Consider the following 72089-nt stretch of genomic DNA (forward strand, 5'->3'; position numbering starts at 1 on the left):
ACCTGACTTGTGAAAATTTGGATCTGATCAGCTTAATTAAAACCTTAATATTTTCTAACAAAAATGGGTAAAATTACATCGCTTAACATTGTAAATGTCGACGTCTAGTTCCTGCGTGTGGCTAAGCCAGCAGGGGGCACTGTTGCGCAAATATTCTATGCGGAAATGAAGATGACGATGGAAGAAAAACGAAACACATCCCAAACTTCAAATGAACCACTTTTAACCAATAATTTCTGTGCTTCCCGCTCGTTTAGCCAGACAGACTAGTATTATTGATATTCTTCGGGCAGAAACGGCCTGGTAGTACAAAAGAGATGTAACCAGGATGCGGATAAAGGCCGCCAAGCCCTAAACTAATAGGCCTGATTGACAGCTCTAATCGCCTCTCTGATTGGTCAGCTGTGGATCAGAAGCTTTGGAGCTCCGCCCACATTCTCAGAGGCCTCCAATTGACTCGGTAGAGAAATAAAACGAGGCGGACTTTGATTTGTTTTATTTTTTTCAGCCGGCGCTTCTGGTATAAAAACGGCCCAAGCTTCCAGACAGTTGAGGAAAATTTCACCTTTCCTTCCCGGCGGTTTAGGTCCGGTTTTTGACGAAACTAACAACTAGCATCTTCGCAGGTTTCCAGAAGCTTCAGGTCAGTCTGCATCCTCTCTTTTATGGGTTTATTCTTGTAGAAGTCAAGGTCATGGCGATTTGATTCGTTGCTGAGAAATTACAATAATCTTTTTTAGGGATTATTACTAATAGAGATTAGTCTTTATATTATAGGCTTTAAGTTTCATCTCTTTTGGATCGAATTTGCTTTATTGAATATGAAGTTTGTGCCAAACATCCGCACTTCTTTGCATTTCCTGTATTTTTTTTTTTATAATAAACCCTATTGTCCTCTCTTTGCAGGTCAATCTCTTTTAAACCTCTCATAAGCTAAGCCAAACCTAAAGCCTTCACCATGATGCAGATCAGCAACGACCCAGCCAGCAACAAGCACTCCCTCCTCAACGTCATGCACCGCTTCATAGCAGCTGCTAATAACATGGACGAGACCATCATGGTGCCCAGCCTGCTCCGAGATGTGCCCCTGGAGGAGCAGGCCAACAATAACAACGAGGAGCCCCAGGTTTCCAGCAACAAGCAGAGGGACATGTATGAGCACTACCTGCTCCTCAAGTCCATCAAGAACGACATGGAGTGGGGCCTGCTGAAGAGGGAGATGAGCAGTGGGGCGAGCTTCCTGGAGATTGCTGTGAAGCAAGAGGAGGAGCAGTCTTCAATGAAGGGGGATCTGCCTGTGGAGGACAACGCTGACCTGGAGCATCAGTTCCATTATCACCTCAGAGGACTGTTTGGCGTGCTGTCCAAGCTCACGCTGCAGGCTGATCACCTCACCAACAGATACAAGAGGGAAATCGGAGGAGGAAACTTCATGAGATAGAAGTTTCTTTACAACTGGACTGCTTTAGCTTTTTTTGTTTTTGTAAAAAGGAGAGTGATCTGAGCAGGGCACTTTGTTTCACTAATTCTTTGCACTCCACCACCTACCTGAAGCCAGTGATGCAGCACGCTTTGGCCTGCCCCCCTCTTAAAGGCCGCCTCTGTGCTCTGCAGAGGTTTTCTCACTCTTTTTAGCCAGATGATGCACAGCTTTTTTTTTTTACAGAACCTTAACTTCACATTGTTTCAGGTTCAGACATGTTTGTGAATTAAAAAGGTTCCTGCCTGCAGGAGATGTTGAATGCTGGTTGTTCTGCCCCTCCTTGATTTAATTTCTAAATCTTAAAGCTGAGCTGAAGGGCTCTTAACTGTTCAAAGTTCAATTCCTTCCTCATATTGGTGTGCCTTAGCTTGATTTTCTAAAAGTACCCTGATCAGATCACTGATTTTTAACACATGTTTGTCTGTATTTCAAAACCAGTTTTATATTGATGCATAACATTAATTGCAGATGAAATAAATGGTAACATTTTACAATGGTTTCCTTCTCTTCCTTATAGCAGTTTATTGGGATATAAAGTTCAGAGCCTTTACTAGTGGAAAGGCTAATGTCTGCTTTAAGATGCTTCAATGACTCATGATGCCATATTAAACTAAAACGAATGAAGGGAAGTTTTGATATGCATTTTATTTTAAAATATTAAGGAATGCTCTTTAAATTGCATAGGTGTGTTTTCTCCTGCTAGAAGTTTTAATCCTGAATGTGGCTTTTTTATGTGGAATGGTGAGGAACACTATTGCAATGGGCCCAACTTTGCTGCTTCCTGGACATCAGTGTCTGGTTATTCTCACCATGGTTACTGAGGTCACACACCTGCATTAATCAGTTTGTCCACTAATGAAAGATGGGGGACAAGTTAACTGGTTAAAGTTCAGGATGCAGACTTCTAGTAGCCTAATTTTTTTTTTTAATGTATTTTCCCATGATAAAACTGGATCAAATCTTAATCCTCCATCCAATCCAGTAACTGAGGTTTAACTTACAATTTTTACTTTTCATTTTTGGGAAGCTTTTGTATTTGTTAATTACCATTCAACGAAAGATGAATGCAAACAATTCCTGGCTTGATGCAAATGTGGCTCTGTATTTCACACTGATGGCTGTTTAATGCAAATTATAGGTGAGCTCGTTTGCTCTAAAGTTCAGAGGCTTTAGCTCTTTTACAGATAAGGGAAACATTAGTAAATGCAGTAAGAAGTGGGAATATTGCTGCTTTATCCATTAAAGTTCACCTATCCCCAAAGAAGCCATTTGCCAGCTCAATCTGTGACATTTACAAAGTCCACTAATCGTCTCAAACCCTGGGAATAGTAGCTGCCATAAATGGCTGTAAACTGCGCTGAATCATAAGAGCTGATAAGACTGGGGTAAAACATAAAGCACCATGGCAATAAAATCCATTAAACATTCAGGTTAGATTTGGGATGAATGTTTCTAGAATACGGAGGACAGCTGAAAATACGGAGCGTCAATTATTTCTATTACAGTGCTGTCATTTGAGGATTTTTCTTCTAAATGCTTATTAAAGGGATGAAAGCTATTCAACCTAACTAAACTAATACCTGCTTACATATAATTAAACTTCATTGATTGGAGAAATTTTCCTCTGTATTTAACCCATCCGCTTGGGGAGGAGTGGGCTGTCATTGGGTGGCACCCGGGGAGCAGTGTGGGGTTAAGGGTCTTGCTCAGGGAGCCAGAGTGGAGACTGGGGATTGAACTGGGTACTTGCAACCTTCTCCGAGCAGAAGTGCGCTGCTCTAACCAGTAGGCGAGCACTGAACACCAGTTCAGTTTCAAAATTACTTAAACATCAGCCCTTTTACTAAAGTATGAAGTAGGCTGACAGATCTTTAAAAAATAAAGTTCCTGTCACATCTCTGTCTTGAGAGACTAATAAAGACATTTCTAAGGCTTTAGGCCTGGAGAGAACATTGGTGAAATATCCCAGGTATGGCCGACAAAAAAGTACTCCAGGAGAGCATAGACAACTAATCCAGGAGGCTACAAAAGGACCAAGAAACTCTAAAGCTCTGCAGGCCAAAAAAAGGAGCTGACCAAAAATGATATCAAATAAAATAAAAATAAATATTCTGATTTTAACATAACTTTAAGTCTTACAACTTTTATATTTTTCTAGTCCATTATATTAAAAATACCTGTATGGAATCCTTTGGTGCCTCTTTTTATTGTCTCTGTTTTCATGTTTTTCATTTGCCATAATTTTACCTACCGGCCCCTTGAAATGAAACCTTTTTCTAAAGCCACTTGGAGAGAGGCAAAGTACAATCTATGCAATCTAGAAAAGCAGGTCAATTAAATACAGGACTACAACCTTCAAAAAATATTCTGAAAATGGCCTAAGAAATGGGATGGGAAGCCTGTCTTTTTAAAGTAGAGTTTTATGTTTTTTTTACACAGCACAGGATTTATTTAATTTTAATATCAGCAAATCTTTTATTTACCCACATGGTTTTGTACAGAAGAGTAGGAAATAGACAGCATTAAAGCATGTGTGTCCAGCCACATCTATCCATCAATGGGAGAAGCCCTCCCCTTAGCAACAGCTCCACCAATCCTGTCCTTCCCAGAACCCCCCCTTCCTCTGTCTCACAACAGTGATTAAGAGGTTGTGGGATGAAGGGCATCCACAGAACGACACAGTGAGCCCACTGAGCTGCTGCTGCTCCTCCAAAGAGCAGCGAGGACGCTGGGGGTCAGAGAGTTTGCATTTCTAAACACTGGACGCTGTTGCTGTCCTCTGTTTCCCTCTCACACAATGAGGCTTTGAATCAAAATGGCTGCACTGGTCAGCGTAGCCTCGGCCCACCTAAGTAAACTGGGTCAGCTGCGCTTGTGACAGCTGGCCCCATAGGGAATCCAGATAGAGAGGCTGAAGCAACCAAAGGAAATCAAACTCGTTCACGCACTTGCTGCTTTAATAGAGATGATCCGAGGGAAAACATTAAAATGACGGTGCTTCGCCTGTTTTTCATAAAATGATGAAAAAGAGGCATAAAAGACCAAAGTGACTCAACCATGCACCGAAAGTGGAGAAATTCTTCTGAGATATTGCTGCAAGCAGGAAGAACTGTTCTCTGCTTAGTAAACTTGTCACCTTGTATATAAAAAAAGAAAAAAAAAAGATTGCACCATAACCAAATAGCCTCAACACTTTTTAAAGCTACAGGTGTCTTAATAGGTTGGTAGCAAAGACTCATTCCAGAAACTGGTCCTTCAACTTTCACAATCTCTTATTATTGCTCAAACATTTCTGAGATAATCTTTTGTAAAAGCATTTATTGATTTAGTATAGTGCAGGTATGTTGAGTTATCTCACTTCTCGCTGCAGATGAGCCGTTTTCTTGAGCTGAGCTTTAACCTTTCTACGGCTCCTTTAAAGTATCTCAGTGGACTTCTGCAGCCTTTTCGCTGACTTTATGTCCAGCCATTTAATTGATTTTAGTATAAGGAATGCTCCCTTTTATTTATTTCTTTTTTCAAACAATAAAAGTTTCCTGAACTTGGCGATGAACTAGAAAAGCATTCAGAGCACGCAGACAAAAATCTTACCCCATATTGTGACTTACACCTATAGCTAAAACTCACACATGATCTGATTGCCATTCTAACCTTGTCTCCTTTACATTTTTTGTCATTTTCCAAATAAACAAACATTAGCAGAAATCGTATCAAGGAGGAATCTGGAAAATGGAAAGGAACGATAGATGGAACTTTATAACGGAACTTTATTGACCTCACAATGGAGAAATTAACACTCTGTATTTAACCTTCTACTTTTGGGAGCAGTGGGCTGCCACTGTGCAGCGCCCAGGGAGCAGTGTGGAGTTAAGGGTCTTTCTCAGGAACCCAGTGTGCAGACTGTGGATGGACTCCCCCATGTGGGATGGGATAAATCAAACTTTGACACCATTGCATGGATGAAATTTTGATTTCAGAAGTAGGATGCATGCATGCATGTATCTAAAGCGGGCTTCAATTGTCTGTGTACTGCACTGTAGCGTAACATTGTTCTCGGACAGTAAAATGTGCAGGTGACCAAAACAGACGTTTGAAAAAGTGCAGGGGACATTTCCTTCCCAGTCCCCACCCAAAATTGCATCCATGCACCATTGGATATTCCACCAGAAGAATGATCCCAAATCCCCAACGAGGTTGCATTAGAGCAGGAGTGTCAAACTGGTTCCAGAAAGGGCCGTCTGGGTGCAGGGTTTCTTTCCAACCAAGCAATAGAACACCAGACTCCAATCATCTCATCAAGTCATCATGTTCAGATAGGACTCACTTGATAAGATGACTGGAGTCTGGTGTGCTATTGCTTGGTTGGAAAGAAAACCCGCAGCCACACGGCCCTTTCTGGAACCAGTTTGACACCCCTGCATTAGAGGATTTTAAGATGTATGAACATGATGCTTCTCCTTGAATTTGTTCACTATACCCAAAAAACTGGATGGAAATCAACCAATTTAAACAGGCTCTTTTAATTTGATCATATCAGAACATTGCAAAAGAAAAAAAAAACAAATACCTCCACATTATTTACATATATGAGGTAATTATATTCATATTCAAATAAATGCATTTCTTAAATGACATTTAATTATTTAGTTCATCATTTTAGATGTAATTTAATGTGATTTAGATGTATTTGTGCATTTTTATTTAATAATGCTAAATCTTCTTATTTCATCCAGCAGGAGGGAAAAAGGCATGCCTCTAAGAGGTACATAAATCATAGCATTAGAGGGAGTTATATATATATAGTTTTAAATCATCCAAAAAAAGATCAAATGAGGACATTTATGGATGTTTAAAACTTGTATATGTACTAACCTAGATAGTTAGTTTTTAGCTCCAATTAAATATTTTTAAAGTTAAATATTTTTCTGACAGTAAACAAATCTCAACATGGTTGCTATTCTGCAACAAAGCCCGTCTGCCGGTTCACATTCAGAAACCTGAGAGCAAACATTCAATACATTCTGGATTTGAAAAGGCTACAGATCTGAAGAGGAGGAGTTGGTGTTTCCTCATCCAGACCAGCTCACAGTTCACTGGGTTTTTTGTGTAATAAAATCTTTCCTAAAAACCAGAGGCCAGACGGTCGGATCATTTTGGCAGCTCTCAGGTGTTGCAACGTGTCTTGGGTTCAGTGTGCGACGTGACAGACGGATCTTGGGACATGCATGGGAGTTATTTCATGTTGAAAGACCTGTGTGGGCATGATGAGGCTGCGTGACTGCAGACTTGGCAGAAATAGGCGGTGTCTCCTGTCCCCCAGCTCTGGCAGTGCCCCTTCATTGCTCAATGGCTGTAAAACTGTAGATAACCGGGCAGAGATTATCAGTTTACAGGGCAGGTCATGTCTGCCTCATGCAGTTACTACAGCATGACGTCTGATGCTCCCGTCATTTCAATAAAAGACTCATATCTTCCATTACAGTTCCAACTCATATCAGGCTCAGCTGAATGCATTAGTTCTTATCACTGGTTTAAGGAGTTGTTGGTTTTTACTGCACTGCTCCTTAAGCAAAGAGTTGAGTCCATGCATTGTTGCTTTAATATTGAACATTTACTCAGAGGTGTTTGAGCATCTTGCAGTAAACCAGCCAATCAGAAAAGAGACGCATTTGCTGAACTAGAGGCTTCAAGCTGACTAATAACTCCAGATGCTCAAATATAACATTTATTTGTTTTTATACAACTGTTTAAAAAATCTGCACCCAAAAAATATTTTTATCAATAAAATAGCTTCTGTAATTGAAGCTTCTGAAGGGTTTTCTGTGAGTAAAAGCAGGCCAATCATCAGGTGACATGGAGCTAAATCACTGCTTTGCAGCATTTTATTGTCTAAGCTTGTTAATTTATAACTCACCATAATGGTTTAAAGTGATTTTATATATTTAGTCACCCTCCTCTTTCTCTGTGTAGATAAGAAAATAAAAAGATAATGCATTTTTATATTTTTTTCTCTCTATTACTTTCTTGTATGGATTTTAAAATGCTTTTCCAATCTTTTATATCTCCGTATTCTTGTCTTGGTTTAGGGAGCAGCTTTCTCACCTGCTAACTTTGTTTTATTAAACCATGAATATTTGATTAATTAAAAATATCTCCCCGGTAAGGGGGTCCAAATAAAGAAAAAACAAAAAATGTTTCATGCTTTCAACTCTCTCCATAAGTTCTATAAAGGACTATATAGATATATAGGATATTTGAAACTTTATGATAGTCAGTCATAAGATTTAACTTTATCTTTTTTATGACTCATTTATTGATGTTATTATGTTTAACTTGGAAGACTCATATGTACCTACACTATAAATTTGTCTTATCTTGAATTTTATCTTCATTAATTCCTCATAATATTCTTTCTTAACATTCTGATATTTTCCATGAAGTGCACCTGTCCCTCCTGTAAAAGACCCTTTAAAAAAAATTTTACGGCCACCCAAATTCTCCACAGTTGATTTTACTGTTATTGTTCTTTATTGTCCTTCCTCCAAAAACAGATACAGTTATTATGGCCAAATATTTAAATTTGAGGGCCATCAGAAGACCTGCTTTTAAGAGATTAAGATTCTAGATTAAGAAACAGCAATAAAACTACAAATTTATAGTAATGGATTCTTCCTCTCTGAGCGGCCTTTCAGCCCATATTAGAACAGGGCTTGTTTCTATGAGAAACTTAAAACTTGACTACCTGCTGCAGCCATTTTGCCCCAAAATACATTTCTGAGATACAAAACCTGAGATGGTTGCTAATCTTTTTTCACAAAGAAAGGATGAACCAAAAAATCCAAATCCATTATTGCTCGTCTCTGCCCTTAAAACTGTTTTAATGAAAGGATAAATCCTGTTAAAGAAATCTCCCAAAGTAGCAGTTAGTGAGTCACCGTGTTTCCCTCTTAGTTCACGTCTTTAGAGTCAACAATGAAAGGTTTTCCTGCAGGTTTTAACTTGGTCCCAAGGTAGCGGTTGATTGGGTTTAAAACAAGTTTACTGTTGTGTAATGGGATACACGTTGCTTCTGTGCAGCAGGGTTAGTGTTGCCAGGCATTGTTGTGATGTGAGATCTTCCGATGTGAAGCCCACGTTTCTCTGCAGGGCCCGGATACAATGCTCTTCCTTGTGCCGTAAACATAATGTGAACCAGCATGCACACTGATGTCATTAACATTTGTGCTTGGCTGTATAAGACAAGCACGGTTTCAGGGAACATGCACAAGCTCTATTTGCAGAGACTATTTGCTTGCTAAAGGGTTTCAACATGTCACAGTTGGTTACCCAGAATAGCTAACCATGTTCACAGAAACAAAATTACTTCCCCTTATACTGTTTATCTCCATGACGAACTTTGAATTGTGTCTGAATGTATTTTTAGCCCAAATCAATCAATACCAAACCATGTTTTCAAAGTCAGACTGCACATCAACATGGCAATAAAGAAGAACATTTATCTGTATGAGGACAGGAGCCTTCTGTAACATTATCAGTTGTCATTATCAATATTTATGACACAACAGATATACACTATGCGTGTTTGTGTCTTGTTCCCTTTTTTTCAGTTATTTTGTAAGAATCGTTGCACTGTGAGGCAGCCTGTAGCACTGTTGCCTGGCTTCACTCTAGTGAGCTTCATATTCCTCTTCTACTTGTTTGGCTTCCAGATAGACGAGTCAGAGCAGCTCCATCTAACTGCGGAGCTGAGTTCGACATGGTTTTTAGTCGTACAGTGTGAGCAGGTAGATCGCATCAGAGCATCGGCCGAACATAAATTGTGAGCTGTGAACTCACACTGTACGACTAAACCCTGCGGTTAGTCATACAATGTACGCCCGGCTTAAATTGGCTTCTTCAAGTTCTCCTTAGGTCTGAGTGTGTGTGTGTGAATGGTTGTTTGTCCTGTTTGTCTCTATGTTGCCCTGCGATGGACCGGCATCCTGTCCAGGGTGTACCCGCCTCTTGGACGTAGACAGCTGGAGATAGGCACGAGCAACCCTCACGACCCCGCTTGGGATAAGCTTGATGGAAAATGGATGGATGGATTCCTGACATCCCAGAATCTTCAAAAATGCTGACATACGTGGAACTTTCTATGTATTTTTTTCAATTTTGGGCATATACATTGCATATTCACAACGAGTCCAGAGCTTATGTTCAATGACAGGCTAACTAATGCATAATGCAGGGCAGTGTAATACCCATGAAATGTCACTAGCCAGGGTCCTGAGGGGGGCAGCAATGCACCCGGAGGCATCCAGGCTACATTAACATATTTTTTGATAAGTTACACATCAGTTATGTACAAGTTACTCAAAGATGTTGGATAAGCTGGATGCCACGACTTAGAGTAACTTACACTTAACATATGTCAATGATCAGATAACTTACCTGTAACTTTTGACACTGTTAAAAAAAAAAATCTCATTATAAAGGAGATACTATCTCAAAATTGTGTGATAGTATCTCATAATTTTGAGATAGTATCTCATTATAACAATTTATCAAATTTTTTTAACACAGTGGGCTTTCATACATACATTTCCATACATCGGGAAATTTTAAGCATGGTCCAAATTTTTCGAGGTACTTGCTGTATGTTGACGTGTTCCAGCTTTTTTCAGCGTACTTAAGGGTGCTCATTACTTATACAAAACTAACCCATAAATAATCCAACGTATGCCAGAGTTTTTGCCAGATTTTTCATACATCAGGCATACGCTGTCTGATTGGTCAAGGTGTGATAGGGGCTTTAGGTGTGAGTGTGCACTGTTGTATGTCTCCCTTGTTACCCTGCAATGGACTCGCAACCTGTCCAGGATGGACCCTTGGAATACCATGGATGGATAGTTTAAAAGGGTTTGTTTAGAATCTTTTTCTTTTTTCTGCAATTATTACTTTTTGTAAAATTATTTTACCATTGTTTCTTTTCTGCAAGGGTGGATATTTTGTTGTCATCTCAATGCCACAACTGCTGTAAATTACAGACCAGAATCATTTTCACAGGTCTCACATAGGTTTCCATGTGTGTAACATTTTTGGGTGGAAACATTAACAGCTGCTAAAATATCAGCGAAGCTCCTTTTTACTGATACATCAAGCTGTTAAATACTCTTGACATGGTGTTATTTTGTGGTGCACTGCATGGTTGTGGAGCTTTTCTGTTCTCCTTTAAAATAGAAAACTTGTCAAAAAATATGATCTATATGTCCGCTGTTTTGCTGAGGACACTGTGAACTTCTTATCTGTGGCAGTACTGTTATGGCTGCGAAATATAAACAACAGCTCAAAGTGCAAGCTAATCTGGGAGACACGAAGTGTGAATGATGCAGATTGATTTTCTATTGCACTCCAGCAAAACCACAAAACACAGTGTAAACCTTGATGCTAGGCAATATTACAACAAATTGTGCAACCATGCAGCCCTAATAAGGAAATGTTATTCCACAATGTCTGCAACATTTGCATGAACTGAAATATACATACAATTTAAACCTGATCTGTACATACCCCGCTTAAAAACATATAAGCATTTTGTTCTCTTTACCTAACATTGTAGCCCTTTTTTCCCCCTAAAGTTCTTCCTTTACTTCTAAACATTTACAAATCAGTCATGGAACTCATTGCAAAGGAATTATATAAGCACTCTCATCATGATTTGACAGGCCAACCAAATAGCCCATAAACAAGACAAGACTCCAACCATCCAGATGGATCTCATGCTGCTTAAAGACATCAGAGCCCCAACTAAAGATTGCTGTGGTGTTAGCCAACAGAACTGAGAAAGACTCCTGGCTAGGTTTGGAAACCTCTTCCAAAAAAACTGAATGAAAGTGCAGTTGCCTTACAATTTAAGGCTGTTTTGGTGTTATCTCGATTAAATGCTTAACAAATCAAAGTTTAAAAAACTGTTTTAATTGTATGAATTTAGTAATATATTGATAATAATAACTGATATAATATTGGTAATCATCCAAAGTCTTTTGACAATATGCTTGTGTAAATCCTCAGTCATTCGGGTCACGGCAACCACACGCAGGCTTAAATTGGAAGGTAACTGGACTTTCTGTCAGTTTTTATTTTTATGCGTTTCGACACCTATCCAGGAGTCTTTGTCAATTCAATGACAATAGTGGCAATACTGTCATTGAATTGGGATTGTTTGTTGGGATTTTGGTCCATTCCTCCTGACCGAGCAGGTGGAACTGGGACAGGTTTTTTTTTTTATGGCCCGGACTGGAATCAGGGTTTTTTCTAATTAGCCACTTCAAAACATTATCTTTGTTGTCCTTAGGCCACCCAGCTACTAATTTGATGTATGCTGACTATTATTATCCAGTTAGAAGACTCATTTGCGTACAAACTTTAACTTCTATGCTGATTTCCTTATATGCTGCTTCCATATTTCCATTGTCCTTTTTAAGCAACATCGTAGATTTGGTAAATTACACCATTCCCTCCTGAAGCAAAACCCTCACACAACATGATGCTGCCATCACCGTACTTCATAGACGGGTTCAAATTCTCATGATTTTAAGTCTTCTCCTCCATTTCTCCAAAAATTAGTCTCTGATTCTTAGATTTTAAAATTGTTATCCTAGATTTTCTGTTGCTTTCACAAGAGTAATGGCTTTTCATTCACTGTCATTCACAATCTTATCTTCTTTCTTTTGAATCATACTATGATGTCATACAGAGAAACACTGAGGTTGAACCTCAATTTAACAGCTGAACTCTCTTATTTAACAGGATATCATTCTTCATAAGCAGTCCGGATGTTTGGGTTCATCCCATTGTAGGTGTGATAAACTAGCTTTGATGATGCTAAGTGATGTTTCTTGTACAATTTGCACGCGAGTCTTCTAAAAGCAGCCCTCTTCCTGCTGCAAATAAACATTCAGCTCATTGTTATCATTATTATCACTGTGACATTTGAGCGAGGCCTATATATAAATTCCCGGGCATCAACTTGGAGAAGCTGATATTAGATGAAAGCAACAGTTTGGTGTATCACTCCCAGCCCTTCTTCTTGTCAGCAAGGAGGTGCAGCCATGCGACAAGGAAAAACATGTTCTGAGATAAATGAAGGATTTCCCACAGAACTGCTGCAACTTAACACCCATAAGCTGTTTGTAAACTTGGCATTCCTCTGAAAACCTCGATCATTCTTTGTTGCATGAGGTTTCTCTTTGTGTGTTTTCAGATCCTTTTTCAAAGCTATACTTGCACACCTGAAAGCTCCCACCGCTTTAGATTTGCAGCTGAATGCTTCCCCGCAACTTTCAATGTGATCCTGCAACGTGCAGAGCATACAGGGGAGGATCAGATGCGTATTATGTAAGAGGAAAAATGGGAGGGTGTGGAGTCCAGCTGGAGCTGCTTATAGCCTGACACAGCGTATCTGTGAGAGACAACAATCCTTTCAGCTCTGCAGCCTCTCTGCACTTATGAACCAGCCGCTGTGTGTGTGTGAAGCCCAGGCAGGTCACAGCGACCACCTGTCCTGCAATAAAAAGATGGATTCTAAGATGGTTAGGAAGTCGTTCCTTATCACGTCTCATATTTTACTGTCACAGGCCTTCTGCAGACACAGAAATCAATAACATGTCAGAAGAAGTACAGAAATTTTATCACCCAAATGTTCCTGAAGCACTTAGTAAACATTGTACTTCACTGCAATCTTGAATGCAGGAGTTTGAAAACTCCTCTGTTTCAGACCCACATAGAAACAGCCGTTTTATCCAGTTAAAGCATTTCAGATAAACAAAATAAGAGAAAAGAAAAACGGGAGCAGAGAAATTTTTTTTATTCCTTAAAAGGCAGAGGACAGAAAGCTGCAGCCGAATCAAAGAGTTTAAAGTCCTCGGCACTTTGGGCCTCATGTTTACAGGCCTCTGCTCCTCGGTTTACTCTAATGATCAGGTAAGTAGGTGATTACAATCAGAGCCTCCTGTCCGGAGTGATAACGGACTTAAACGTCTCAGTACAATCCAGTCTCCTGAATCTAATCTGCAGCTCTCTCCCTGCCAGGACAGAATGGATCGACCATTACTGAAGCTGCTGGAAGGTCTGGCAGCCCTCAGAAAACAAGGCTATCATCATGTGCTGCTCATTTTATTTTTATTTCACTTATTGATTTATAAAGTGCTTTAGAACATCCAAATAAGGAGAACCAAGCACGTACGAACCCTTTGTGTTTTCGTTTGCAGGAGAGAAACCGCCTGACCTAAGATATGATGAAGAAAACAGAGCAATGTGATACAATGACACTTCAGTTCATTTGGAGATAAGATGTTCTGAGAGTTTCTCTTTGCAGACTTTCTTTCAAATGTTTTTTTTTTTTCATGGAGGAGTTGAACTATATCTGCTGTCAAGGTTTCACTTCAGGTGATATCAGCCTGATTACCAATGTGGCCTTTTTTATCTGTACCTTTATTGAGTATTTGTTTTTCTCTAGATTTTTACCTTGTATTACATTTCACTACATTTGAACAGAAACATATGTACTTTCTAAAACTTACTTTCTCAAAACCGCCTGGTTACTTCTATGCACACAGATAAAAACATGATGTAACAGCTACAACACAAACAGGGAAGATCAAGAGTGAGAGGAGAATCTGTCTGGTTTGTTTATGGATAAACACTGATAGCGACATGTATGCTGATAGGGGGCTGGGATCTGGTAACAAAAGACATCCATTCTCTCTTTATTGGAATTTAAATTTGCTTATTGATTATTCTTCAATTTCAGTTTTCATTTAAATTCTATTTGCAACTTTTAATGCTGTGAAAACCGGATCTCTAAATAGCATTCAAGTCCCTGGGCAGGACTAATGTTCAGTTCAATCTATGTTATTATGACATATTACGTTTCAACCTAGAAGAAACTAGACAAAGCATTTTTGTATGTTCTCTTTACAAAAAACAAAATAAGATCAATTATTCTATTTTATGTGCATATAACATTATGCACATAAAATATATACATTTTTAAAATGTATTCTGTATCTTTTGACAGAGCCTCGCTTGGCAGAAGTTTGCCCCCTCTGGCAACAGGATAAAATAACATCAGTGTTAACAATAAAGATTTAGCATTAAATATATAACGTCTTGCCATTCTTGGCATAAATATAAGATTTTTCTCACAGCATTTTTACCTTTTTTTTTTAGCTAAAAGAGGGCCAACAGCAGGTTCATTTTCCTTTCTAAGGCAGACCTGTACTCCCTCCATATTCTAACAGCTTCACCAACAATCGCTCACCTTATTCCCCACTGATCCCACTCCAATTGGGCCTTTTTTTGTTGCACTACACCGAAGTTTTGTCTTACTGTTGTGTTCAGGCTGTGATGGGTTATGAGTACACTTGTGGATGGTCTTAAGCAACAATCTGCAAAATCATCTGTTCCCCTGCTAATTCATCAGTTGCAGCAGGGATTTAACAAAGTAGCCAGGTGAACGTGAGCGCCTCACATCTACGGCCCTACCTTAGAGATCCATCCATCCATCCATCCATCCATCCATCCATCCATCCATCCATCCATCCCTCCTAGTATCTCTGTGTATGTTTTAAACAACTTTGCACATCTAGGGACTGGTATCACCCTAATAAGTAAGGCCCAACCCCAATACACCTATTTATTAATCTACCTTTCAGCACTACCCCTAAATTTTGTGCTGTCCTGTGAGGGTAGTGGTGTCCCAATGCCTCTTTGTGTACAGAAGTAGTGGACAGAAAGGGTAGGGGGCATGAATTTAGTCCTTAAGAACAAGAAATGTTAGATGCCGACTTGCTGGCGAAGAGCCAGAGACAATTTCAGAAAAAAAACATGAGGGATGGGGATTTTTTGGAGTGACTCCAGTTTTTGAAATGTATTTGTTTTACTTTTTGTACTTTTGAAAGTCAAACAAAGCTGTTGGTTTCGGTGTTCTTGGCTCACCTGATACTCCTGGGCAACAGAGGTAAGGTGAAATGGTGTTTTGGGTTCAGATAGGAGCAGCAGGAAATCAGTTTAGGAACACCTGCAGAGAGAGCACCAGGAACACAAAGAGGCTGCCAGCTGTGGCCCTCTGTTGAGCTAAGGAACCACAGCGGGAGATCGGATGCCAAAGATTGTAAATATGGATTCATGTCCAGACATTGCCTGGGCCTGTCAAACCCATTCATCCATTGTCTATAGGCTTGCAGAGCTCCAGGAGGGACTGGTATCTCTCCATTGCTCAATGGGTGAGAAGTGGAGTACCCCCTGGACAGATACCACTCCATCACAGATTCTGATAGTCTTTTACATGAACTGGTCCTTTTTAGCTTTTGTTTTATATTCAGGACCTTTGTTCTGCTGAAAGGTGAACTTCAGTATCAGGCCTTTTGACAGGTTTTCTTCCGGGATTGTCCTGTATCCATCTCCATCTTCGTCACCATCAGCTCTGCCAGGCTTCCATCTTTATCTAAGGGGATAGTGTTAGTTTTCTTGCACTAAAGGGATTTTAAATTAGGGCCAAAAAGTCGAACTGTTGTCTCATCTACCCAAAGCTTTTTGTCCTCAATATGGGTTGTTAAACCACTGAAGCCTATTTTTTATAGGCTTTCTTTTAACAATCTTATTCCTCGTGCACAACTTTCATAAAGTTCAGTGTAGTATCAAACTATATATAGTACAGTACATTATATATAGTACATTAGTAATCGTTCTTCTGTGAACAGATTCTTCCAACTTCACTCTGATCTCTGCATGGGCCTTATGCTGCTTCTCTGGTTATTGCTCTGCTTTCTCAGTCTATCAGCAGACAACATTTATAGCTTCTAACGTTCAAACTGATTAATTAACCGAGCGAAAGCTTCAATCCACCGGCTGGTTTACTCACTTAAACTGGAGGAACCCAGACTTTTTGACAGTGTTTTAGGCTTTTTTAATAATGTGGCTCCGTTTATCCCCTGTTTAAAGAAACCAAACCCACTGCCTACAGAAAATGAGCAGAGGAGAGCAGAGGCCTTCACATTTTTCCTAGATTAAGAGCAGCATTATTTCGATATACATTCTCTAAAGTGAATAAAATGTAATCAGTAAGACGGCTACTCAAGTGCTGAATAACTTATGGTGATTAAATTTAACAAATTAAGATGATGCCCTTATATCAGGGATAATCAATTAAAAATCAGCGGGGTCCGAATAAAGAAAATCATCACTAGTAAAGGTCCAGAGATATTTTTAATTATAGCCTGTTACTTTAAACAGCATTTAACACTGACATAAAATTAGGTGTGTATGCATCTATGATATACATTGACCTTTTGAGTAAAAAAAATAGAACATTTTTCCATTTTAAAATCTAAATAGTTTTTATTAAGTAGAGAACAATAATCATTTGGTATTTAGACAATTTCCTGATTCACATAATTTCTAAAACACCTGAACTGACCGTTTTTTTTTTTTTTTCTTTTTTATGGCTTAATGAGATCAATGGGCTGTACGCTGGCATTCAAGGCCTTTAAACCTGGGTTTGAATGGCAACAAAGCCATTCTTAAACACAGATCAAGGTGCTCATTTTGTGCCTGGATCAATAATTATTTTTTAATCTGTTCAGAATCCTGCTTCACAGCAGGAAGTTGAGCCAAAAATACTCAAAATGTGCAGGGGCATCTTTAAGCACACCATTTCACTTTTCTTTAACCAGTTCACCATAGTTCTTCCAGCAGTCCACACTTTATTTTACTTTTTCTCATGGTCTTCTACATCCTTCCCATCGCCTGGTCTGCCACAGGTTTTCCTGCTGTGTTTAAAGGGGGACACCAGTTTTTTTTACATTGGCCCTTGATTTTAACATTATTACATCTGTTCTACTCACCCATATGAGTTTTGTGTCATTTGGAGCTGTTCTGAAGATATTCGGTTTTGTTATATCTAAGTAACGTCTTCCTATGGGCAACGACTTGAAGGCACAAACTAAACTGTTGATAATTTATCATTTATGGTACGCCAGCATTCATAACATGTAGGCATGTAATTACTAAGTTAAAAGGTTTGTTAGAAAAATATTTTGGAAAAAAAATGTTTCATTTGTCCAAATTTGTTGCTTTGTAATTGTTTTATTTTCATTTATTTTTTCTTTCTCATTTCTATTATTTGTACAAAACTTTATAATCGGCTTTACGGTTAGACTATCTTAAAATAATAAATCAGTTGTTATTAAAGGTTATTTTGCTCTTAAGTAGCCTTATTACCAAATACTCAATTTATATATGAAATAATATTTACTAAAGCGAGAACAGTAATACTTCCTAATAGTATTTCTAAACTAAAAGCTATACAATTGAAAATATATCTATCTTTTGATTTAAATATACTTGAGTGAATGTAACTAGTTACTACCCACCTCTGCAAAAAGGACAGCATCTAAAGCTCTTGTTTGGGATTAAACCTTGATGTGGCTTAAATGCTATTTTAAGAGGTTAAACTGTGTCATGTTTGAGGCTTTTTCTGTGATGGTTGATGGAAACTTTGTGTTTATAAAAACATGTTTTTGGTAAAAAGGAGCCCAAAACAATAAAAGGACCATTACAGCATGATAAGAAAATATAACATTTTGAAAGCAAAACAGAAAAATGAGGGAGTACTCCAATGTTTGCTGAGGGCCGTGAAAGTAGTGTTCGTTCTTAGCTGCTGTAGTAACAATGTTAACATTTAATCTGCTCCGAATCATGTGAGATGACTAAACATCTCCTAATTTAGTATCAGAGTCTCTCTGCTATTCTTGGATTTGTTTACCGTGTCGACGTGACTGGGTAGGTATAGCTTCACGTGCACAGCGCCTGGACAGAGAGCTGCATGCAGAGGAGAACTCTGATGTCTGGAGAAGGTCAGTGCATGATGGAGTTACTGTCCTGCTCTGTTGTTATATTTAGAGCGGCAGGCCTGGTAGGCAGAGAAAGACTGGATTAAACACTATTAGATGTCCTCATGCTGGCAGAGATGAAAGACATTCAACACCACTACAGGGAGAGCTATGACTCAGTGAAATCTTTGCGTACAGACACTCATAGCTGCAGAGATGAGTGTCTGTACGCAAATATGGTATACATCCTTTTGGCCGTCTATCTACTAAGGCTGCACAATGATGCAGTCGGTTTTCACTGTTAACTTGAGGGTCCTGGGTTTGAATCCCAGCTGAATGCGTGCTCTACCCTTCCTCTAGGTATTCTGCTTTCCTCTCACAGTCCAGTGTGTGCGCTTATATGGTTGTTTGCACAGCGATGGACTGGTGACCTGTCCAGCTAGGACAGAGAAACCAGTTTGAGCTGACTGAAGGCTGGAGCTAAATGCAGGAGGATCCAGGAGGGAAACCTGTTAGAGGCAGCAAAGCTGGTAAAGACATCCCCCAGAGGACCTGCAGCTGGAGCTACAAGTAAAGATGGCGCCACAAAGTACTGGCACAGGGGAGCTAAACATGTTTATTTCACCTGCAGTAATGCAATTTGTTGATTGATGGCAAGAAATAGAAAATAAATTGTACAAATGGTAAATGGCCTGTACTTATATAGCACTTTTTCGCTTGACCAAAGCATTTTACACCACATTCAGTCTTTCACCCGTTCACACCTGATGGTGGCAAACTAGTCTGTAGCCACAGCAGCTCTGGTGCTCACTGACAAAAGCTAGGCAGCTGTACACCAACACCACTAGACCCTCTGACCACCATCGGTAAACAATGCGGGTACAGTGTCTTGCCCAAGGACACAACGACACTGAAAGCTGGAGCTTGAACCAATAACCCTCCGGGTAAAAAATTACTTTCATATTTGTAAGTTTTAGAGAATGGAACCAGAAAAAAAGGCAGTGATCCCTTTCCAAAGGCAAATGCGGAAAACTTTGTTGCTTCTTTTGCAGTGAAATATCGTTTTAATAAAAAATAGATTAAACGATTTAATCACAACATGAAAGGAAACAGATTGAGCTGATTTGAGAGACCAGGGAGAGAAAGAAGCATCCAGACTCTAATTTACATGCAGGATAAGTAAGCAGGACTTCCTGCCTCGGTGTACCAATTCTTTCTTCTTTTCCTTTCAAAGAGGGCTCTTACATAATACGCTCAAGGAGCCGTTGACAAAGACAACAAATGTCCTCAGTGAACTCCTCAGTCTCGGATCATTTCTCGACACTTCCGCAAGAAAGATCCAGAAAAAGAGAAAAGGCTTCTAATCAAAGCCTGGATCTCTGTGGATAACAGGATGGTAACTTTTTTTTAAAATCAGAAAATGAAATCAATTAAAAAATATTTCATTTTCATCAAAACATCCTATTTTCTCATTTGTAGATTTAAAAAAAGCAACTTTTTAAATGTGTCCCAAAGGAAATGAATCAAACTAAACATTCAGTTTAGCAACAACTAGATAAGAGAACCTTAACAGTCTGACTGATATGAAGAGAAACTTTAACTTAAATGCCAGTTTTATTTCTGTAACATTTGGGCCAAATTCATTTCAGGGATGATGAATTAAAAAAACTGAAAGATTTTTGCAAAAACTAATGTGAAGGTTCATATATTACCTCAAATGATAAACATTTAAAATAACCATGTATAATTGGTAGTTTACTCTTAAATCAAAGACGATTCCTATTGCTAATGAGCCTCTCCCTCTGAACTTACACCTCATGCATTTCTACAGTATTTTATATTAGTCTCTCAGTGGGCTTGTGCAGACTTGCCCTCATTTGTATCCAATCAGAGGCCTCTGCCCCTGTGGTGGGCCAATGGCTGGCGAGGCGACGCAGGGGCTTGGCTAGGAGGGAGGAACTGAGGGGCCCAGGCAACATGCGTTATGGCTCCTGAAATACACGAGAGTCAAAAGTTCCCTACATGCAACCAAATCCCTTCCCTTAAATTAGAGCAAAGCATCCAGATCAAGTTAGTACAAGATAATGAGGCAAAAAAACAGGTTAACTCTGATATTTTCAGTGTTTTCCTTAAAGTATCCATTTGTATTTGCAGATAAAGCTTATCAGACAAGAGCCACACAGAACAGGGTGAACAGCAGGCTGATGGGGACAGTTTGCAGCCTTGAATGAACTGCAGTAACCTCACGGCGGCTGTGCAGGTTTCACTGCAGGCAGGGCCATCTGTACCAGGAGGCCCTGCCAGGGGCTGCGGCTGGTATGTCAATGGCAATGTCCATCCACACTTCTCAGTCCTACTGAGGCCTCACACAGAGACGCATATGCTAAACTGCTGTACACTATACTGGTAGATGAACCTGCTGAGCGTTTAAATATGATTTCCATCCTTTGAAAGACTTTAATAAAAAGCTGGAAATAATTTGAGTAAAATGTCTTTCAGTTTAATGACTTTGAAATTGTTAAGCTGCTGTATTTAGTGTGATAAGACGGACTGTTAAATCACTTTTCTGCTTAGTGTCTGAATCCATTGCTGAGCAAAGGATTCACTCTGAATATAAAGTAATAAACCACAGCTGCCAGGCATAAAACTCAGATTTCACGTGTTTCTTCAGACCATCCTGAAAATAAGTTCCTTGTTCTGCCTTTTTCTCAGTTTTATTACAGATGCACGTGAAGAAGAGGTGTAGGATTAATAGAGGAGATGATTGTTAAAGTCATCTTTGGTGTGGACTATGCTGCCTTTGTTGGTTCCCTCTAGTGGAGAAAATATGGCCAGGTTTAAATCTTCACAGTTCAAATAAAGATCTGCTGACGTGTAGTTGGCAGAGCAGGGCATCTTCTGACAGCCATGTTTTTTCTCCTTTTCAGGATTTGCTTTGTAACATTTGTGGCTGTAGTGATGGGTTTACATGTTCCTCTCCTCAGCTATGGTCATGAAATCTGGATCATGACCAAAAAAACAAGATCCTGGATAAAAGCGGCTGAAATGAGCTTTCTGCGCAGGGTGGCTGGGTGCTCCCTTACAGACAGGGTGAGGAGTTCGGTCTTTTGGGAGGGGCTCAGAGTAAACCAGCTTCTCCTCCATATTGAAACAAGTCAGCTGAGGTGGCTCAGACATCCTTTTCAGAAATCCCCTGAACATCTCCACCTCCTCTGGGACCCATTACATGCTGGAGGTACTATATCTTTCGGCTGGCCTGGGAGCACCTCAGGCTTTCCCAGCCGAAAGATGGAGGAGGTTTCTGTGGAGAGGGAAGTCTGGCATTCTCCCCCCCCCACGACTCGGTCCTGGATGAAAGCAGAACACAAGTACGAAATGATGGAAAGGAGACTAAATGATACGCAAATCTCAAAGAGAAAAAACAAATCAACTTCAGGTGCAGAAAAGTGGATGCATCCTCAGGAAAGCTGCCTCAGATCAATGAGCCCCATGGCAGCTGTGGCTTCATTGTGGCCTATCACTGTCAGCGTGTGCATTGACTGGTGGGAAGCACAGTGGGGTCCCCTGACTTAAAAAGTAAAGTGCATTTATCATTTACACTAAAGAAAGATCTAATTTACTTATTCTGATGGAGCGCAGAGTCTTAGGAGATGGATATGATCACCCAAATTAGTTTTTCTAATCGATTCTCATACAAAGGACTTTAAATGTTCAGCTTATAAAATGTATCAGATGTTAGGTCAGGCAGAAGATATAACAGATTATGCTATTATATGTATTGGGAGAGGAAAACAGGCCAAAGAGAGATTAGAGGTGCAAATATGCTCTGCAGCGAAGAGGAGAGTTCGGACAGAATGGGTACAGTGCTGTGAAAATGTTTGATTCCCTTTTAGATCTTTTTTAATTAGCATTTTTGCTTTAATGTCACATTTAACAAGCCATGTATATAAGACAATGTCCCTGCAGTTACAGCCTATCTACATTGGTTCCCAGTTTGTTTCAGGATTTAAGACTAATACAGCAGTACATTCCTCTACACTCTGACAGGTTGGCAGATCAGTCACTGTCGGTCATCCCAGAGAAGGCAGAGAAGTGACCAAGCTGAAGGCCCTAAGCGGTGAAAGAAGCTTCTCTCCTTTAAAGACACTTCCTGCTTTTAAGATCTCTTTAACACATTTTTCTCCTACACTTTTAAGACAGTTTGAAATGTAGAATGTAATTTTTTGTCGTAACTACTCATTATTGGCACCATCTCATAGACCGATTACTGTTTTGTTTTTTTCTGCTTGGCAGAACAACTAATTTTGTGTTATTTTATTAGTTATCTCATCAATTTACTTTTGAAGTGTTTTTTTTTTAAATTAAGATTGTATTGTACTAAAGGTTTATGAAGTAAAATTTTGGAAGTGGACATACCATCAACTCTCTACTCCCATATTAATCAATGAAATAATCAAAATAAATAATATAATATACATCATTCCGATTTAAACTCCCAGGGAGCCTCCAGTCATTACACAATTCAGGAGACTTGTGTCGAAGATTAATGTGTCATGGTCAAAGTGATAAAGGCTTATGAAGCTAGTACAGCTAGTGAACATAAGAGGACAGATAACAGGAAACATTTCTTTGATTAGTTCATTTCAACTATTAAGCCATAGTAATTATTGTGACACTCGGAGATAAAAGGGGAAGCAGAGGGGGGAAAAAAGTAGTCTAATGTATGAGGAAATAATATGTAGTAACACCAAAGCAAGGTCTACAGATATCAGAAGAGGACGGATGTCTCCTCACCCACGGCAACAGTGTTCCTCTGTTAATAACACTTCCTACTGGATGATTTTAAAACAGGTTCATGTTGCTTTAAAGACAAAAAACAAAACCTGGTTTGCAGGAGAGGAAGCAGCAAGTGTTGCTGTGAGAGAGGAAAGGTTTGCAGATTTGGCTTGATATGAGGAACAGTGTGGATCAGGGGCTGGGTTATAGCAGATTATTTGACCTGTTGACCGAGCTGACAGAAGCACTTACTAAAAACGTGTTCTCTGTTTTAGCTAAAGCAACTTTACAGAATGGAGAAAATAATACAAGTTAATACGAGTCATCTTTTCTGACTTTCAAAACGCAGCATCCAGGCTGATTTGTTAGAACTGGATTTACAGCATCAACCTGTAAATAACCCAACACTAAGAATCTGACAAACAGAGATAACAACTATGATTCACAATCATGCTTTATTCTGCTTGATTTCTTATAAAAGAATCAAATAAAAGCCTCTTTCAGGATCTCACACCTCTCAGTCTAGCCGTGTCCCGTTTCCCCTCTGCTAAACTTAACTTTTCTTTACACCTTAAATACCTTTTATCAGTTTGTGACTTCAAAGCAAAACTTTGTTGATTGTCAACACAAAAATCTATCTTAGCACCAGTACAATAAAACTGTACTTTAGCTGTTTTTGAAACACTGGTTCTGAAGGAGGGAGGATAATCTCAGAATAAAGGGATCCTTAGTGAGTACGATTCAGAATGAAGCACCAACCATAGAAAGCATTTTTCTCATACATAGGGTTTTCAGATATACAAGAGGTCAAATATATTAATGACTATTAAATAAAGCACAACAAACAGTGTGAATCAAACACTGCAACACAAAGCACTCTGGGAACACTGTAGGGGACGGTGGTGGCTGCAGTCAGGAGGGCGTCTCTGGGCTCTCGTTCCTCCACAGGTTCAGTAACAGTTCATGATCAACATCTGCCTGGTTCTGTAAACAAACTCAACAGCGAAGTCCATGAAATCACTTCATTGCAAGAGAGAGGGCTTTGTAAGTGAAATGTGGAGAGACAGACATATTTGATACTTCAGGGTCTTTTCATGATGAAGTGAAACAGCGGACCATGTGATGTGTCTGAGCTGGGAGGGTGAATATGTGCCATATCGATCTCTGCAGGTCTCCAGATCTCTAAGGTTGGCTGGGAGGCCACCTGGGCTGACCGCCTTGGTGGGTTATGCATCTCAGCTTCACCCCAGAGTCCACCCAGATGCCTTGGATTATCTCCTGGTGAAAACTGCTGCGTCCCTCGGGAACAATCTCTAACTAAAAGTCCAAAAATCATCATCTTCTTGCCTCAACAACTCATTTATATAAGCAAATATGTTCACCCTGATGGCAAGATATACATTTACACAACCATTTACACACATTGTCAGTAAAAAAGTCTTTTTCTGTATTCAAATATACCTATAGATAAGAACCTGAAAGCTGCTTTCTTGCATTGACCACTCCCATGTCTGAGGTCAAAGGTCGGGAGTCAGGACTTTGCTGTAGCTGGAGTTAATCCCTTCGGACGGAGAAACTTCCTGCTGTTTCAAGGAGAGGACGGGGAGAAACAGAGGAGAGGCTATCGGCTCCTAGACTTCCCTGTTGGTGTCACCGTCTCTTCTTCCTCCTCTTCATCCTCCTCTTGTAAAATGTGAACAGATGAGCCCAGCAGTCTCTGGAGTTCTGGTACACAACACACCAGTTCCACAGGTCCTTCTTCCTCATCCTCCTTGTCTTTGTCCCTCATTTTGCTTCTTTGAGGAGAAGCTAAAGCAGAGCTAACCTGGCTGATGGAGACCTGCTTCCAGAGCTCAGCATGAGACAGGCTCACCACCTCAAAGTGCGGGTAACGAGCCCGGAAGATCCGCGCCGACATCTTTAGCCGCTTCAGGACGTCTGCCAGGAGGAACCAGTTACAGAAGCTGCCAAAGAGAAAAACAAAACATCTGACTTTAGCTGCAGAGCACCAACAGTAAAAACAAATAACACTTTAAAAGACTTTTAATGTAATATATATATTCAAGTTTACTTGAATATACTTGAACCTACTTAGTTCAAGAATATATATTCAAGTTTCAAGTAGATTATTCTTTAGGCAAATGGTATGTTTTAAGTGTCTATGTACCATTACTCTAGGTAAAGATTAAATTGCTAAATTAGTTATTTTTAGTAATCAATTTTTCTGATTAATCGTTCCAGTCCTAAATGCCTGCATTCAATCACAGGAAACTTTGGACAGTTTAGCCTGGAAATGTTCAGTAATTCTGACAAAGTAAGATGAAATGTCGGCAACAAAGGAAGTTCACAGCCTGAAAGTCAATAACATGATGAGATGAAAATAGAGGGTAGAAATATTAATATATAATCTTGATCAAATTACTGTTATGAAATAAAGTTTTATATCAAATGAAATCAAAAATGATTTTTAGTCAAAATCATTTGCAACATTTTAAATGGTGAAGATTAAACTACTGAAGAAATAAACAATTCTGTAACAAGCACAAACTCAGCTTGTCAATTATTCTGAAATGATTCATAGATTTTCAATCTACAACTAAAAATAAAACAAACCCACATAAAGCATTCCCACAAACCTTTCAAATGGACTGAGCATAGAGGAACCACTCCATAAACGACCCCTGAATGTCATGCTAAAATGTAACAAGGTGTAACAGAAGAGCGTCTGAGACCATTTCACTTTTAAAACTATGTTCTATTTAGTTGTAGTGCGAAAAAAAATCTAAATTTGGTATAAATTATATTCAGTGGTCTATGGTCTTATTTGGATTGTTTGAAGAGCAGGGCCTTTATGCTGCCCTAAATCTTATTTATCTTTCTCACCTTTTCACCTAATGTTATTGTACATACTCCTTCCCTGTTCGTCTCTTCTTGCTGTGCATTTCTACTGTCTCTATAACGAGGGATTTATGGTTTCATGCAGTCACTGCAGCGCCACTGCCCTCACTGTATGCTGTGAAAATGCAAGTGATGCGGACAGATCGTAAAAAGAGCTGTGCCTGAGGTCAACGGGGTCGCGAATGCACATCTGATCTGCGTTCCCCTCCTTGAGGAGCAGAAAAGCAGGTAGGATGGTCTGGTGCATGCTCAGTTGTTCAAAAAGCTTTGGGGCATTTCTTACATACATTTTCCTGAAAGATTGTCCAGTGAGTGTGAGAAAATTGGTAGATGATGGGCAGATTTGTTAGACAATGGGACATTGGATGAATTCAGTTAATGTATCAATGAGATCCATAAATACTTAAAGCTTCCAAACATTTTCTCTACACTTTGACTATTCTTCTTCATAAACCTCTCCATTTAACTTACCCCTGTGTCAGTGAAACCTGAACATGATAGCAGGGTAATAGTGGCTCTGAGGAGAACTCAAACAGAAGACAATCTTTGTCTGAGTCTCTCTCAGGCTTCACGTCTCCATTCTCCTCTGGCTCCTGGTTCTCCTCAGATAGCAGGAAGTCCCAGCATGGCTCCTGGTCGGTTTCTGTGCAGCAGAGTCAACAGAGGTCAGAAGAAATAGAGAAAATACCCAGCTGGCTGTAAACATGGGGACTGTACGCCATCTAGTGGTCAGTTTGATCAGCCCAGTTAAGCAAAGAGGACAGAACAAAGTGCTTTATTGAGAGGAAATGTTAAACCCTCACAGCTGCATGCAGAAGAACACTGCATTAGAAAAAGAATAACAAGCCACTCATTTAACAGCCTATCCTTGTAAAAACTGTCACCAAGTAGGACTTGATAGGCTTAACAATCCTTTCTGGCTTATGGTCTCATTCTCAACAAGAAACTAAACCCTGCAAACTAAAGACTAAAAGCTGTTATAAAACTTTGGTCTGAGAAGAAAAGAGCTAGCAAATAAACACAGGCGGATGGGAGGATTAGCAGCACAGGGGCAGACTGAGAAATAAGAGGAGAGTATGCTCTCCAAGCTAAATAGTCATTCTCCCAGATTAAAGGGCACAACCCTAGCCTACAAAGTACAGAGGAAATGGTGAAGAGCTACTGAGACCTCACCGCATGTGCCGAATCTTTATTATTAAATGCTAATAATTATTTCTAAAACTTCAGCCAACTTTTCCGGCATGTCTGAGTGGAAAAATAGCGCTAACACAGCCTCCACATCATCGTGGTTCATCATGAGTCCAACAAATGAACCTTTTCTACATCCTCCCAGTCATCATTTCATGAAACTCATGAATGAGTCAACCTCAAACACAGCGTAAATGTGAGACTTTAGGCACACGGTGCTCTTTCTACCTTTATAAATTATAAACATCAGCTTCAAAGGAGAGAGGAGATCAGCTGGGACAGAAGTTTGTTCTTACCAAACAGGGAGCTGCTGTAGAAGTCCCAGGGTAAACTAGGATCCTTTTCTTTGCGGCCTTCCAGGTCGGAGAAATATTCTGGGAAACAAAGGATGTTGGATGAATATCCTAACATGAGAATAGGGTGAGCAGAGTTGTTCCTCTCTACAGTCACCACATACCTGCTCAGGAGGACAGGTTGTTGCAGTCAGTGACTCAATGCATAAGGCTGGTCATTTTTCCATAGATAACATCAAACTAAGACATTGTTTGCCTTTGATTTCTAATTCCAATGAATATGTCAGACTACTCTCCATCTGGGATCTAGGTTAGTGATGCGTTTACTGAGGGATGATATTGCAGCATTCAACAACCCTCTTTTATACTATATATCATTGCCATGCCAATAAATAATTAATGTTTTATCACCTAAAGGAACTATGTGCTGATCAAACAGAGCAGGAATGCTCACTGGGATGTTATGGAATGTTGCTTGCTCGGTTGTCCCGATTGTTCCCAGAACACACACATTCACTCTTAACACACGACCCCCATTTCAAGGCCTCTTGGAAGATCAAGGCAGAAATCATCACCATCATCTTGCTGTGTGACCCCCCCCCCCGGACTTAAAAATATTATACAGAATGTCAATTGTAAAGACCTGCTGTATTCTGAATAGAAAATAGTCGTATCTGCAAGGAAAGCTAGGCTGAAACTGAGGGTAGCTGTTCAGGAACCTGCCATGAATGCAGAAGAAAAATATTTACATTCACTGTACAAAACATCAAATTAAGTCATCTCTCTCTCAGTTTGGACTTTTGTAAACAGGAAAAAAAATTCTGACAGGAAGGAAAAAATTTGTATATTTGTATAGGGTTTATGTAAATATACAAATGTGTACGATGATAGGGCTGACCATTCAGAAATACACATAAGTAATCTAGTCATCATAGCTTATTGTAGAATAATGTCATTAGTTCCTGAAGCTAAAATAATCACCACTTGTCATGTCAGGCTTCAACAGTTGTTCAAGCGCAATGTTTTACAAAAATGTATGCCCTGATCTGAAGGAAAAATGGAAGATAAAGCCGTAGATGTTTTTCCTTCTCACCATGCCAGACAATGTGAGCATAGAGCTCACTAATGTGTTGACATTGAGGTTGTACTTTTTGAATACACATCATTAACTGTTCATGTTTTGTCTACTTTTAATTAGCTTTAAAGAATTCTTTGGTGAAGCATTTCTGTGATTAATTCATCTAGAGAAAATATATTCTTCCGGCAGAAGCAGCAGAGTAAAAGCATTAAATACCAGTGAGGAAGGTCTTCATGCTCTGACTGTGGGCCAGTTTGACCGGCGTGTGGCCAGAATAAGTTGCCAGAGTGGGATCTGCACCGTGGTTCAGGAGAAGCCATACTATTGGCAAGTTGTCACTTGCTACTGCATCATGAAGTGGCCTGAAGGAGAGAAAAAATGCATCTCTGTTGTTTTTTTTTGTTTTGTTTTAGGGCACACAATATTTACTCTAAAGAAACCTCAAAATCTGCCATCACATGTCCTACTCTTCATCTACGAATGCTCACCGTGTTCCATCCTGAGCACTGCAGTTGACATCCGCACCGTGTTTGAGAAGGATCTGGACGATCTGAGTCCAGCCTCGTGAAGACGCCTCATGAAGAGCGGTGTAACCTGCATTATCACGTCGATTAACTTCTCTGATGTCCTTGTCCAGACAATACTGGACCACATCCTGCAGGGCAGAAGGACAAAGTCTTTCAGAGCCTAGTAAAAGAAACAGTGAATTGCAAAAAAAGCATTTCTGATTAGGTGTTAACCTGGTAGCCGAGGCGGGCAGCACGCTGGAGCAAAGTTTCTCCTGCATTTTTATTGACTATCAGCCGGCGAACCTCAGGGGGAACGGGCCTTTTAGGAGACGAGTCTGAACCGCTGCTCCTTCCTGAGGAGCTTTTCTTGTTGGTCGGAGAGGTTGGCAAACTTTTTGGAGTTGGTGGAGGTGTGAGTTGTGATTTTACACCAGCACTATCATCTTCCAGCGGGAGGGAGGTGCCGCGCTTACCAGAGCTGCTGCGCTTGGTCTTACTCTGTAGCAAACAATTCAAAGGTCATTATTTACTTTTTCCAACATATTGGACATGTCACATGCACCAGCTGATTTCAACCCTGTGAGAAACAATCTGCCATCTGGCCACAGGGGGGCAGTGTAATCCTACACATTTACAGCTCTGTTCATTTGAAATGTGCTGCAATCTGGGATGAAGGATCAAAAGCTTACCTTGGGTTCATCGCTGTCACTTAAGTGTTTGCTTTTGAACTTTCTTTTTCCCGAGGGCTTGTTGTTGCGCTCCGACTCCTCGCTCTCCTGGTAGCGAACTGATCCTGAGCGAGTGTATGAGGGTTTGGGTGGGGGAGGGGGCTCTGGGCTGGAGGCAACTGGGCTCGGACACCGATCTCTCTGTGGATCTATGAAGACAAATCAAATTAAAGGTTGAGCACAGTGGCACCAAGCTACAACTAAACGTAGAATGGCAACAGTTTTCATATACCGTACTCAGACCGTTCGAGGATTTTTATTTGTGAAAATGTCTATAATGTATAACCATTTTCCCATTGCATTACTTTGTATTTCTTCAATACGTAACGTACCAACAGAATTTGTTGGTGTGATGGGACATTAATACATGCAGGGCAGTTTATGCAAACTTCTGACTCCCTTAACCTCTGATCAATTTCATAAAGTGCTAATATGATCAAACATCCACAGAAAAACAGAAGAGTGAAGACACTGAATCTAGATATAATCGGTAATCGTCAAACAGAGGCCAACCATGACTGAAAACCAAGATTTGAAACTAACCTCTCAATAAAGCCTTATATTTGATCAAATAGGCCTCAGTACATTTCTGCAGCATCCAGACCTGCCATTCAACAGCAAATCAACCGTGATTCATCTCTTCTGGTTTACAGCAGCGTTAGCAAACCTCTTAAACCTGGCAAAATTGATAGCTGTTGATAATTTTTTGTAGAAATCAGGCCAACATATCACTAATCTATGATATTCTTTTGATTGTTGGGATCAACTTAAAATTATACAATTAAAACATTCATGAAATTATCATTAGTAAGATTTAATTTATAAAAAAGTGACTGCCTATGGCTGTGATTAATGGTGCAATCTTTAGTTCATTTAGGCTCACTAAAACTTCTAAAAGCAAATTGAACAAAAGATGTTAACCTCATAAAGATGGAAAATAATACGGGCACATTTCTATGGTGAATATAATCTGATCAATCTTCTATTGGTCTGCTAGTGTTGAGATAAAAAAAAAAGCCTCCTGCTGTGAAGGGCAGCTTGTCTGCAAGATTCACTCTGAAAACAACCCTAGAACAGGCCAATCAACGCTGTTCTAAACGCAGAACGTCTGCTAACCATTAAACCTCCCTTGTTCAGGCACGGCACTGGTTTGAGGTATTTATCAACTCCAAAATTGGGCTAATTAATCAGCACACTGATCAATCAGTGATCTCTCATTGTTCTGTAGATGGAGGTAAAGCTAGAGGTGGAGGAGGTGCTGCCTGCTGCTTCATCTGTGGGCTCAAACCACTGAAGGAAAATACTCAGGTGGCTGTTCTAGTTCTTTGGTTCTTAAATGTTTTATTTGTCTCAACATAATTTATAAAACCAGCAGCCATTTTCAAGGCAGAATACACAGTTCATTATGGAGAAAACAGAAGCTGCTGCTTTACAGATTTCTTCCGTTTTAAATGTGTCAGATAAAACAAATGTAATTATTAGACAAATATATCAAACGGTGTTTATCATGTTACCATAAATAGAAAGGAAATCACCCCTTTTTTCTAAACCATAAATTAACAGTCACTAACCAATTATTCATAAACTTAAGTTTCATTACTGCCTGGTTTAAAGATCCAAGAAATTGATTATGTAGAACCTGTCTAATAACACGATGAAGGCAAGAATACACAGCAAAAATGATCTAGAAATTAGTAAAAGATTCTTAAATTAAGTGTATTTACCCTTAATTTGAGTAGGTAAATGAGATGATCTGCCAATGGAATGAGTATATTTACTCTTAGAATGAGATAATTAGATAATATGCACTTGAAATAAGACAATGCAATCATTTTTCTTTCTAAATGCAACTTATCTTGTTGCATTGTCAAAGTGTCTCATTTACGTCCTTAATCCAAGAAAAGAAAAAACTCCTTATTTTAAGAGAAAATGACTTATTTATATTTCTGTTTTTTGCAGTGCATCTCAAAGCAAAACTCCCTGATTGAAAGAAAATCAATAGACAAAAAGTAACTGCAAGAATGATCTGCCTGGAAAGGGTTATCTAGAAATATCTAAGGCGTTGGGACTCTAGCAAATGACAGCAAAGTTTATTATCCCTAAATGGAGAAAACATGGAGTGAAGGTCAACCTTCTCAGGACCGTCAGCCAATCAAAATCCCTCAAGAAATCCAAGATTAATACAGAACATCCCAAAAGAATTGACATCTAAAGCACTTGAAGCCTCTTTTACCCTCAGTTTGGATCAGCGTTTGAAGCTTTAACATCTAACAGAAGAAATAAACATTTTCCCAGCGTAGTTTATTTTTTCAAGTTAGGGGATACTTCTGATAAAAATCGCAATGACTTTAGATAAAAGCAGGAAGCACATAAAATCGGAAAAAAAGGAAAATTAGCACCTGAGCGGTGAGTAAAAAATAGTTTTTACTGCCTTTTTATAAAGGAGGGATTTTATCATTTGTATTTGGACTATAACCAACTATAACCTCTTCACCATTTTTGATATAGAATTCCCCTCCTGGTTGTTTTATTTGGATTAATAATCATTCAAACAATGAACATCAGATACTATGAAATAGCTGTTCATAGCAGTTCAAGACAATTTAAAACTGCAGAGATAGGCAGCTAGAAAAATAATAAACGTATGATAATGGTAGGAAAATAGAAAAACTGGGTTTTTTATGATGCTTTAACAGGTGAAGTTGTGATTTGTCTAACTGAGAATTTGCTGCCATTAATCAACATACCATTAAAACATTAAAACAGAAGTTTGTAATCAATTTAGATATTGATGGTAGAGGTTTTTGTAGTAATAAATAAAAAGAGAAAAATTGGTATTGGCAATCTTTAGATCTCATCCACATCTAAGCAACTTAGTTAACTAACTGAAAGGCAAACAAGCTGTGATGTTTTGTGGTATAAGTCTATAAATGATACTGGTAGTGGCTAGAATGAAGTCAGTGACTGCTGTCGTAGCTGTAATATCAGATAGAGCTGGACGATATGGCCAAAGCTCCCAGTGTGTAAATCTTGTCAAAAATAATGAAGAAAATCATCTGTTTTGGGATTACAATTATACCAAAATATTGAGAGATTTATCACTGTTGTAGTGGATCTAATTAATTTTTTTAATCCTTTACTTATATTATGACTTGATAAATCGATCATGATAAAAACCTTTTTACTAAATTATGACAGCTTAAGGCCAGACCCAAGTACGGGTATCAGCCCAGTGGATATCTGCCCCGTATGCTCAATGGCCAATGCTCAATGCTCCAGCCCTGGTTGATATAATCCTGATATCAATATAAACAATAAAACGCCTCAGACAGACTGCCAAGCATCCCCAGAGTGTTTTTAAACGCCTGTAAAACACGCAAAAAATATTTTGCCAAGTCTAATAAACTCCTCCAATATAAAATTTTAGACATACCTGTGTAAAAGAAACACATCTTACTATTTATATTTGGAGCAAGCAGCCTAACAGAGTAAATGCACATTCATCCAGGTTATCGTCTCTCCCTACTCATATTTCACAGTCCAAGGGTTATTAGCCTTTTTAATTTTTCTTTACAAATCACTATAATAATTTAGCAAAACAACTAATAAAAAGCTTTTAAAATACAGACTAAAGGTCCCCAATCAATTCAGAAACATCTTGCTTCAGACAAACCATCGTTAACTCTATCGGCAGAGCTTTATGTTGAGCCGTTTTATTTTTTTATTTTATAGTCCTGATTTCTACACCTATCTGCCTCTTATTCCACAGCTCCCCTCTGCTCTGGGGTTTAGTTTAGTTGGTTTAGTTTTTACTCACTCTTTCCTGTTAGCAATGTTAAGCTCAGGCTCTCCTCCTGTTTTAAAGGCTGCATGCTACGCTTAGCTTTTCGTCTACTCCTAACTGTAACTATAAGCTAGCTGACCGACCAGCTGTTGCTTATGAGCATCCCACTTTCTACATCGTCTACATGCAACATTATTTTTCTGATTCATATGATGCTAAAATCTGAGAATTGTTGGGACTATTGCTGTGTACAGGTCGACATTCAGTCCCCTCGTTTTGTATCTAAAGCTTAGGGAGATGGAGTCTACCACTGCTGAGCACACCCTACAGCTGTGGGCCACAGGCTCCATGTCACTTCTGCTGTTTTAGTTTGTTTGGTGATGTTTTGTGTGCCCTGTACCTGCTGGAGTTGCAGTGTCCTGTCCTGCGGACTCTTCCAGGTGCTCTCCCTCTCCCAGCTTGTCTTTCTCTGTGATGTATTCACCAGTCTCGTACTTCTTACTGGAACATCGTCTGCGTTTCTTATGGCGGGGCGTGTCAGCCTCAGTGCTGGCTCTTTTACCCTTCCCCTCAACTGTGCGCTCAGGAAACGTGTTTGATCGAGGCCTTCCTCGTGGGCGGCGTGCCGGCTGGCTGGGTGTTGAAGGCGGCGATGGGGACACATCTTTGGGCGGCATGGGGGGAGGGGGAGGGGAAGGCGTGGCAAAGCCCCAGAGGTCAAGTCGGGCATCATCAGCCCGTCTCTGTCCTCTCCTTAGTCTTGGGACGGAGGAGTCTGTAGCATCTCCTTCTTTGTTGGTTACAGAATTAATGGGAGAAATTGAAGTGTCTAAGCTGGGGGGACTTTTATCTGTAACTGATAAAGAATCAGTGTTACATTTATTAGTTATGGGTGTAAAAATGTACATAAAGTAAAAGAAAACAGAGAAACAAGCATCATCTGTTCCCTGCACAAAAGATGGGAAGTGTCATTAATGAACGCATGCTGAGAGCTTTCTATACAAAGGCTGTACCTGTTTTTTTGCGTGTGGCTTGTTCAGCATCATTGAAACTGATCTTGTCCTTTGGATTTGGCTTTTCATTCTGTGGGGAAAGTTCTCCTGCTGACAGATTCTGCTCCAGTGCAGGTGCAGATTGCTTCTTCTGTTGAAATTCACAGGGGACACAGTGGGCATATAATATGGGATGCTATTGATCACAGACTTTCACGGTAAAGGGAGGCAGGCAAACTCAGAGTGTGATCCTAGAAGTCATCAATCTTAGACTGGAAGTATAAAAATGGAGGCTCTGACCATCCAATTAACTAGTAAATCTTAAAATATGTCTGTTTATGTTTATCCTGGTTACTCTAATATAGATTATTAGCAATGATCACATATCTTTAGGAGGTCAACAAAACATACCTTTTTTTTCACAGAGGCCTTGACTGGTGTTTTCTCCTTGTCTTGCTTTTTCTTCCCTGCAGCCTTCTTTGAAGGGTCTGCTAGTGGCTTCTCCTTCGCTGGTTTCTTAGGACTGCTCTTCTTTTGTTTGATAGTAGCTGCTTTTGCTTTGGTTGGCTTCTCTTCTTTGGTACCATTTGCTGTTTTCTCCGTTGTGTCCTTCCCCCCTCTGCACTGGCCAGTAAGAATGGATGCAACCATTCCGTCTAATTTTTCACCAGCGGTGCCGTTTGATGTCCCACTTTCTCTCCTTGATATCTCCCCTTCCAACACCTGGGCAAGTTTGCTCTCCATCCTGCTCCCATTAGTTGATGCATTGCTGCCAAAGACAGGAGCCTGACCAGTAGACTTGGAGAAGCCTTGTTTTGCTTGCAGGCCAACACGCTCTCCTTTATTACTGTGAACAGCGGTATTATTTTCTGACAGTTCAGTAGCATTCAGCGCCTCATGCTTTTTTGTAATTTGAGTGAATTCTCCTTGAGGTGGCCATTTTTCCACAGACCAGTAAGGTGGGTATTCAAAGGTAGTATGCTTAGACTGGGGATCCTTGCTCTCATTGAGTGGACTGAGGACATCCGAGTTTCTCGATACACCAGGGGAAGCTTGGGTATTTATCTCATTCGTGAGTGCTGTTGTTTCCAGGCCTTGCTGCTTTACAATAGAAGCGAGGTTGGACAAAGGGGACTTCAATCTCTCCCACTTATTATCCTCAGGTTTAGGTGGGCTCTGAAGCTTGGACCCCTCTGTGACGGTGGTGCCTTTGGTCTTTGAAGATCCTTGAGGGTTTTTTCTTTGAACTGGACTGGATTGCTGAGGAAGTTGGGTTGCCGGCTGCCAGGCTGGAATGACAGCAGCAGCAGAGAGGGGCACTGATGCCTTGTTAGGTCCACATTTCTTTTGACTTTCAGCACTGGGTGAGCTTAACAGGGCTGTTGAAAGAGCTCCTTTAGAGGGACAGTTCTTGGCTAAGGCCGTATTGGTATTTTTAACATGCTTCCCACTGTGAGCATGTTGGCTTCCCTTCACCAGACAGGATGGCTTCTTCCCTCCCGTTGCCAGATGTTCTCCTTGGTCAATTATAGATATAAACTCCTGTTTAGCAAAGCTCTGAAATTCATCTGCAAATGTCCCCTTTCCATCTTTGCCTCTTAAAGTAGAAGCCAGTATGGGGCTAGCAACACCAACATATGTACCAGGGATACTTTTAATGGAGTCTTGTGAAGATCCCTTTGCCCATGTTGCTTTGGGTTCTGTAATCTGGTGATTCTGAGTCCTATTCAACTGCTTTTGATGGGATCCGTTTCTGTGAGAATTTGGTAACACTGGGTATTGTGTATTTGAGCAATAAGCTGTGGAATGAGTCCTCTTTGCATTCAGAAAATCTCTCTGATTGGACTCTTGAGGCTCAACTGTTGCATCAGATATGCATTTCAGACGTTTTGATTTAGCTGACAAATCTAGGGGTACATCTCTTTGTTCACCGGAGCAAGCTGTGTGGTCCTCTGCAGCAGTGGACGGTATGGTGTTAACAGCAGCCATTACTGTCTTGTCTATGCTGTTCGTTTTTTCTAAGTGGTTCAGGAGCCTGCTTTGGGAGGTGATGCTGGCCAGTGTTGAACCGCAGCAAATGGCAGCTGTCGGAGACAAGGTGTAGTGAGTGGGCGCTGCTGAAGTTAATGACGTATGCTGCAATGGCAATGCAATAGCTGGTGCGGCTACCACAGAAGCTAAAGATTTATGCTCTCCTTGAGATTTGGTAGTTTTGCTTGAAGAGTGGTTGGGTTTGAGCTTTAGGTTTGATCCAGCTGCTTTTTTGTCTGCAGTCCGACCGACAGACAATGGATAGGGATAAGTTCGCATGAGAGATGTCCCTCCAACACCTGAGCCCTGAGGCTGGATTTCTTTCTGGAACTGACTGCTTGTGGCATCTCTCAAAGTCGTGATTTGACTTAATGCTGGTGGAAGAGTAATTTTACATAGCTGAGGGGAGAAATTAGTGGAGGGAAGAAAGGCAACAGGCTGGGCTGGCTTGAACATGGCAGAGCACTGAAACCCTGGAGCAAGACTTTGCGGAGACTGTGTCTGTAGATGCAATTTCTTACTAGAATTCACATTGCTGTTACATGGGTTTAGAGAGTCCTCCCGACCGGATTTTACACTGCTTGACCACTGAGAAGTGGGGAAGACCCCCGACCCATCAGCCCTGACTTTAGGGGTTTCTGTCCTTTTGTCTGCTCTCTTCTCTGAAGTGCAGAGGACTGAGCTGGACATTGGTGCATTATTTGGCTGTAGAGGCAGAGAATTTTCAGGACCGTGGTTGGAGATGCTAGTGTCCAGGCAGGCTTTCAAGGCCTTACAGTCTTTAGTTGGAGTGGTCTTATTTTGCTGACTGAGGTTCACATCTCCTCTAAACTCGGGGGGTAGCGTCTGGGGAGGATTTCCAACCATAGTAGTGGATGTTTTAGTCAGAGCACTGATCTCTCTGCTCACCGGGCCTCCATCCCCTACATTCATTAGTGTAGATTCAACCTGAGCAATAAGGACAGAGGTTAATAAGACCAGGGTTGAGTAGATAAGAGCACATATTGCTTTAATCAAGTGATCTAACTTAAGCAGAGGGAAAGCAAGTACCTGCATAGGTGTTTCTTTAGCAAAACATGCCTCGGATGGTAACTGTGCCAGTCAGTATCTTCTTTATTACAAAGCGATATGCTGCAGAATACACAAGAAAATTGGAATTATGATGTTGACACTGTACTGTAATATTTTTAGTCAAATCAGAGAAAGCAAGTAAAGAGACTAGTAAATAGACTGATCCCATCCACAGTGTGAAGTAATTAATACAAGTGTGTGCTTCCTTAGTGAGAACAGGCAAGGACATTACAACATTACAAATGGCATTAGGGATCCCTTTTAGTTAACTAATATCCACCATTTACAAAGCTGTACTTTAACTAAAGATTAAAAATTAAATTTAGTTATGTTTCCCCCCCCCCCATGGAATCAAAATTATGTCTTTAGTCAAAATTCTACACATAAACCCCCAGTAAGAAATGCAAAGAAAAAGATAACTTTTGAGATTGTTGCAAATTGATTACCAATACAAAACAAAGACATTTCATTAGCACATTCACATCCTTTGCCATGAAACTCAAAACCTGGGCAGAGGTGCTCATGTTCACATTGATCATCCTGGAGATATTTCTAATGCTGTGGACACTATGAAGTTATAAGTAAAGTAGGAAAGCAGGATTTGGGGAGATTGTTGGGGTTTAGGATTATAGAAAGGAGAAGGATTTGACTGAATAAGTCTCAATTCTTTGTAAACATTCGTTTAGACACAAAGACCAAGTTATACATGTAATATAATAACATATACAGCAGTAATGATACATAGTGTATGTATATGTTATATTTGTAGTTATACTGGGCTGGTCTGAAATAAAGTTTATCATTCATTAATTCGTTCATTCAATGTTGAGGTAAGGATTCAGTGTAAACTAGGAAAGTATCTGCAGATCAGACTTCATACACATGCAGTCATTGAAATCACTGGAGCATCTGAATGCATTGATATGGCGGGTTGACCCAATCATTTGTTCATATAATATAATATAATATGTTTTCATACTCTTGGTTTTGGGTTCATACCTTTCCCTTAAATTGGGCATGGCTGTTCACATCCTGTGATTTGGACTAAAGCGTTTATATTAAACTTTGTTTTCTAGAGCTCCTTAAGAGATAAAATATTTTTTAGTAAAAAAAAAAATTAACTGTGGTCTACCATGAGGAAAGTCTGGTGAGCTGCCTCAATAATGCAACACCTGTTTTCTTTGTTTGAGATAGTAGTACATACTGAGGTTACCAAATCCTTACAACATTACATGTATCAGTTATATCACAAGGATATTTCTCTCTCACATCCAATATATTTTAATACAGCCAAGTAAAGAAAAAGAAAAACATAATTTAGGGGATACATCTTGCACTCAGGTTTAGTCATAGGCTTGTAAAATTAAGACAGGTTCTCTTAGAATACATGGTCTACATGCAACATTGTCTCTCTAGAAGACTGAGGTGTTTAACAAATAACTAGGACTGGCCGATATTCCAAAACTTCTATCACGATTAATATCTTAATTGACACAATACAAGTTCCTACTGACGTAAACAAAACTATGGCCTAATTAAGACTGCCAAGAATGCCCACAACATTTTAGAAAAATTTGCTTAAACATAGCACTGAATAAAACCCAAGACATCAGTGACAAATGCTTTATTCATAGACTGTAATCTGTATTGAAATATAGGACAAAAGTCCTAGTTATAAAATAAAATCCTTTTGTGATATACATATATTAAAATATAATCCACTGCTACAAATAACCTTCAAGTTCATGTCACTGATGTGAAACCGAAGCATGTTAATTTTGGGATAATGATAGTTCGGGTGATTAAAAGCATTTGTGAATTAACAGAAGTATCAGTGGACGAAATGATGTAATGTTTGTTGAACAGCTGACTGCAATGGGGAGGCTTATAGTCTATCAGCAGATAGAGCAAACAGGAAACTGATCGCAAGTGGTTACTAAGTCTTAACTAAGTTTTAATGGCAGGTAGGAACTCATAAAACTGACTACTTGTGGCTGCATCAAACTGCATACATTATAAAATCAAAGAGGCTGTAGAGATCATTAGTTGATGTCTTCCTCTATCTTATTTAGTTTGTGCAAATCGATTAATCTGTGGATTATTTTTTTATGATTATTCAATTATCAGGTAGCCAAAAGTTCCTTAAAGAAGATTTTTAACAAAACTAAACCAGATAAAAATAAAACTTTTCCACTCAAGGAGTTCTGGATAAAGCAGAAGACAGAAGAATACACTTTTTGTCTTAAATGAAAAATGTTTATACACATTTTTTAAATTTTTGATATAATAACTGCTCTAAATGGGTCGCTCTGTCAGCTAAAGGCATGTTTTAGAGTCTCTATATTGTAATTAACAATTACCGATCTATTACTAAATAAGTTGACTATTATTTCAATACTTGATTAACCACGATTAATCTGACTATTTTTTTTTTTTCTTTTAAAGTGAACAATTTGAAGTTAGAACTTTTGCATTCGGAGCGAGGGAATTCTGCTTCCGGAAGATCACATCATCTATTTGCCATCGTGTTAAGTTTGACTTTACTAAGTAACTATACTGCTGATGCTAAAATATTAATAAAAGAGTCTTTAAAGGCGAAGCAGAGTAACAAATATAATAGTCCAGAATATTACACATCACAAAATAACAAACAAAACAAGATTAAGGCAAAGAATAAAAAAAGGGAAGGTTCATTTGTAGTGTTTTTTTAAGGGGCAGGACTGTAACGCATAAAAAAAACATAGCTTTTAATGTATAAAAAGGAACACAATTTTCTGCATTTATTCATACATACTAAAATCCTTTCATTTACTGTTTCTTGTACATCCGTAAATCTGAGACACAAGCACCATCACAAGCCTTGGTACACTGCAGGACTAAAAAAAATCTCAATGAAACAGAAGTCAAACTTTAACTATGGTTCTGTGAACTCCTGGATGACTGCCAGTCACACCAGTCACTCGGAACTTCTCAGTGAGAGGATCCCACTGATCTGAGCATAGCTTCCAAGGTATTAACTAAAGACGTAACACCCAGGTGGACCACATCATTAATGTGAATTTGTTTATAGAAGAACCTTGACTTTTGCAGAGCGCATGGAGTTATCCACTTTGTTTAAAGCTACTGGCAGTCAGAAATGAACGACACAGGACTTGTGTTGTAGCAAGCACAGAGGTTGGCAATGCTAATGTTAGCGTCCACAGCTGTGGTAAAAATAAACTAGCCTCAATATATTTTACGAGCAGAATGTATTTTTAAATTGAAAAGTTTGTTTGTTTTGTGCTTTTCTTTGACTAAATACAATTAATTGTGATTAATTCCACACTGTAATTAACTCGACTAAAGGTTTTAATTGAGTCCCACCAGTAGTCATTAAAGAAAGCTGTGATAAAGTATTTGTCCTCCATAGATTTTCTTTGCTTTTTTTCCAAATCAAGTGTTTCATAATAAATTGTAATATTGGATAAAGTTAAGAAAATTTGATTTTGTTTTAATTGTGATTTGATTTATGAGGTTAGCTATTTAAGCCAACACAGAGCTGTCAGGAAATGCCCCGCAGCCAAGAAGGAAGATTTTCATGCATGAATGTTCACAGCAATTGGATTAAAGTCCGGACTTTGACTAGGACATTCTAAAACCCTCATTTATTGCCCTCCAAGGTAGGTGTGCATTAGATTGTTGCATCACTGTACATCCAAAGTTCTCAAGTTTAAGGTGTTAGAACTGATTATGTCTAATTTCATTTTCTAAGTGAAAGAGAAGCCATATTTCATGGCTTAATCAATTATAAAAATTTTACCAGATTATGAAGAGGCGAAGCAACTGCTGATGATTGCACTATGGTGAAAAAGCTTCATTGTTGGTAAAATATTCTTTTTATGAAATGCTGTTTTTGGCAAATAAACCAGAATTAAATTGTTTTACTAAAGGGTCCTAAAGGTTTGCCTCATTAGCCAGAATATTTTTCCAAATGTAATAAGGATAATCAAGATTCTTTTTGAATACAAAGACCATGGAGGGTCTTTCTATTCTTAAAGCAGAGGCATGGTTCGAATCCTGAAGCACTCCCATGGAAGCCATTTTGCCCAGTCTCTTCCTTGTAGATTTATAAACATATCTTAACTGAGGCAAGCTACACCTCCAGTGGGGCTTCAGATGTTACTCTGGGTTCTTTTGTGACCTCCTGGATGATTTGTAGCTGGGCTCCAGGAAGAGTTTTGTTCGAATGACCACTCCTGAAAAGCTTAATCTCTGTGTAATTTTTTTTTCTCCCACATTTGTGGACAATGGCTCTCGCTGTGGTTCAATGGTGGCCCCAAGCCTCACCAACTGAATTACAGCCCTTCTGGGATAGGTGGATGCCAGTGAGTTTTTTTCTAGTTTACTCTTAAATTTATTTAGACCACTGTTTTATTTGTTGCTTGTACTGATCATTTGACATTCTTTAGCTTCTAATTATGTGGTAACTTGATTTAACAAATTTGGCAGTAATTAGGGCTGATGAGCTGCCTGGAAAACCAGTTAATTGACGATTTATAACATGTGGCCAACTACTTTCTAACAGGTGGGTGAACTGTAGCAGCTTTTATCCCTAAATAAATAAAAATCATCATTTAACATCAGTTATTTGCGTATGTTAACGTTAATATCAAAATTAGTTGAATGAAACATGAAATGTGTGACCAAAATCAAAAACAGAAGAAACCCTCGCAGGGTTATAAAACTGTGACCCCTGGTTTATAAACACCCATTTGAATTCTGATACGTGCCCTCAAATAACAATTTTCCTTCATAATTATTTTAAAGATATACGTCTGGAAACAACATGTTTACACTAACCTAAAAAGTGAATTCCAATAGCACATCTGGTACTATACTTTGGTTTACACACCATATTTGTTGAAGCCACAAAATGAACTACAGAGTCATTTCTAACCTGTTATTACTCTGGGAAAACAACAATTGCTTTCCCAGACTAATAGACTAATGATGTCTTAGATCACCTATGACACATCACATGATTAAAGGTTTTTCCAAGTCCAGAGAGATAGCTGCAAAATAAACATCACGGAGACATGATGTGAAAAATCTTTCTAATTTAGAATAAGTTAATGAAATCATCTCATTCAATATATTCTTTTGGTTAAAGAGCATTAGCAACATACAGATGGAGGTTAACATCAGCAACACAGAAACAAAACCTTTTCCACATGTAGAGACCACATAGCCTGATATCACTCACTAACAGGAATACTATCTACTAAAATGAAAACCATTTGCTCTGACAAGAAAACCTTAACCTGCTGCACAGCATCTTCCAAAGATTCTGCATCCCATGGAAACACACCAGCTTTTTAAGGTTTTCATATCAGTGGAACTTTTGCTAATTTTCCTCAGGTTATAACCACAAACCTAAGTAGATTTTATGTGATGAAACACAACGCTGTGCATATTGTGAAGTAGAAGAAAAGAGATACACAATTTTCTAGATGTTTACAACAGAACTGAACTGAAAAGTGCAGCATGTGAGTTTGTCGCAGATATTTTTGATTTGTGCAAAATTTTGAAGTGTGGTCTGCGCTACGTTATTCCACGCCACTTCGCAAGAGGGACAATCATGATCAAGCTGTGGGTCTAGATAAGGCCGAGGAAGTGGGGGCATGTTTGTCCGACGACGGAGGGGCATGAGGGTGAAAAAGAGCGGGGATCCAGATGGAAACAGGGTCCTAGCGTTCTCGCGCACCTCGCTCTTCCAGCTGGTCCAACTTATGCAGGTGTTTTCCGCAGTGGCGGTCATACAGACAAAACAAGGCCGTAAGGTACCAAACAGAAATTACGGATAGTGTAGAGCGGATGTAGATTTGACCAATCAGAGGCCTCCTGTCTGCAGCACTGTCTGCAGTCACCTACAAGTTTGGAGGGGTGCAGCAGAGTGTCTGCGGCAGGGTTGGAGGCACATTTGCATTAATTGCCACACACACAGAGACGACCTGGTTTCTGAGTATAAATCAGCCTTTAGAAAACACCTTTCAGTGCCTTTTAGGGTATTTTTCTACTGATCATCTAGAGAATGGCCTTAGTGGATTTTTGTTTTAGAGCAGAATGGCTCAAGGTCCGTGAAACTGGATGGAATATGTGAGCCTCCATTTTAAGGTCATGCAGAAAATGTTCACAGTCTGGGCCATTCTACTACTTGAAACCAATCCACTGTTGCTCTGGCTCAAGGCTGAACCTCCTCTATAGTCTGATGCCCTCTACATGTGTTCCTGCACTGTTGCTGTGCATTTAGCTCCATTCATCTCCCCGTAAACCCTGCTGGTTTCACTGTCCCTGCTGAAGCAAAGGATCCCCACAGCATAATACTGCCACATTTTACCACAATTGTGTTGCCCGTTCCTTTTTTCTACCACATTTTCTTTTATTCTCTTTTACATGTTTTTCTCTTGAATTGCTCATGGCTAACCCTAAATGGGACTTTTAAATGTTTTCTTTCTGCAATTTATTTCCTCTGCCAACCATTCCATAAAAGCCAGATTTGTAGAGTGCATGACTAACATTTTGTTAACAGACTGTTCCATCTGAGCTGTGGATTTCTGCAGCTCCTCAGGAGTTACCATGGGACTCTTAGCTGCTTCTCTGTTTACTGTTGTTCTTGTGCAGCCTGATGGATTGGGCATTGCTCACTGTGAGACATCAAAGTTTGGGTTATCATTTAACACATGAACCTGCTTTAAGCCTAACAACGTGATCCCTTATCTATCTACTGTGTTCCTTGCTCTTCATGATGCTGTTTGTTAACTCAGGTTCTTGAGGAAACTTCTGAGTCTTTTACAGAGCAGAAGTACTGTGATCAAAATGCAAAAAGCTGGCCTCTATTTACTGATAAGATCTTTTTCTGCATTTTATTTTGTAAATGCAGATTCAAATGTACAAAATATATATGTGTGTTATACTGTAGATAAAATATTAATTATGGGGGGTTATTTGTCAAATATATATAGAGAGGTTTAAGAGTAGGAGAAATATTGAAAGGTATTACATATATCACACTTAATTTTTCCTAAACGTATTGTTATGAAAGATGTACCACATGTTTGATGTCCTGTCTTTATGGCTTTTTTTTTAGCTTAACAAGGGCTTTGAATTATCATGATTGCATTTTATCATTACTAATGAGCCTCTAGGTTTCAGGTGTTATCTAAGAAAATCCAGCTTGCTAAAGAATGAAGTCATGCTAGCACACAGAGCAGAATATAAAACATTTTCCCTTCAACCGATGGATGTTAAAAAGGCTGTCCACCTGAATCAATATTAAGTGTAACTGACTATAACCTACAACTATGCATTATAATTAGGGCTGTGTAATATTAGGAAAGCATGGCATTGCAATATATTGTGAGTTACCTCCATGTTCCTCTCCTCTCTCTATTCTCTTCACTGGTTTCCCTGAGCTATAGGATCTTGGTCACTATGATGTGTACCAGGTGTTGGCACAGAGAAGTAGCCCAAATTAGTTATATGAGGTCAGAATCTGAATGCATGACAGGTGAAATCATTCAAAGCAAAGCATCAAACACTCAAAGAGTGTTTAACTGTAATTTACATCGTCTCATCTTTTAGTCTACCCAAGCATTACTCCGTTATATCCAAATAAGCTTAAATCTGTTCAGACTACAGCAACTCAACCAACAGTTAAAAAATAGGATATCTTTCCAACATGCAACAGTGCTGAATAATTTTCTCACTGATGGTTGCATTTATCTGTCGCTTCAAACAGCAGCTGGAGTTAAGGTGTCCCCTGACCCCTGATCTCCATCTATGACAGTTCATTAATCCATATATGAGGCAATCACAAAAAAAAATCTATAGCAGTGTTTTGCTTAAAGGAAAGCCCAGCAAACAGTGGAAGAACTCAAATGAGGAAAACATGCTTTAGAATTTCTTTGTGGGTTTCAACGAGGCAGAAATGGAGTAAGATTCTTATTGCACCTGAGCATTTAATCTGAGACAACACGTATAATAGAGTATAACAGCCATTAAGCGTTGCAATCCTAAATCAAGCATCCAGATTACCTCCATGTGAACAGGGGAGGAATCCTGGATGAAGGTAGAGGTGAGCTCACTAAAAATCTAAGGTTCAAGCATTAAATGCAATAAAAATGTCTCACCATAGAGTGATTGGAGACAAAGCTAAGACGATGCACACACTGACTGACAGACACATCAAATCTTTGTGCGTAATCTGCGTGCACTGATGAGAGATAGGGAGAGATGGGGGGGAGGCAGCGATGCAGATGCCGCTCCGTGGAAAGGAGGGTCTGCATATATTACCGTACAACAGTTGCTTACAGCGAGTTTGCCTTTGTGCTCCGAAACATTTCAATCTATTCGCTCGGATGTAGGCCAGCCGCTGCATGCAGGTCCGCGCACACGCCGTGGGCATTAGACGAAAACAAAAAGTGGAGGCTGGGAATACCTCTGAGAGAGAGGAAAAAAAAAACAGCCCCCCACTCCCATCCGGTCAGCCCCCCCTGTCCTGTTCAGCGGGTCCCAATGTCACAGCTGGGGGGGGGGGAAAGTGCATAAAAAGAGCTTTAAATGCAGGCTGTATTGGGGATCTGGGTATAGATATCAGCAGGGAAAAACTCTGGAGAGCTCCGCGAGCATTATGGGAGGACTCAGGTGATCGGTGCATCCGCAGGCAAACATGGACACTAACTAGACAAGCCTCACTCTCTGTAAAAGAAATCGTGTTTTTCAACATGATCAGCGCAGTAAAAGGAGATATCAGCCGAAATGTGTCACATCTGCGCCTGATAAGGTCAGTCAACATCCAGACAAAGTCAAACAGAGAGCGAACTAAACAACAACAAAGTAACACATGACAAACAAACGATCATTTCCACTGGCTAGCAGCACACAAACTGGACTGACTGGTAGACGGGTGCGAAAAAGTAGTCCGCTAAAAGAGGGACAACAGGAGAGAGGAGGGCTGCTGACAACTTATTATGAGGAACTGAAGTGGATCCAGCCCGGGTCCAGCTCCCTGCGCAGCCGCCGCTCTGCGTGTTGAGGCAGGCTGCTATTTATCCCCCTAATGTGAAGAGCTCCAGCCTCTCTTATCGGCCCTTTAGCGGACTAACTGACTGAACCACTGAAAGGCATTCACCGAGCCTCTCCTCACCGCCCCCCTCCCTTTATATTTTTACTCTCTACCTCAAAAACTGAATCAACCCTAATCAGCAGCGGAGAGAGAAAAAAGATGTCTAATGACACAAACAGTTACCAACCCGCTCGTCCAGATGGCAAGTGAACGACGAGCAGGCACGACTGTGGTGGAGACCGAGCGTGTCCAGCCGTTCCTCTCCGCCGTCCGCGGCTGCCTCACTGAGCTCGACGGTTTTCGGCTCTAAAAGTCCGGGGAGGAGGAGGAGGAGAGGGGGGGCGGGAGGAAGGGAGGAGAAGAGGAGGGAGGGGGGGTCGTCAAGACAGTCCGTTCCGTATCTCCAACCTCCAGTTTGGTGGGAGAGAGAGAGAGCGGAGGGAGAGGGGCAGGAGGCTGCGCGGGGACGGCATGGGAGATGTAGTTCTAGCCTCTCCACGCCCCGCGTTGGACGCTGGAGAGGATGGGAGGGAAGAGAACTGCAGGTACCGGCATGCACCGCGAGCTCCAGCCGCTCAGGGGAATGGGGGATCGCGACCAAAGAGTGTAACGGTGCGCTAAACTGAAAAGGCTTATCGGGGGCAACCAAGTCATGAAGTGTGTGTATTTTATTATTTTTTTTAATAAACAAAAGCGGGGGGTTCGATTATCTATGAAGCTGTTACCGAGTCAGCGAAAGGCGGATCAATTAAGAGTCAGCTGCTGAGAAAGGCTTTAATAAAACAGATGAAAAGGCAGAGTGGCAGTGGTGTGGGTCTGTTTGCTTGAGAACTAACATGAGGAAGCAGGACTCCGGCTGCTGGAGGCCCTCCAGCTGCAGCCTGACAGACTGGCTTGCAGGAGATGGAGGGAGGGGGGGCGGATTTTCTACAGATTTTTCTTTTTTGCAAAGGATTTTGAAGCATGTTATCTTCAAAGAAGCTTTGGTCTTTTGTGGTGATGCCATGGATCTAACTTTACCAGTCTAATGAGCTTTAGTTTCAAATACATGGGCTGACCCACACAGCTCAGCTGCATGAAAAGCAGGAGATGTGCAACGTTCGACAGAAAAAGTCTCCTAAGCAAATCAGACATACTGTCTCTGTTTATCTTATGGATATCAAGTCAGTGAAGAGATATGAGGCCCGGAGAACCTAAATGAGCCTTGTCTTCATTTATACAGTTTCCATTCGCTCTAAAATGTGGAGGACATCACTGATTATAAGTATCAAAAGCATACAATGCAAGTCTTACAATTTTGCATTTTACAGCAGATAAGAAGCTCAATGAGCTTTAGAGCTACATCCAAAATAAGGATTGTAGGAGCCTGAATTTACACTTTGTGATTATCTTGGTATGCATTATGGTTAATGTTTTGTTTTTCTTTCTAAATTAACCTTTCTTGAAATTATTAAATATTATTGGTAATTCATACTAATTCAGGTAATTTGTATATTTAGTTATTGTGGTTATTTTGTTATTATTTTCATTACTTCTTTGGTTTAAGGATGCATGTGTCACTTTTTAAGGATGATGCTTCATGGGAGTTTGGTTGTTGTGTACCTCAGAGTGGAGCCAAATGTTTTTTTGACCTCTGTCATCCTTTTTTTGTATGTATGTTTGGCACCCATGTATCCTGTCTACTCACTAAAACATTTTTAAATGCAATAAGGTCTTCGTGGATTTTTTTGGACGAATCATCTGGATAACTTGTCTTTGGAAATATTTAGGGTGCAGCGAGTCAAGCCGGCTTCACTGATTTTTGAACCCCACAAGGATAGATATGGTTTTAAATAAAACAGTTGTTACATTAGAAATTGCTGACATAATCAAACTCATCCTCTTTAGGTTTTTTGAAGTTAATTAAAAAAAAAAACGTTTTCACCACTTGATATTAAGCTTTATTTAAAGCTAATATCTAATGTGGTTTATGTCATAAACAACTCCACAGATAGACCCAGCAGAAAATCTTAGGGACAAAACAAAAATATTAAACATCTCATGGCTTGGTAGTGCTCCTGTATACGAAATAACTAAAAAAGGGATTTTTGCATTTGTTTTGTTTGTTTCCTTTCTTGCATATGTTTGCATTTCGAAATGTTTTCACCATCCATTTAGGAAAAATTGAGACATTAACCCTAACCTTTAATCTATACAAAGTGTTTCAGGTTTAAAAAAGACTATATTCTTATTTTGTATCATTAATAAAAGCCAAATAGAAGCCCTCTGACAAACACTGCTTGATGTGCATATTTAAATCACAATTGCCCTTAAATTGTAATAAGTCAAAAGGAGATTCAAATCATAGTTTTTGTTTTTAACACTCAATTTACTTTTCCATTGCCTACAGGAAAGTAAATTCAACTGATTGAAAATCTTTTTGGCAACAGAAATTACAGCAGGAAAATAAATGTAAACTGCTAAAATTAACAGGTCAGATTATTATAGCAGCAGAAGAAATAACTGTTGATTTGTCAGTGAAATAATGAATTCTATTAAAATGTTGTGTTTAACAGTAGAATCCTAATCTCTGCCTATTTCAGACCACGCCACTTAATCTACTGCATAATATACATCCCTAGTGAAGAAAAAACTACAAAGAAACCATATTTGTCATCAATGGCAAGGAAAATATGCCGTCTCACTTTTGTGTATGTTTAGCTCCATCGGCGTCGCCAGACCCCATTTACTGGGGCACGTGCCCCAGTATAAATGAGCTGTGCCCCAGTATAAATCTCATGAATATTTGCAACAGTATTAAATTTTTTTTAATGCATCAATTTAGATAATTCCAACGGGAGGAGACGTATATTTCTACTCAAATGCGCAGCAAGTGTGTTGGTAACTCCAAATTGAGGATGAATTAGCTTCCCCCACGTCAGCGCATGTCACTGCATGAACTGCAGGTAAACTAACGCGCTGCTCTCACTGAGTTGGATGGGACACTGTGCGGCCACGACGCATTTTTAGTTCTGGTAATGTTTCTTACCTGTCAATTGTATTATTTTCCCAGTGAAACCACATGATTTATAGGCTACTAACTGAAAATTACTGCATTGGTTTGTAGATGGATATCAGGAAATTCCTCACACGAAGCAGAGACAGGGAAGCAGTAAAACAAGATGAGAGAGAGGGAGGTAAGGTCCCGTAATGAATTAGTGATTTAATGTAACAAGTTACATTAGGAACGTTATAAGTAATATGATAGATATTTACATAATTATAAATTTTCGTTTTTTTATGTTTGCTGTAGAGAATGAGAATGCAGGTGCTGGAGTAGGAAAGGGGGAGGAGGCGAGACTGACAGGCAAGAGACAGGAGAGAGACAGGAGAGACAGGTGAAGGACAGGAGAGACACAGGACCATGAAGGAGATGAGGATGCAACAACCAGCTTCCACAAACAAGAAGGGGACATTATTGACTTAGGGGGAAAGCATGATGGTCCTAAACAAGTGTAGTTGTCCCACCATCCCCAGCACAAATTTGGAGTAAAAAAACGTTCATTTAATTCAAAATGGTTTGAGCTTTTCCTGGTTAAAAAAGAAAGCCTTGTTATCAAGGATATGCAGTGTGTTTTCAACTTGCTTGATAACATCATACTGTATTCCCCAAGGGCGTAGGTTTGATTTGAACTTTGGTGGGGACACTATTGGTCTGGTGTAATCGGTGCTATGCAATATGCATGCCCTTTTTTATGCTTGATGTGAGTATCTGTACTTATAAGAGGAATTCATTGTTAAAAGAGAAAAGCAACATTTTGCTCCATTAATAAAAATGTTATAAGCTCTAGACTCATTAGATGCTGTTTATCAATGTTTGAAGTATCACCGGCTCTGATGAATGTGGAATTAGGACTGTTTTCCACTTTGAAAACGGTTTCATTTGAACGCCTAAGAGAGAAGGTAAATACAGTATTTTCTTTTGAAGATATAGAATTGTGCAGAGTTAAACCCCACTCTAATATTTGTACCTACTTTTCTCTCTCTGTATCAAGCAAAATAATACATTCATTAAAATATTAACTTCACTATAAAAGTTGAACATCTGGACTGTAGTTACTCTGTGTAGCCCATTTCATGTATTTTATCTGGGGCTGAAAAAAATGAATCATATTAATTGATTATTTCAATAATCGTCAACTAATTTAGTAAGTGATTCATCATTAACTGGAGTATAGAGACTTTAAAACATACAGTAATATAAATGTAAAATGTGCCTTTCCCCACAGAGCAACCCACTTAGATCAGTAATTATATCAAAATTGTAAAAATAAAAACAAAAAAATGAAAACAGTAATATCAACTTAATATCGGTAAAATGGAAACCCTCACATTTTCTTTTTTAGTTGGCTGTGTATGGGAGAATTATCCTGCCATGGCTTACAGCCTTAATTTGCCCATTTTTCCAGCAGTCTTCAGAACTCCTGGCTGACTCAGAATATTTCGTTTTATAAAAGAAAAAAAAGATTTTTGTTTTTTAGTGTACATGATATTCATTTTTTTTTTTTTTTTTTTTTTGGGACTAGTTTTGTAGCCTAATATTAATTGTAGTAACCGCGGCATTCTAGTGTGAATACATTTTCAATGTTGTGCTCCAAGCACACGCGGACTAGAAAACAGCCAATCAGAGAGAGAGAAGGCGGAACTTAAGGCAGAACAACCAATGAGAGGGGCGTTAAACAGCGCAGCACAGTTCCATGCGCTGCTAACTGAAAGGGACAGGAGAGACCAGGCAGAGGAGCTGCGAGAGGAACAGAAGCCACTGCTGCAATAACTACTGCTGTAAATTATAAACATGTTCCTCACATCCAATTATTGGTAGGGACAATTAGGTCGGTTCAAAACTTTGGTAGGGACATGTCCCTATGGTCCCTATGCAAACCTACGCCCATGGTATTCCCCACACTAACGTAGGTCATCCAGATCTCCCTCACAATCCCAGTCTACAGCTGGAGTTGTGAAAGGTCATTCAGTGTGTTGAGAAGGCTCCACACTTGGCCGAGGTGCACAATGGGACAAGACAGGTTCCATCATCTTGCTATTTTATCAGTTGAAAAGGAAGAACTTTCTAAGCTGAGTCACAGTGAAGTGATTGACCACTTTGCAAAAATGATAAATAGGAGGTACACTTTAATGCTCAAAAAATAAAAGTAAACTTAGCTCAGGATGAGTTAAAATGTCCCCCGAACTAAAACTCTGTAACCTAGGAATTAATGATTACTTTAGAATGTGTAGAAGGAAACTTTTTATTTGTCAAAGTTGTTGATGTCTTATTTTTTATAGCTGCAATGTTGAAAATGTTCATGTTTGTTAAAACAAATATGCTCTTATACTCATTAATATCTCAACTGGTAATTTTGGTAGGAATGTATCAGGGTTGGGCAGTGTGCTTGTCTGTATTTATGTATGGAAGGAGGGGCATATGCACTAGGGGGCCAGTGCCCCAGTAAAGCTTTGTGCCTAGCAACGCCCCTGTTTAGCTCTGTGATTGCAGAAGATTATGTCAAAATAACACTTCCTGTTACTATCAGGTTGGCCTGGATTTAGAAAGTTTGTTTTAGGATTCTTTATTAGCAAAACTTAAGATTGTTAACATTTTTGGGACTTTAATCCTAATTTTTGTTCTTAGGTCAATGGAAAAAAATGACAAGACCCCCCTCCCCCCAAAAAAGATATATACCTACAGGTTATTCAGCTGTTTTAGTCTCAGTAAGTTTAGCTGTGCTGTAATTAGGCCACTTGCTCTTACCTGGATCCCAGAGCAGGCCTGCAGCTTTACATGAAGGATTCAATCTGTTAGGACAACAAATATCTGACTTTTCTAAACTCCAGCCTGGTGCCTGCTGAGGGAAATAACCTTGCAGACATCGTGTGGTTGGAGGCATGAGTGTAGCTGCTGCTGTGCATGAAGCAGCAGGCTACTGCTGTGCAGGACAACGACCCTGTCCACCAACTACTTGGCTGCTCCGCCGTGCTGTGCTGGAGCGGATCGCTGTGTGGGAGAATCCAGCATGTATTCGCCCAGCAATGGCTGCGACTACTCGGACAAATCGTTGACAGGCGGCCAAATGAGAAATCGGGAAACAAATAAGAGGGGCGATCAGTGTTTAAAAAAAACGTAGCTGAGAGCCGCAACAGTCATACAAAGTGGGCAGCTGACACATCGCATTGTGTCTGAGCCCAAAGGGGGCAACTCGGAGACCCGAGCCTCCGCACGGGATGGGCTCCACCGGCTGCTTTACCGCCACACCTGATCTGTGCAGGAGTTTGATCTAAAAACTTGTCATCCACGCCATTATTACAAATCGGGGATGTTGTATTCTGCACGATGGCAGCTGCGATAGCACCAATGAAGGCACTTAGTTTACGCTCAAAGGCCTGTTTTCTTTATTTCCCCCCCTCAAAGTGGGCTCACATGCTAAAGTGTTAGTCATATTGGAGATTATCGACCCTATTTAGGCCGCCATGCTTCACGGGGAGGAGGATGTCCCGTCTAAGTTAGTGCTTCACCTGGTCAGTAATGTCGAGGCTGCGGGGAAGTCATACACCCTTCCATCTTGGTAGAAGTGATGAATTATTAGACGGTGCAGGAAGGACAGCAGCCGATCACACAAACAGTCCGGAGTGATGTTATCCCCCAGGTTAATGGATGGCCCTGCGTGCTACGTTATTGTTAAATAGATCACTAAAATGCTCGGATTTAACCCCCCACACACCGGCACGCATGGACACTTCCACGGATGTCATCCCCACAACTTGCCTGATATACATGTGACACCGATCCCACATTTAATGCAGTGGGATAACAGCGAAAACATCGCGGCAACTACTCCGGGTTCCTTCGAGACACAAGCGAGAGGGGGAAAACGCAAATATCCAGGTCAAAGTTTGGTGGAGTTTTACTCGCCCTCGGCAGCGTTGTGCAATGCCCCCTTTAATGCCCCCTGCTCGCCCGTAACGCCTTTGTTATTAGTAATCGCATGGTATTGCACCGTCTTACCTTGCGCTCCGAGCCGTCGACAGCCTCAAAGCTCCGCACACAGCGCAACAAGCGGCCGCTTCCGTCGCTCCGCTTTCGGTGAGGGGGCCGCGGGTGGGATTTTTTTTGAAGCAGAATGAATACAGTAAGCAATTTTGGCTTGTCCTCGCGATCTTCCCTTATTGCCAGTTTTCGGTCTGCAGCAGCTGGAGATGAAAATCGCGCACCCTGGGTCCTAGCGCCGGGATAAGCCCTACAGGTGAATAACAGGCAGATGGGTTTCTGCCTCTGTTTTTTGTTTTACTGATTCTCTGACTATAATCCAACGCAAAAAACCCACAGTGAGACACAATGACATAATAAATAAACAAATATTTCAATTTAATATCATATTAATAACGACCTTCTGCCATTTAACTCACAAAGAGGTGTGAAAAACCATCTTAACTTCTCCTTATTGGCTCCAATAAAAATAAGTTTATTTCAGGCGAATATAGGCATTAAATACATTGATTAACTGAAGTATTTATTCTACTTAAATCTCTCCTCATTTCATTTCCTGTTACCACAACTGAAATTAACAATTCATTTTGAGTTGGAAGTAAAACTGTACAGATTTTAATTTTTTTTTTTACTAATCTAATTCTTAAAGGTGTTGGAAGTCTTCATCTGCTTTAATCAATGCCTCAAAATAAAAATCAGTGGAAGTAATTGTCCTTAAAGGTCAGATATTGAGTATGACTGAGTGTAAAGTTAGATCAGCATAAGACAGCTGCTCTGTGAAAGCTTCAGAAATTTGTTAGAGAGAGACTACGGACTCCCAGTAACACACAGGTCAGGGATAAAGCAGTGGAAAATGTAAAACAAATCATCTGATTAAAAATATGTTTACAAATATCCTTGTTTTTATTATGCAATTGCACTGTGTGCCAGACATGGAACTCAATAGGTTTTAGTTGTTAATTTTAGTGATTTACCTTGCTATCCTATGGATTCATAGATTTGGATCCGAAAAAGGACCCTCCACATATGGCAGGTTGTGATTTTAGATAGTCCCATTTATACATTTACATACTTTATCTAGAGTTTATTATGATAAAGGAATAAAACACTGACTCTGAATCTTTTACTCACACCGATGAAAAACAACAACAACAAAATAATTTCAACAATATCCTTGTTGGTTACAGTTGAGATAGAGCTGAGAATTTATTTTAACTTGATTTCCTGTTCATTTTACTTCATGGTGTTTGAATTCTCAAGATAGATCTCAAGATACATATTGGAGGCGAAAACAGTCCACATTTAAAAAAATATATGCTTAGTTGCTACCTAATGCTTTTACACTGTTCAGTCTGCTGTATCATTCAATAGCACAAACAAACAAAAAAAAAAGCTAAATTGATTTTAAGACAAATAAAAAACAGTCTGTCACCATTGTTTTTAAGGGTTTCTGATTTAAAACAATCAAATCAATATTCTTCTATCATTTAAAAACCTGTCAATAAAAAAAATCCATGGCTAAGTCTTTTTACAATTAAAGATTTTCAAGTGGAAAGTCGTTTTCTATATTTCTCTCAAAATGGAAGTTAGTCTAAAAGTAAAATATACCAAACAAATCAAACATTTAGCAGATTTAGAGCATTCATTTTTATGGCTCATTCAGGCTCCACCAAGCAGTGTGTCAAAGTCCAAATTTCTGTCACTATCGGACATGTGAATTAAAATTCAGGAAACTGGTTTTAAGATATACCATACTTCAGAAAGTGCTAATTAATCTGCCATCTACAGACGTATGAATTTGAGTAAAATCTAATTTGTTGAAAGATGCTCCAGCAGAACAATATCAGAGATGTGTGGTCAGGAATGAAGAAGCTCACAGGCTTCAAGCAGAAGGAGGATCAGATAAATCAATGAACTGAATACATTCTTCAAAAGGTTCAGCTCAGCATCCTTCTCCATCTCCCACAGTCATGGACATCCCACCATCTTCTGACCCAAAGCTTCTGTGTTACACCTTCAATGTTTCATCTTCCAATTCTTTCATGGACCCTCCTCATTCTATGCATTTGTTTTGAGCAAAATCAATCCCCCTTGTACTGTTCCAGTCTGTCTCTTTTTCCAGTACCATATAGAAAACTAAGCCAACAGTCCTCAACAGACATGTTGCCCTGGCATCCCACACCATGAAGGTCTTGTGTTGGTCCACCTAGCAAGCAAACAAGCACCTATAAAGACGCCCTGCAGTTTGCTTATCGCTGTGGAACTGGAGTTGAAGATGCCATTATCTGCCTGCTTCAACAAACCCACTTTCAGACAAAGCTGTGAGCTCTGTGAGGATGATGTCTTTGATTTCTCCAGTGCAATTAACACAATTCAGCCTTTGAGAGACACTCCAGAAGACTAAGAAGGATCAAAGACTGTCTGGCAAACAGACCATTGTTTGTTAGACTGAAGGGTCAGTTGTCTAATCAAGTATTCAGCAGCAAAGGAGCGCCCCAAGGGACGGTAGTCTCCCCATTCCTTTTTACTGTATACACCTCTGACTTCCAGTACCAGTCATGTAATCTGCAAAAATACTCGGATCGCTGGAGTCAAGAAACAGCAGAAAAAAAGAATCCTATTAATACCATGGTAGAAGTGGAAGTGGAGGAGTATAAACACTAAGGGTGTGCAAAATAATCGTCATGACGATGCATCGCGATTTTAATTTTTGTGATATACTGCATCGATTCTTGAAGGCAAGAATCGATTATGAAAAAAAAAAAAAATGAACAAATAAAATACATGAATGGTTGGCGCACATCAGCCAAATCAAGTGGAATACAACTTCCAGTCCAGCAGTTGTCGATGTGGATGTGTTGACGCCCCCGCTGCTTTGTGTCACAAGCATGTCCGGCCGTGGGATACTGCGACGAGTCATATGAAATAAACATGGAGGACACTATGAAAATTCGCCCTGCGGCTCCATCACATTTCAAGTCAGATGCTTGGATGCATTTTGGCTTAAAAAACAAAGAAGGTAAAAACGAAACTGATATGACGCACGTCATTTGCAAAAGGGGAAATGTCATATATTTGAATTTTTTCGTTTCATTGGTTTAAAGGACCACTGAGGCCATGTAAACGGCACTGATTATCCTTATTTTGTTATTTTAAGTTTGACGAATCCTAAGATCTTTTTGTCACTGTGTCCACGCCAGTAATAGTAATATTTCTGTCCAGTATTTGTTTTCATGGCAACACCTCCAAAAATCATTTCAATAAATACAGCTATGTATGAATTCAGTTACTTTCAGTTACGTATCAATTGAAGACACTATCCAGATCATACCCAGCCAGTCAGCCACTGGTAAGGGCTGTATCTTTTTCTTACAGTGTTCAGTGAAAATATCGCAATGCATCACAATATTTCAAGTAACATGATGCATCGTGACAGAATCACATCGTGGCATGTGAATCGTGATTCGAATCGAATCATGACTTCTTTGCCAATACCCACCCCTAATAAACACCCCAGCTCCTTTATCTTTATCAGGCCCGGCTCTGTTCTAGAAACCCTTCTAGAACCTCTGGAGATGGTTTTACAAGAGGAACTCTTCATGCGCTGCACGATGGCGCAGTTTGTAGAGCTGTTGCCTTGCAGCAAGAGAGTGCAATACCCAGCCCGGGGTCTTGCATGTACAGTGGGGCCAAAAAATATTTAGTAAGCTACTGATTGTGCAAAATGTCCTACCTAAAATTATCATCATAGGTATACTTCAACTATGAGAGATGAAATGAGAAAAAAAATCTAGGGAATCACATAGTTGGATTTTTAAAGAATTTATTTGTAAGTCATAGTGGAAAATAAGTATTGTCAATGACTTAAGTTCAACTCAATATTACAAACATAACCTTTGTTTGCAATGACAGAGCTGAAACGTTTCCTGTACATCTTCACCAGGTTTACACACACTGTAGCTGGTATTTTGGCCCACTCCTCCATGCAGATCTCCTCTAGAGCAGCGATGTTCCGGGGCAGTTGCTGGACAATATAGACTTTCAACTCCCTCCACAAATTTTCTATGGAGTTGAGGACCTGGAGACTGGCTAAGCAACTCCAGGATCTTGAAAAGCTTTTTACGGAGCCGCTCCTTCATCGTCCTGGTGGTGTGTTTGGGATCATTGTCATGTTGGAAGATCCAGTCATGTTTCATCTTCAAGGCTCTCACTGATGGAAGGAGGTTTTGGCTTAAAATGTCATGATGCATGGCTCAGTTAATTCTTCCCTGAACACGGATCAGTTTTCCTGTCCCCTTTGCAGAAAAACAGCCCCAAATCCTGATGTTTCCCCCCCCATGCTGCACAGTAGGTATGATGTTCTTGGGATGCAACGCTGCATTCTTCTTCCTCCAAACATGACAAGTTGGGTTTTTACCAAAAAGTTCTATTTTGGTTTCATCTGACCGCATGATATTCTCCCAATCCTCTTTTGAATCATCCATATGCTATCTGGCAAACGTCATGTGGGCATGGACATGTACCGGCTTGAGCAGGGGGACACATCTGGCACTGCAGGATTCGAGTCCCCCTCGGTGCAGTGTGTTACTTATGGTAGCCTTTGTTACTTTTTTCCAGCTCTCTGCAGGTCATTTATCAGGTCCCTCTGTGTACGTAGTTCTGGGATTTTTGCTCACCTTTCTCATGATCATTTTGACCCCACAGGATGAGATCTTGCATGGAGCCCCAGGTCGAGGGAGATTATCAGGGGTCTTGTATGTCTTCCATTTTCTTACAATTGCTCCCACAGTTGATTTTCTGACACCAAGCTGCTTGCCTGTTGTAAATTCAAGCCTGGTGCAGGTCTACAATTTTCTTCCTGGTTTTCTTTGACGGCTCTTTGGTCTTGGCCATGGTTGAGTTTGGAGTGTGACTGTTTGAGGCTGTGGGCAGGTGTGTTTTATACAGATAACAGGTTCAAACAGGTGCCAATAATACAGGTAACGAGTGGAGGACGGAAGAGCTTCTCAAAGAAGAAGTTACAGGTCTGCGAGAGCCAGAAATCTTGCTGGTTTGTGGGTGACCAAATACTTATTTTCCACCATAATTTACAAATAATTTCTTTAAAAATCACACAATGTGATTTCCTGGATTTTTTTTTTCTTATTTTGTCTATCATAGTTTAAGCGTACCTATGATGAAAATTAAATACCTCTCTCATTATTCTAAATAGGAGAACTTGCGCAATCAATGGCTGACTAAATACTTTTTGACCCCACTGTAGTTTGCATGTTCTCTCTGTGAATGCATAGGTTCTCTCCAGGTACTCCAGCTTGCTCCCACAGTCCAAAAATATGTCTGTTAGGTAATTTGCCTCCCTAAATAAATGCATCAACTCATAAAAAAGAGCAGATGAGTTACTACGAATTAATTTTTTTTTAGTCCAACTGCTTTTAATGTTCTTTCTTGTTTCTGGATCTTTTTTATTATTCATTTTTTAATTTATTTTTCTTCTACTTGCTCTGATCATGTTTTATTTTCCTGTATTTTAATCATGTAAAGCACTTTGCATTGTCTTTGTACTAAATTGTGCTATACAAATAAATTTGCCATGCCTTGCCTTACAAATATTAATTTCCCTTTGGGATTTTAAGTTTTTTTGGAATTGAATCTGAACTAACTTCTTTGCGGCCTAAACAGATTTAACTCTTCTTGGAGGACATCCTACAAAGTGTAGGAGTGTCTATCTGGCATTCAGAAGATGTTACTCAGGTCTGGGTCAGTGGTTGAGCTGCAACAGCTTTTGATTTCTGAAACCTTCCGTATGCCGTTTGTATGTTCCCCCCATGCATGTGTGGGCTCCCTTCAATACTACAGCTTTCTCCAACATTCCAAAAAGATGTTTTTTGTATGTGAATGCTTTTTTTGTGTGTCCCTGTGTTACCTCATGACAGGATAACACAGTGACATAATATAGAAAAAATTATCTGGGTATGTCTACAATCGTGATACAGGAGTATTGAATAATTGCTTTATTTTTCATATTTCTGAGTAATCTAAATCCAAAGGGATAAAATACTCCCTTAAAAATAAATAGCAGAAATCAAGACCAAATTCATTGTTAACATTTGAATTGATACCCAGCCTTATTTAGATGAGGGGTCTCGCCAGCGTACGTCAGTGTAATGTACTGTTACACTCAAAAAAGTCTTCATTATGCACAATCAGGCTGATACGCCAAATTTTTATGCACATAAGGGGCCTTTGACTGACATCTTGGCTTCTTTCCCATGCATTTTAGCACCGACGTTGGTTACGAGGAAACATTTAGAATAACGATGGAATTATTCTGATACCCTGACTTTTAATAATTGCAACGGCTGTGAAAAAGGAGTTGTTACACACATTTACCTGCTTACTTAAACCAATACACAAAGGAAGGACATGAACATGTGAACCCAGCGTCATTACGACTGTTATCAGTTTCCCAAGGCAGGTAGGTGAACACACCAAACCCCGAGAGTACAGAGCAAGCTTTAAAAAAATGCTTCCAACCCAACGATGGCACAATAAGTTAAAGGTTTGGGGGAAATCACTTTCCTACGTTAATCCAGGTTGGTTTGGAAAGCTTTTCTTTCACTTAAAGCTTTTGCAATTTTACATTTTTAACACAATTTAAGTCCTGTTTTAATTTAATAAAGTGACATTTTAAAATTTCACAAACCACTTTACTTCTATGAAGTATAGTGGGTAATCTGTCAAAGATATTGATGTTGCAATGGCCCCCCTCCTGGGGTCTCATTTATAAAGCTTGGTTACACACAAAATAGAGCCTGAAAACCACATGTGCAACATTCAACTATAATCTATACAAAAATGTAAAAGAGTAGCCCCTTACCCCAGCTCTGATACGTGCATGGAGTATGCACATTTTGGAGACAATGGAAACTGGTAACACAGATGATGATGAGGTGGGGAATGATCTTCAATGTCCCATCGTAGGATGCTTCAATCGTCGATTGACTTTATTGGAGGCTTGCACTGCTGATCAAAAACTGTCATGTAAGGACCTGTCGCATAAATAACACATGTTAATAAGCGAGCTTAAACTCAGAGTCCAAGTTCAACAATAACTAAATGTTTTCTCACCATCACATTCCTCTACCTGATGATCAACAGGGTGAGTTTTGGCACAGAAAAACACAAAAATGACAAGTTGTGAGGTAGAGATAGTCCTACATCGCTCGACCAAAATGTTTTGGCCATTTTTTAGATTGTATCGGCATCGGCTTATTATGTGCATGAATTGGCTGTGTCATTAGTGCATTCAGCAGCCATGCCAATACAGGCATTGCAAGGAACCCAAATCGTTAAAATCCCTCTGTACACTCATATCAGCTACATTGCAGTGTGGGTTGGTTACCGAGAACCCTTCATCACAATTATTCTGCAAGAAAGAGGTTTGGCCAGTCACTATATAGCAGACCCAAGATCAAGCTTCACAAGCGAAAACAGCAAACTCAGCCATCACACGGGCAAGAGTCCCAAAGATTTTTAGAATGAAAAAAACTCTGAACTTTTGTTAATTTGACAAGTGAAAAAAAATTGGAAAATCAGAAACATGATGAAACGGAGGGGCTATTGAAGGATGAAGAATATTTTTGTCCACAGATAAGTTTTGCCCTAGAACTCACGGCCAGAACCAACATTTGCAACTTTAATGCCGCCATTAAAGTGGCATTTTTGTGGCTTGGTTTTCATTCTTGTGGTTAGACAAAAAGTTTTACAAACCAATTTACAAACTTGGCAATAGCCATATACCCAAAGCTGCGATAATCACAGGTGTTCCAAGACTACTTCTGGATTTTGGAGGTTTATAGTGGGCAAAGGAAAAAAAAAAAAAAAAGATAAAAAACGCAAAGACACATTGGTACAAAGACAAGGAGGATAAACTAATGTAGACCTGCACATGTTGTCTGTTAAGTTTCATTCACATCAATCAAAAATGGAATGACTGAACTGACTAAATTCAATGTTATCATATGTACAGGTGAATTCAGGAGTGACTAAACGGTCAGAGATGCGAGGGATGAGTTGTTTGGTGACATTTGGCAATCAGAGCATAGTAGAAAAATAAAATGAGCTTGTTATACATATATCTTTACTGATGTATAAGTGAAGAATAATAATATTTTTTGTATATTTGTCCCTAAGTAACAGCAAATGTAATCATTTGGTAAACAACCTGGTTTTATGTGACAGTTGACTGCGCATAACTGTTATGTCAGTTCTGGAGAACTTGTAAAATTTGTTTGATGGATGGGTTTATGCATATATTATCTATTAGAGAGGAACTGTAGGTTGTGATCCTACTGGCTCTGTTGATTTTTGGATAAAGGCTCAAACTTAATACATTATTTAGTAGGTTTATCCTACTCTGAGTTCAGGATATCAGTATTAAAGTTGTTAAAGACAACCTATAATTTACATTTTTGAATGTTTCTTTAAAACACACCCTATATATATATATATATATATATATATATATATATATATATATATATATATATATATATATATATATATATATATATATATATATATATATATATATATATATATATATATATATATCTGTATGTATGTATAAAAGAGTCAAATACTACCCACCTCTCTTTATGTATTTTGTTTACAATATTTTTTTTCAGATATTTTGAAAGTGACAGTGCGCTGTAGCTAGGGATGTGCGATATGACAATATTAGATTGTGAAGGATTAGAACATGTAGACAATTTGGCAGAAGATTGTTTAGGTCACATTCTATAAATTTCAGTTCTATGCTGATCCACCAATACGTACGTATGTATGTACGTATGTATGTATGTATGTATGTATGTATGTATGTATGTATGTATGTATGTATGTATGTATGTAAGTATTACTGTTGGTGTATAAAATCTATAAAAATATTTAGAATCTTATATGCACCACCAAGTGCCAGTAATCCCCAGTGGTGATAAACAGGGAAGGCATGGGTCTGGTGGAACAGTGGCTCCATTACTGAACCACGTTCCTGTTGTTTTAGGGATGTGCAACTCCTGTCCTCAAGGGCAAAGGTCCTGACACTTTTAGATGTATCCCTCATCCAACACACCTGAAACATAGAATTAAGTGATTAACAGAACACTGCAGAAATTGACTGCATACTGAGGACTTAATCATCCATTTGATTCAGGTGTGCTGAACCAAGGACATAGCCTAAGGTTGCAGGACACTAGCCCTCAAGGAGTTGAGTTGCCCATCCCTGCAGTGAGCCTAATGGAATTATAGACCATTCCTTGTCATAGGCCAGGAAATTTTGGTGATCGCCAAAAAACATATTCCTTTCTAATTTTCTCCACCAAAGTCAGTGCATCAGTTACATACCATTATGCACAGATATCACAACAGCATTTAAATAAAAGCAGCAGTCAGTTTGAATGCCTCACAGAAATCAACTGTTACAGTTGTTTTTTTTTTTAAAGAAGTACCGATACCAAATATTTTGACATAAGTCTGACACCAGGCTATAGCTGACTATGGTGCAACTATTGTCCTAATCCAGAGCGGGCATGCTGTAAAAATGCACTCAAAATGAATGCGGCAAAGAGCCCGGTCCATTGCTAGGTCTGACTGCAGAAGCAGGACAAAAAAACTGTGGAGTCTCAAGAGACAGCATTTCCTGAAAAGTAGTGAATCACTGGTGGTTTATTTCTCCAGTGGTTACCACCTGTAAAGAGACAAACATTGACCCTGCACACAGAAATAGGTCAAAGCTTGGGTAGAAGACGCTACTGACACCTAGAAACCAAGCCACAAGCACAGAGAAGAAGCATGCACTCATGGGTTTAACATACTGGGATCTTATGGTACTACACCTGTATGTTTAAAATGTGAGTGCAAAGTAGTTTATGCGTGTTCTAAATAAAGCTCCTGCTATAAGAATTTGTTACACTTGTGCCTTTTAGGCAAATTTCTAACTTCATAGTATAAGTTCTCTTTCATCGTTATTGACATGAAAACCGGCTCATAGCTCGACTTGTTAACTGTTTCTTTTTTAGAAAGAGCCACCTTTGGAGATCATTATCATTGGTGCATCATTATCTTTTTTACCATATAAAGTATTTATGGATCAGTGCTTTCATATTTCTTTTGTATGTCTACTTTTCTCTCCTTAAACCCCCAGTCAGCCCCGACAGAACAAAGCTCCACCTGGCCTGGTTCTTCTTGTGGTTCTTTGCTGTTAAAGGAGAGTTTTTCCTCTCTGCTGCCGCTGCATGCATGCTGGATGTGACAGATTGCTGCAGTCAACTCATCCAGGACAAATAAATCCTGCAAATTCAATAACTCAACACGATCAGCTGGGCTTCCTTAAATTAAGAACTTTTAACCAATCTGACTCTATGATTTGGTTGGATTGTCTCTGTAAAGTGCCTTGAGATAACCTTTTGTTAATTGGTGCTATGTAAATAAACTAAATCGAATTAAATTAAGCAAACCACTATTGCTCAGGGTAGAGCTGCTGGCATCAGTTCAGGGCTGCAACTAACAATTATGCTGCAAATTGATTAATCTGTCGATTATCTTTTTGATAGATTGACTAATAATTGGATAGCAAAAGTAGTTTCGGATAAAGCAAATTGATAAACGGAAAATGATTTTTATCTTCAATGCAAAAAGTTTAACAATATTGATATAATTGCAGCTCAAGGTGGGCTGCTCTGTCAGCTAAGAGTCTCTACACTCCAGTTAAAGAATAATCGATTACTAAATTAGTTGATGATTATTTTAACAATTGATTACTTATGATTATTCTGATTAATAGTTTCAGCCTTAATCCCACCCCCAGCTAAAACGAGATGTCATGATCTGCTGTGGTAGCTCGCCTTAATTACTCATGCCTTTCACCTGCTTCTCTCTTTCCATCTCCTTATTATAGCTTATTTCATCCACCTGCCTGTTGCCCTTATATTGGGCTCAGGTCAAGCTATCATGGCCAGATCATTAGATGTTCTTTTATGTTCTGTCTGTTCAGTTCTGTTTATTCTAAGGTTCATGTCCTGGATCCTGGTGGCCAGAGGAAAGAGGGTTTTGAGTGAGTCTCGTCTCCTGCTCGTCCACTGTTCCTCGTCTGTTGAGTCCTCAGGGTTTTTGGCTCTTAACGTGGGGAGATTCAGTTTTTATTCCAGTAAGCCTGGCTCCAAGGTGGAGAGCAGTTCAAAGGTCCTGTTCAGGTCCTGTCTCAGCTACTCTCTTCCACTGAGCCTGCCCGTCTGCACCTGATCCTGTCGGCTCCTTTGCGTGTCCTCTTTGGTCACGCAACTGGACACTTTCAGACTCTGAACCTGCCTGGGAGCTCTAGGATGCCTGGAAGCCTGGATCCTGCCTGTTCTGTATCCCTGACCAGGATCGACTTCCTGCTAATCCTCCGAACTGCGGCATCGGGGACACTCTGGGTGACGCTCGCCACGTCAGCTGTCAGCCCAGCGGCTGGATCGCACCCCCTTCAAGGGAGATGGACTGAACCAGGTAAGTGTTCAGGCACATCAAACCGCAGCAAAACGTCCCACAGCGTGTTTTGAGCAGCAGGAGCAGCGTGTCTGAGCAGCTGAAGCAACGTGAGCCTTTGAGCATCTGATGTGCAGGATGCGCTAAACACAGCCGCTGCTGGAGTTGGAAAAATTTAACTTTTGCTGCTTGATGCACCACATTAACCAATCAGAGAAGCTGATCTGGGAGCTGGCAGGGAGAGAGACACATCGCTGATGATAAAGCTTACTATGATCACTCCTCTGAAACAGTTTATTAACGCCTAAATTAACTTAAAATGCCAAAATTTGCCGATAAAACATGTTCACTTTTATTATCCTGGTGCCTGCAGTTTGGATTACGTACAAGAAAAGCGCCTTCCAGCCGAAGCGGCAAACCGCGAAGAGGGATACCTAGTGACAGCACACTGCTGGTATGTGGGGGTCTGAGCGGCTCCGACAACAAAATCATATTTCAAGGCAGGATGGTAATCTGGATGAACAGCACACGCGTTTTTGCTGCTCTTGCAGGTTGCGGTCTGAACGTAACATTAGACTTAGACAACTTTTATTGTCATTTGTATACACAGAGTGTATACGAAACGAAATTTCATTTTGTACAGCTTTCATGACATTTCCATTTCTTAAAGTGCAGCAGTGATTAAATGGAAACAGTGTGGGGAGGGGAAACATAGTGCAAAAAAACACATTGATATAGAATTTCAGAGTATATGCAGTGTTTTGGTTTGGTGTTTTCAGGGTGATGTACAGTCTGTGACATGATTTTGAGTTTTTTTCAACAGTTCCGCTGTCTGATGGCAGTGGGGAAGAAGTGTTCCGGAATCTGCTGGGACTGTATTAAATGCTGCGAAGCCTCTTCCCAGAGGGCAGCAGGGAGAACAGTCCATGGTGTGAAGTGAGGGGTCACTGATGATGTTACGGGCTCAGGACATGAAGCGCTGGGATGAAATGCCTTTTATGGAGGAAAGAGGAGCCTTGATGATCTTCTCTGCTGTTCTTGCCACTCTCCTCACTTTCTTCCAGTCTGAGGCGCTGCAGCCTCCACACCACACAGTAAGACAGTTAGTCAGAACGCTCTCTATGGTGCTTCTGTAGAACGTGGTCAGAATGGGTGGGGGCAGGTGGGCTCTCCTCATCCTCCGTAGGAAGTACATCCACTTTTGTGCCCTTTTGACCAGTGAGGTGGTGTTTACAGTCCAGGTGAGGTTGTCTGTGATGTGCACACCCAGAAATTCGGTGCTGCTGACCACCTTTACTGCTGAGCTGTTGATGTGCAGTTGAGCATGGTAAGGCTGATTCTTCCTGAAGTCAACGATGATATCCTTTGTTTTCTCCATATTCAGCATCAGGCTGTTATCTTCACACCAGCCCACCAGCTGCTCCACATCCTCTCTGTACTCCTGGTCATTGTCGTCTCTGATGAGGCCCACCACAAATCTGGACCATATAAATGTTTCTTTTTACATTCAAAACTACTAAAAATTCAGGACTAGGTTATTTACCATGAAGCAAAAATTATGTTTTGATCTAGTTAGCCTTTGCTACTTCTTAAATTACATCATGTTAGACTGAGAGACTGGAGTTATTATTTAAAAATGTAAAAATGCACTGAAAGTAAACAAGGAGGGGTTTCTGTGTGTTTGTATATAGAGTTAAAGTGTAGAATAGATTGGGGGACAAAATCAAGGAATGTCCATATATACAGGTCTTTAAATCTTCAAACAAGAAAGTACAGTCTATATTGGTAAATGGTAAGTAGCCTGGACTGATAAAGTGCTTTTGCAAGTCAGGAGATGACCAAAGTGCTTCACACAACATTCAGTCATTCATCCATTCACGCACACACTCACACACTGTGAATGGTAAACTACTTTTTTAGCCACAGCTGCCCTGGGGTTCACTGACATAAGCTACATGCTACATTAACTTCAATACTTATTAGCAATATATTGCATAAATACATAGTGATTTATTTTATGTAAGAGCTAAAAAAAATGTTTTTAATACCAATAATCCAATTTGAGATCGGTCCAGATTAAAAAGAGTCAATTATCAATCTTGAAAATCGGATTGAGTTGTTGAAGAATCGATTTAATTGTTAAAATATGGATTGATACCCTGCCCTAATAAACATTGTAATACAAACATGCATTAAAAAGTAATAGAAGGCTTTACTATCTCATTTCATTGAGAATACATTTTTAAAGTTTTGACCGCTTTCTTAAATTATCATTTTTAAAAGCTGCTTTTGTTATTTGTAAACAGGTATGAAATTATCTCACAGTTTAGAAATCCATAAAACCATGAACACAAGACACTAAGAGTACTAATTTTAAACTGTTTGGAAGGAAAATGCTTTACAAATCTTGGTCGATTATAATTTTCTTTCAAAAGCAAAGGATTTGGGAACTCTTTACCATCAGAAGAAAGTAATAGAACCCAATGCCTTTAAATCACATGTAAAGGAATGGTTGATATGAAAGAAATTTATGAACCCAGGAACAGGGGTTGCAAATTACCTACTGCTAGAAACCATATAGCATCAGCTTTAAGAGGCTTTGTTGAATTTATTTTTGAAGTAAATAAAAACGCATTTAATTATTTTACTGTTGCTTCTGACAAGAAACCTAGAAAATCTAGCTAATCACAGCACACTGAGGATTCAGACTGAATGATAAATGCTAATGTAGATGTTTTAGGTCAGTTACCCTTATGGTACATTTTCATTTGAGCTGAAGCCAAGCATTTCTCATATTTGATGGGTTTTGTTTTGCAAAATCCATCACTGCTCACACATATGTGAGCATTGTTTTCCTATTCAGTGTACTTTGTACAGCAGTGGACATCACTCTCAGGCATCAGTGCATAAACAGTACCCTTGAATTGATAGAGGCAGCAAACAGCGTACTGGCTGAGATTGTTGATATATCATGAATCCTGTATTTGACCAGAGAGTATATTCTAAATTTTATCTGCTGTCATATAGTATTTTCAATAATACACTAGAAAGAGAGGTGCCAGTGTGAGTTTACTGTTAAGGAGTCCGTGGGCATGAGAAACACAGTCTCTGTATTTCCTGTGTGAATAAAATATTGATGTTTAGGGTTCAGTTTTCAAACAGCTGCAGAATTTTACAGAGTTCGGGTCAGTCTGCAGTGTGCCGACACATCTAGTGGCAAGCCAAATGAATATGATGATTTTAGTCCCTGATATCTCTTAGATCATTTCACTGGATTCTCAAAAATTGATGTGAGATAAACAAAACAGCATAGACGGCTGTAATTCTTTAGTTCATCCATGTGAATAACAAGTCTCCATTGAGAATGAGTTAAATCTAGTTCATTGCAAATAACATAGAAGACCGAAACAAAGAAGTTGCTCTAAAAGCCCGACAAAGGTGTTTGTATCAAGAGACTACAGCATGTGTTAACCCCAGTAGTCGGTATAGATATTAGTACATCTGTTACAACCGGATTCTGTAGTCTGATTTAAATCTTGCCAGTATAAAAATAAACATTTACACCTCAGAAGTTTTTAACATTTAATCTCATTACTACTATTACAACATTATTGTGTTTTATTAGGACTTTTTGTGATTTAATAATAAAATTCAGTTCCTAATTGTTAAGTTGACAAAAAAAAAAAGATTTTTAAAAACTTTAGAAATACAAATCTTAAACATTACTGGTAATTTGTGATCAGGTTAAGTGAAGTTCATTGAAATCAATGGCATTCAGAAAATGATCTTAGGCCTGTACCACAAAGCCAGCTCAACGTAGTGGTATTACTACAAGTTTATCTAGTTTAACCAATCCACAACAATGGCAACCAGGATCAGCTGCACCATGAAGCTGGTCATCAACTCGCTAACTCAATCCACCTGGAACCGATCATGAATATGTGAATGTGCAAATACAGTGAGGAAAATAAGCATTTGCACACACTAATATTTTGCAAGTTCTCACACTTAGAAATCATGGAGGGGGCGTGCAGGTGGTGCAGTTGTTAGCGCGCACGACCCACATACGGAGGCCTTAGTCCTCGACGCGGCTGACCTGGGTTTGAATCCGACCTGAGGTCCTTTGCCGCATGTCTCATACCCCTTTCCTGTCAGCCTACTGTTGAAAAAAATGAGCCACCAGTGCCACAAAATCTAAAATAAAAATCATGGAGGGTCTGAAATTGTCATTGCAGGTGTATGTCCACTGTGAGAGACATAATAATAAAATAAAAATAAAAAAAATCCAGACATCGCAATATAGGATTTTTAAAAACAATTTATTTGTATGATACAGCTACAAATAAGTATTAGCACACCTGTCTATCGGCTAGAATTCTGACCCTCAAAGACCTGCCTTCAAAATGTCCACCTACTCTCCATTTATTATTCTAAATTAGATACACTTGTTTGAGGTTGTTGCATAAAGACACCTGTCCACCCCATACAATCAGTAAGAATCCAGCTGATAACATTAACAAGACCAAAGAGGTGTCCTAAGACACTAGAGACAAAATTGTGCACCTCCACAAGGCTGAAAAGGGCCACGGGGAAAATGGCAAGCAGCTTGGTGAAAAAAGGTCCACTGTTGGAGCAAACATTAGAAAATGGAAGAAGCTAAACATGACTGTCCATCTCCCTCGGTTTCGGGCTCCATGCAAGATCTCACCTTGTGGGGTCTCAATAATCTTAAGAAAGGTGAGAAATCATCCCAGAGCTGGTCATTGACATGAAAAGAGCTGGGACCACCATTTCCATGGTTATTGTTGCTAATACACTAAGATGTAATGAAAAACGCAATGTTCCCCTGCTTAAACAAGCACATGTCAAGGCCAGTCTTAACAAGCGAATAAAATGTATGTGATTGGTCGATTATCAAGGGGGCGGCATTGTTGTGGCGATTACACTCCAGAGCAAAAGGAGGCAGTACTGCGACCAAAGCCAACCACCAGTAGTAAACAAGAAGAAGAAGAAGCGAAGCAGCGTAGCTGGGTGTAGCAGAAAAAAATCAGTTGTTGTGGAGAATTGTGTGGGTATGGCGAGTGGGATAGAACAGGAGTTGGAAGAAGCGCCAGCATGCGCGAGATGATTACATTCAAAGCAGCAAAACATGCGGAAATGATCCAGGGTTTCCGGGAATCATTAAAAATAATTACAATTCATTAATTTTTTTGGATTTTTTCATTAATTTGTATTATTTTTTTTATTTTTCGGTGTAACAATAAACATATACCGAATGGAACCGAAAACCGTGACCACGAAACCGTGAACCGGATCCGAACCGTGGATTTTGTGAACCGTTCCACCCCAGATAGATAGATAGATAGATAGATAGATAGATAGATAGATAGATAGATAGATAGATAGATAGATAGATAGATAGATAGATAGATAGATAGATAGATAGATAGATAGATAGATAGATAGATAGATAGATAGATAGATAGATAGATAGATAGATAGATAGATAGATAGATAGATAGATAGATAGATAGATAGATAGATAGATAGATAGATAGATAGATAGATAGATAGATAGATAGATAGATAGATAGATAGTAATATTTGTCGTTCAATAATAGTTTATTTGGATTCACAGAGGACAGAAATGTCCTTTTAACATAAAGGTTGCAAACTCCTGCCCAATGCTATGATGCCAAAAGAAATGCCAGTAGGTCTTTCCTGAACACTCTTGAGACACTGTTAGTCCTCATCCCTTTGTGGCAAATGTGGTTATTTGTTGCAAATTCAGAACTGAGTTCTGTTACTGAACATCATGGAGTGTCACAGAACATCCTAATTCCATCACCACTCTACAGATGTTTCCTCTGGTTTTCAGAGCAGCCAACATACAGGACTAAGAGCACAATCTGACTGAAGCCTGATGTTGAGACATGGTGCAGGACAGCACAAGGATTTTTAAAGCATCTATTACGTGTGTTCAAACATCAGGCTTTAATGTTATGGGATTTTGATGTACTTTGCAGATAATAATATATGATGACCCTCTGTTGATGGATGTCTGTTTGTTTCTGAATGCCTGGGTTCAAACATCCTTGCTTGTGAGGCTTAACAACACTTCTACATTCAAAGACAGGAAGCCATTTTGTCTTTGCAATTAGGGAGGTAGAGTGAATGTCTGACAACAAATGACACAAAAGCCAAATTTTTAAACAGACTTTGACTTATCAGTATTATTTCTGATCAGCTGATGAAAAACATGTTTAAATTGAAATGCATTTTCCAATATTCTTTCTACTACATTTTCTATTTGTTCTTTATTTGCATTTCCTTTGCAGAAGATTGAATGCTTTGTTAGTTTTTTTCTTCATGGAAGTTTGAAAAACTCAGCTTCATGGAAATTTACATTGCAATCCCCCTTAAACTATGTCAAACTCTTCATATACAATGGCTTTAAAAATGCAATGGCTGATAAATGAATTAGTTAGTATTACAAACATTGACAAATAAATAATTTAGGATTATTTGTTGATAAGTGGTTTATTAGATGAATAATTCCATTTGATTACTTTATTTTAGTGTTGTGGCATCAGCACCATCTACTACAGGGTGTTGCTGTTCATTATAAATGTTTGTTAATAGAAATACTAAATAAACTCCTTAGGTCATTAATTAATAGTGGCTTTTTGGCCGTGCTGCAAGGCAGAGCAGCTTAACTTTTCTGCTGTGCTAAG

General features: G+C 39.5%; 2 protein-coding genes across 4 annotated transcripts; one reads left to right on the forward strand and one right to left on the reverse strand.

Annotated features, from left to right (window-relative positions):
- The first annotated feature begins 597 nt into the window (after nt 1-597).
- mid1ip1l (MID1 interacting protein 1, like) lies at nt 598-1974 on the forward strand. The gene is made up of 2 exons (XM_038289605.1): nt 598-643; nt 907-1974. Exon 2 carries the CDS (start codon nt 959-961, stop codon nt 1439-1441), a length of 483 nt encoding a protein of 160 aa, XP_038145533.1. The 5' UTR covers nt 598-643; nt 907-958; the 3' UTR covers nt 1442-1974.
- A 21595-nt stretch (nt 1975-23569) lies between these two features.
- On the reverse strand, nt 23570-54030 carry bcorl1 (BCL6 corepressor-like 1). Of its 3 annotated transcripts, XM_038289486.1 has the most exons (13): nt 53848-54030; nt 46996-47114; nt 37685-37765; nt 35015-37582; nt 34625-34754; nt 34012-34467; nt 29789-29976; nt 29331-29597; nt 29079-29245; nt 28807-28952; nt 27516-27593; nt 26503-26674; nt 23570-25097 (listed from the first exon to the last, which is right to left on the reverse strand). In XM_038289486.1, the coding sequence occupies exons 3-13, from the start codon at nt 37688-37690 to the stop codon at nt 24755-24757; spliced, it is 4521 nt and encodes a 1506-aa protein (XP_038145414.1). In that variant the 5' UTR covers nt 37691-37765; nt 46996-47114; nt 53848-54030; the 3' UTR covers nt 23570-24754. The 3 variants fall into 3 exon arrangements, with proteins under 3 accessions (XP_038145414.1, XP_038145415.1, XP_038145413.1); XM_038289487.1 differs by lacking the exon at nt 46996-47114; XM_038289485.1 differs by lacking the exon at nt 53848-54030 and having other exon boundaries at nt 46996-47214.
- Nucleotides 54031-72089: the final 18059 nt, after the last annotated feature.

This window comes from Cyprinodon tularosa, unplaced genomic scaffold (assembly GCF_016077235.1).
Source record: "Cyprinodon tularosa strain WSP-4 unplaced genomic scaffold, ASM1607723v1 ctg27, whole genome shotgun sequence".
In the NCBI taxonomy this organism is placed as follows: Eukaryota; Metazoa; Chordata; class Actinopteri; order Cyprinodontiformes; family Cyprinodontidae; genus Cyprinodon; species Cyprinodon tularosa.

What these genes read in the sequence shown, in the direction of transcription:
- mid1ip1l (XM_038289605.1), top strand. Translation starts at nt 959, where the DNA reads ATGATGCAGATCAGCAACGACCCAGCCAGCAACAAGCACTCCCTCCTC.
- bcorl1 (XM_038289487.1), bottom strand. An exon ending in AGCCACACGCAAAAAAACAG is followed by an intron (nt 34,468 to 34,624) that starts GTACAGCCTTTG and finishes ATTCTTTATCAG; the next exon opens with TTACAGATAAAAGTCCCCCC. An exon ending in CATGAAGACCTTCCTCACTG is followed by an intron (nt 27,594 to 28,806) that starts GTATTTAATGCT and finishes TTTGTTTCCCAG; the next exon opens with AATATTTCTCCGACCTGGAA.